Here is a 52,160-nt window from a genome sequence, read left to right as displayed (position 1 = left end):
TACTTCTGATACTGGAGCTCCCTCTGGCGGACAATCTCTGCAATTACATCATTATAAGCTTTATCTGGGACTTGTTCAACCATAACCTTTGTAATACATGTCCTGAGTTATTAGAATTGCACACCCTATGGAGATTGAAATTCTATGCCTAGATTCTGCTGACACACTCTTAGCGGCCATACTTTGATCTCGCCACTTCAATGGGGGGGACCGTGGGCTGTGACACCTCATAGTTTTATGCCTAGACCTATTTTCTAATCACCTAATACAGATCTAATTTTGAAGCTTGGAGCTCTTACCCATGGGGAGATGTAGTGTTCCCAAGAAACCTGCTGCCACTCCTTCCAAATCCTCCCAGTCAGTGGCCTTCCACTCTTTATTTGGAGCTTCCACCCCTGGATACACACCTTCAGGCCCAGTCTCCATTAATGGCCTCTGGCAGTTTGGAAGGATGCTCAAACCCTGAGCCACAACCCCCTGTTCTGATGCCTCAGTCCCGTCCTGGTAGTGGTGATGTTAGTGAAATTTTGGTTCACCTTAAATCTCTCCCAACCCGACAGGATATACAGCAAGATTTGCAATTATTAGAGCAGAGAATTCAAGACTCCATCCAGGCGTGTATTTCTTCTATACAGACTGACCTCACTCAAGTTGCTGATTGGGTGGTTGTGCTTGAAGATTAGAGAGAGCAGTCGGACTCCCGTATGTCGGGCCTCCACGAGATCATCTCCCGACAGTCTCGTTCACTTGTAGAAATGAAACGCCACTTAGACAACATAGATAATAGGGGCCGCAAGAACAACTTGAGAGTTAAGGGGGTCCCCAAGGACGTGCCTCCCCAGGGTATTGTAGATGTCTTAACTAAAATCTTCAACGAACTCATGGGCGCTGACCCAGATACACAAATCGTATTTGACAGGGCCCATAGGGCTTTGCGACCCAAAGGAACTTCTACGGAAAAACCCCGGGACATTATCTATCAGTTTCACTGCTATACCGTGAAAGAAGAGATCATGCGTAAAGCTAGACAAGCTTCAGAAATCGACTTTAACAGCAACCCAATACAAATATTCCAAGGCCTATCATGGCACACTCTTCAACAGAGACTTTTGCTCCTTCCACTCACTGATGAACTGAAAAAACGTGATTTATGATTTCGCAGGGGATTTCCTCTCAGGATTCGTGACTCATGAGGGGACTTTGTGTATATTGCAAGAATATGAAGACGTCGTGAAATTTTGCTCTACTCTGGGTCTGCCACCCGTGGCACTCCCAAATTGGCTAGACCCTCTCGAATCAGGAACGCAGGGAACTGTAGCACACGGTTCGCACCTCGAGGGGCGGCGACCCCGCCAGGGATCAGAAAATACTTCTACAATCACTTGACAGTGAATTACGATCCACTTTTTTGTATCCTTTCTAATGTACAGCTAGATTGCTCTAATTGTTTATCTAACCTACAGATTATATTGTAATTTTTTTTCTTTTGACTATTTTACTGCTATGGGTTTATTTTTCCGGGTTAGATGGTTTTGAATACTTGAGTCTGCTGTATGTTCTCCATGTTTTTATGGTATTGTTTTGATACTAGGTCTGCTCATACACTTAGTATAAGTCTCTAGGCCATTTTCACGTTTTATGTTATCAATAACTGTTTGGTGTCACGTTCACCAGTACCCTCCGACACCCCCTTCTCTGCTGTATATATATTGACCATGGACCCGTACCAGGTTTCCATGGCCTTTCATGCAGAGTATTTAATTTTTTTCTTATTTTCTATGTTTACCTTGTTCTCACATTTAGATTTGTTTATCTTTCCCTTCTTATCCTCATGTTTTTCCCCCCTTTTTTGTTTTACATTTTATTTTCTCTGCAGGTAGTGAGTACTACGAATAATTATACTTTGGGGCATGTTGTTGGGAGGCTGGACCTCTTTGGACTCATATTTCTCCCTATTCCCTTATAACTAAGCTAATAGTGTTTTCTAATAATGTAAAGGGCCTTAATGTCCCAGAGAAGAGGTCAAGTCTATTGCACACATTGTATGTTGATAGGGTCGACGTGGTGTTGATGCAAGCGACCCATTTTAAGAGAGGTGCCTCCCTGGACCTCCACTCTCGACACTTTCCCCAAGGTTATTTTAATGACTACACTGGCGCTAAGGCCCGAGGGGTGGCTATTTTATTTTCTAAGAACCTTAGGCTTGAGAATGCTACTGAGGTCCCGATAGTAGATGGCAGGGTATTATTGGTTAAAGCCACTATTGCCCACCAAAAATTTCCATTTGTCAACCAATACCTATCTAACCAGGGACAGTCCCACTTCCTACGGGAAGCCCTAGAGCTAATTGAATCACATATAGAGGGAGCCCTCGTGTTTGGTGGGGACATCAACTGGGCACTGGAACTTCCTCTGGATACTTTCACTGGGGCCCCCAGGAACTCATTTAAGGAGCTCAGGCGTTTTCGGTCTATTTTTCAAGATTTCCAACTGGTCGATACCTGGTGACTTATACACCCCTCAGAGAGGATTTACACATTTTATTCACCCCCGCACAATTCATAGTCTCGAATAGATTAGTTTTGTGTGAGCCACTCCGCTTTAGACCTCCTTCTAGATGCAAATATTGGGCAGATAGCAGACTCTGACCATGCCCCTATTACTCATTCTTTACTTCTACGTGACCCTCCTCCCATCACTTGCATTAGCAATCAATGAACAGTTCCTTCGGGATACGACCTGCGGTGCACAACTCACCGAGGCTATAGATTATTATATTGCAATAAATGCCTCTTTGGGTCTCGATTTGGGAGGCACATAAATGTGTTATTAGAGGCAAGTGCATCCAGATGGGATCGTTTCTCAAAAAACAAAAGGTTGAATGTAGAAATTCCCTACTCTCACAAATACAAATTCTCAAACTGACTCATAAGCGTACACTTGCTCCTGATATTTATGTAGAACTCCAAAATGCGAGGTCATCCCTTAATAACCTACTCAATGATGGGGTTCCATGGGGTAATAAGCCTGGAAAGCTGTTGGCGCGGGCCCTTAGGGCTCAAAGATCGCTTACTTATCTTTCCAAACTTAAAGATCCATCTGGCACAATGTGCGTAAAGGATGGTACGATCACTCGAGTTTTCCACTCCTATTACTCAGTACTATACAATCTGACCTCTGATCGTTCAATTTCTGAAAATGCATCACATGAGATAGCAGTGCAGAAATTCTTAGAAGAAGTGGAGTTTTCTACTCTCCCTGAGGCGGTGACTCAAGCACTAGATGAGCCCTTCACGGAAGGTGATTTATTGGAGGCTATTAAGTCGTCGCCAACAGGCAAGAGCCCGGGACCTGACGGTTTTCCCATCTCGTATTATAAAGCATATCAAGACAAACTCCTTCCCCTTTTATTGAGGGCCTGTAATGCTGTATCCCAGCAAACTCCCCTTTCTAACCAGTCCCATATCTTTTAAATGTGGACGTGAAATTATACGCCAAACTTCTGGCAAATCGTCTGGGGCCACTGCTTCCGAGTGTCATACACTCTGACCAGGTTGGCTTTGTTCCGGGTAGAGAGGCAAGGGATAACACCACTAAAGTGTTTGACTTGATTGCCCATGCTCAGTGCTCAAACACCCCCATGTTACTTTTATCTACTGACGCAGACAAAGCCTTTGATCGGGTGGATTGGGGCTTTATGGAGGTGGTTTACAACGATTGGGCTTAGGTGAGACGTTTTTGCAAAAAATTATCGCCTTATATCGAGCTCCATCAGCACAGGTTAGAGTTAATGGGATACTATCCGATAGTATCAAAATTTCTAATGGTACACGCCGGGGTTCCCCTCTCTCGCCACTGGTATTTATACTGATAACGCGATGTGTTCTTGATTACTTATAAACCTTACTTATTATAAAAGATAATGAAATAATTCACACAAATACAGATTCTAAAATAAATGACAATGCTTTTACTCAAAGACAGCTTAATCATACATGTATTTTGCAGTGCAGACTTACAACAAAAACAAGATGTTATATTAGCAGCTGTAGGAAATACTTGTAAAATAAATTTATGACACCCAGTGCAGAAATACTAGTCAGCCAATTTCATACAAACGTATGGCACCAGCACCAGCAGACCCTCGTTGTGTGCTCTCTCCTCCTTCCTCTGAGTGCTCCCTCTCCCTCTCTCTCTGGTCAATGCTTTATACTATAATTTGTCCATACCTCCAATTAACCCAATGGGGAATATTAATTTATTTAATATATTCGCGAATATTAGAACCTAATTGGTTATATGTCTTAACCAAAATATTGACACTTATTCTGCATTATCTATTTGTTCCCATGTCATAATTGCTCATCTAGCCTTCACCTCTGACTATTGCAGACAAATGCTATCTCAGTTAGGTCATTTGTTTATAATTGCTGAGACTTGCCCACGCCAAAACTGACATATTTTAAACCCATGACTCTTTCTGCTAGAACAAAATGGCTACAACAGTTCTAACCTATACATATCTCCGCAGTTAATCACACCTGCATAGAAATAAACACCAATCCCTATATACTTTTTAAAACATCATATAACATACCTTTAACTAAAATATTAAACAGATATAGCTGATGCATCAGACACAGACATTTATTTACTTTAGACAGGTAAGGGAAGGCCTTATCCTTTCTAGGCCGGAGGCCATTCGACAAATGCATTTTTATGCAGTTTACACAACTAATATATCTATTCTGAATCATTTCTATATATTCTACATTGCAATAAAGTAACATAAGCATGCATATATTTGTGAATTGCTGAAGGGATATGTGTTATCTATACTGTGTATGGAGGCTCTGGCACGGGCGTGTGGTAAATTACTGCTGCTAATTGAAATCCCCCGAAGACTTCATCCTAGCTTGAGGAAAATCAGTAAGGCTTTATTCTGTAGGAGATCTTTTATAGAAAAAGTATGGTAATTGCGGTTGAACAAAAGACTTCTTTCCATTTGGCATTTTAATTATACATTGATAAGATGGATATAGGGTTTCTTATTTTTTGTATGTAATCATCTCTTTGTCTGGACACATTGATGAGTATGGTTATTTTTTTTACTTTGTCAATTGTCTCAAATGATGCTAAATAAGTTACTAAACTTATTATACCTATTACGGTAGATTACAGAAAGTCCATTACTAATTTGTTATATGACGATTTAGTATTTAAATGATCTGATCAGAGTTTGGATCTGAGGCTGTAAATTTGTAATGAAAGTCCCGCTGTTGGCATTTGTGAATGAGTCAGGCAGGTTGGAGTAGTAAACATGTTTCCTCTGACTCCAGCTGCTGCTGTTTGTAGTTTAAAAAACTGAGATGCAAAATGGATCATAACCACCAAAAGCGAGATTTGGAGTCACCAAATCAGCTCTGTAGTAGTAGTAGTAGTAGTGTAAATATAACACTTAGGTCTAGCTGCAGACACTGTCATGTGTTGATCAAAAGAAGCTGCTTTGCTCTTCTTGGTAGTTGTAGTTGGATGCGGTGAATATGCCGTCTGCCGGAACCACGCCATCAGAATCCTGAATGCCGACACAACACCAGTGCCGAAATCCCGGCATGACTCGGAATGCCGACGTTGGGATCACGGCAGATGGCATTCTGATCATAAGGACACAGCGTAATCAGCCAAGGGGTGGGGGGGTGAACTTAGGTTTAGGTGCCCCGGGGGGAGTTAGCATTAGGCTCCGGGCAGGGGAGAGGTTAGTGTTAGGCACCACCAGAGGGGTTAGGGTTAGGCACTAAGGGGGGAGGGTTAGGGTTAGGCACTTACCGGGAGGGTTAGGGTGTGGGGTAGGGAGGGTTAGTATGAGGGTATTTCAACCATTGGAATGCCACTGTCAGTGTACTGACAGCCGGCATCCCGTCCATTGGTATTTGATACCGATTCCGTTGTAGCATTGGACAATTTAATTTGGTACAGAGTTTAAATTACTAGAGTGCTAGGGGTAAATTTACTAAAGTGAGAGTTTTTAGAAGTGAGTTTTAGAAGAGATGTTGCCCATAGCAACCAATCAGATTTTATCTATTATCTTCTAGAAGGTGCTTGTTAAGTAGAATCTGATTGGTTGTTATGGGCAGCATCTCCTCTAAAAATCACTTCTAAAACTCTCACTTTAGTAAATTTACCCCCTAGTGTTCACTTTGAAAGGGTTACTATGTTATTTATCTGTATTCCTTTGTATTTTGAGGGCACTTTTTTAGGCTGCCAGAGTATGTCTATGAAAACTGCCATTGTAGAGTACTTGTGTGCTACACTATTGGGATATGAAAGCTTGACTTGGGAAACCTCCATTTGGAAGTCTGTAGATCGCAATGATGTCTCTTAAAAATTGTGGGGTCTATTTACTAAGCCTTGGACGGAGATAAAGTACCAACCAACCAGCTCCTGTCATTATTCAAACACAGCCTGTGAATGGCAGTTAGGAGCAGATTGGCTGGTGCTCGGTTCATTTTATCTCCATTCAAGACTTAGTAAATAGACCCCTGACTCGGGAAACTGTGCTGGCAGCCTAATGCCAAAGATTGTACTGCAGATTAGTATTAGAGGATTCAGAGGGTTGTCACTTCCCATTGATTGAACTAATATAAGCCTCAAAATATGACTGTGTTGCTGCATTGGTGACAGTCCGGGGAGGCACTGGGTGGGTCCTGTGCCTGGTGATGTCAGCAGGAGTGCCACAGGCCATTCCCGGCTTAGTAAATACTACCATCAGGATGCAATATATTTACAGGAAGGTCAAGAGTACCAGGTGATATTGTTAAGCACAAATGTACCACCCAGAGAGAGCGTGGGTCCACTTTAACAACCACACTGTTGATCAGCTTTAAAGCTTTGTTACCCTGATGATGTTGATATAGGTCATGTGTGCCATATTCAACACAGTAATCTAACGAGGTCCTGTCAGGTGATCTGAGTTGTTTATATCATTACAGGCTTAAGGGGAGATGTATCAAGCCATGGAGCAGAGATAAAGTGGAGTAGTTGCCCAAAGAAACCAGTCAGCATATAACAGTCATTTCAAATTATTTTAGATAGATGACAGAACCTGATTGATTTCTTTGTGCACCTTCTCCACTTTATCTATTTCCAATGCTTGATACATCTCCCACATAATGAGGTGCAATAGTGCCACCCAGGTCCGTAGCTAGGGTAGTGCGGACGGTTCCACCGCACAGGGCACCGCAGGTCAGGGGGCACTCTTTGGGCCTGTCAAACTTCTATTTATTATCATTCTCACTTGTAGCTTCCTCTTATTTCATCCCCAGCATCTCCTGGCCTCCCCTATCTCTTCCCATGGCCCTTCCCCATGAGGCAATTCCCCTATTTATGGTGCATTATGTCACCTTGAAAAATGAGTGAGGCACCAATGCATTTTCTGGCACAGGGCACCAAAAAGTCTAGTTACGGCTCTGGTGCCACCATGCAATATCAGAAGAAGCAGCTGCCAATAGGGCCTAGTTGCATGGGCTCTGATCAGAGGCATAACTAGGGTCTTCGGCACCCAGGGCAAGATGAAGAATGGCGCCACACACACACTAAAGTACATGTGGCAAAAAACGAACGTGGCCACATACCGTACGGGTCCCCAATGCATCGCCTCTCAGCACAACATCAACTCCTCACTGCGTCATCCCTCAGCACACCATAAGCTCCCCACTGCATCATCTCTCAGCACACCATCACCTCCCCACTGCATCGTCTCTCTGCACACCATCAACCCCTCACTGCGTCATCTCTCAGCACACCATCACCTCCCCACTGCATTGTCTCTCAGCACACCATCAACCCCTCACTGCGTCATCTCTCAGCACACCATCAACTACCCACTGCATTCTCTTGCAGCACACCATCAACCCCTCACTGCATCATCTCTCAGCACACTATCACCTCCCCATTGAGTTGTCTCTTAGCACACCATCAACCCCTCGCTGTGCCATCTCTCAGCACACCATCACCTTCCCACTGCGTCATCTCTCAGCACACCATCACCTCCCCACTGTGTCATCTCTCAGCACACCATCACCTCCCCACTGCGTCATCTCTCAGCAGACCATCAACTGCCCACTGTGTCATCTCTCAGCACACCATCATCCCCCTGTGTTGTTTCAGCACACCATCATCTCTCTGCATTGTCTCCCCCTTCATTCTATGTCTCTGTGTGTCTCCCCCCTTCATTCTAAGTCTTTGTGTGTCTCTTCCGCCCACCATCACTCTATATCTCTATGTGAATCTCCCCTCCTCCCTCTCCTTACCTTCATCTGGAAGTTGGAAGCCAGCAGGGACGGTGAGGCCAGGCAGAAGGCTGAAGCTCAGAGTGCAGGGAGCATGACGCTGGCTTCAAGCTCATCCTCCCGGCAGCAACCCTAATAAAGTGGGCGCTGCTGCAGTAATGCCGCCAAGCACCATGGGCCTTGCTTGGCGGTGCAATGACGATGGGCGGACAGCTGCAGCACAATAGTGGCGGTCAGTGCAGGTATGATGCCCTGGTCAACCCCCCCTGGTTACACCACTGGCTCTGATTGATGCATACTGTAATTTCTGAATAATCAGTTGTTTCTGAACCCAGATGCAGGGAGACAGTAAAATAATTCATTTTTATTTTATAACATATCTTTATTGGTCAAGGTGTGTATAACATAGTACAGTAAAGAATACAAAATATGAACTGAGGCCAATGAAGTAAAAGGGGAGTGGAAGAATGTAAAAATGACAATGGATGACAAACAGCATCACTTTAAGTATAGAATTAGATAATAGGTTTTAATGATCAAGGAGCAAGAAGACACACACATGCAGTGGGTAATTACAGTGAGATTGGTGAATCATATAATAGAGTTTCATATCAAAAAGTCAGATGCATTTCCAACTCTTTATTAAGATGGGGTGATAAAACATTGATTAGGCTTGAATAGTATAATTACAAAAAAATGTTGGTTTAGTTGAAAGGGTACTTCAAAGGTTGCAGGAAATGCCTGTAGTAGTTACTATAAAGTATATATCTTAGTTTACAGGAATATAAGAGAATACAATTTATAACAAAAACATAGAAATCCAATCATACCATTTAATAAATGCTAAAAGACAAGTTACTCCTCACAGGACATGTGATAACAGAACATCATGCTCACAGAACATCATGCTCACTTATTTTTCTTGCTTTTGTTGTTGCTGCTTATTAATTTATTGAATTGACTTTCCAATGCTTTCGATGATATAATAGCAAAGAAAAGGGCTTCTGGCAAGAGGTCAACAACATAACTCTAAATAAATAAACACAAAATAAATAAAGTTAATATAAGGGGTGAATAGTAAGACGATATTGCTAAATTTATCTTCAATATAGTAGCTATTCATGGAGAACCCCTATACGGAGAAAAAAAGGTGGTATCATGGTTTCTAGAAAGACCAATGGCTCAAAATGTCCTTACATTTGGAAGCCAGTCTGCAACTTATGAGGTGGTTAAGAGAGAGACTGGCGACTGACTATTAATGCTATGGTGATAATTCCTGCAGTAAAGCTTACATAACCCCAATGGACAGATTAACTTTAAGCCCAGAAGTCAATGGACAAAATCATCAGTTGTTACTGTGTTTCATCTCATCAAGTGCTGTTCATGATTGTACATAGTTGCAGCTGTGATAATGTCAGCCAAATAGCGTTTGTGCAAATCAAAGTTATCTTTAATATGATGCTTGTTTGGAAGACAGAATTCTAAAAGATAGAGATGATTATTTCAGAGATAGAGATGAATATTGCAGCCCATGCCATCAGAAATATAAAAGGCGCCACATGTAACCATAAGCCACTTAATTTGAATTGATGTATATTAGGAGTGTGGTTCCTCTATACCCCTCTGTTAGAGAAGCTCTTTTTGCAAGTACAATGGATGCTGTTACCTGTAGACAGTGTGAGAGACATCCATTTGTTCTTTGTGCATAACCCACAGCATTCAGAGCTTCATAAGCATATGCCCGAGATGATTTTATGATAATGTTTGGTTTCATATGATAGGTCATGTCTGTTGAGACTAATAATGGCATCACACTCTGTAGAAGGAACAACACTAGTTAGAAGAAAATAGGCAAAGTATTTAAAACAGAAAAATCAACTTTTTGAGGATGGTACATTTGCTCAAAGTCACTTTGTAATAGCCAGTAGACTTTTAGACTTCCTCTCTGTTCCCTACAGTTACCACTATAGAGTAACCACCTTACCTTATTAAATATTTCCAAAATATGCCCTTTTCTTACCCAAGATGCTACAAAAGCTCTTATTTGCTTTCTCATAATCTCAACCTTGGCTTGCAACCTCCTTCTATCTGGCATTCCCACCACCCATCTACTCCTTTTTCAATCCATTTTAATTGCAGCAGCAAATTCTCTCCACTCCATGTCTACTGCATCACTTTGCGAATCCCGACACTGGTACCCTGTGTCCTCCAGAATCCAATTTAGTTAACCCTTTCTTACAAAGCTCTCAACAACAATACACTTCACATATTTCAAATCACATATTAAAATATTATCCCTCTCACCCCCTTTGATCTACCTCTCACTTCTTCCTAAAAGACTCCTCCTGTGCTGCTACCCACCTATGGAATTTCCTACCATGCCCGATTAGGTGTTACCTGCATTTTATTCATAATTTAATCATTATTGTTAATTTATGGGTCATAGTGCTCAACTGGAAGGTACAAAGTGAGCCATATAAATATAGTGGTGAGTCCTGATCTACAGCTCTTCTAAAGAAAAAGCAGAGTGAAAGACTCCCCAACACCACAGTCCATAAAGCAAGGAATACCGCTAGATATGTTCATTCTTCAACCCTCACTTCAGTAATCCATGTTAACCCTTACAATGGGTTATGTCTTCTAGGTTAGGTATAGACAGTTACATTAAAAAATACCTATGGATTATCAGATCTATGTACTAAGCCTTGGAGTGAGATAAAGTGGATGGAGATAAAGTACCAACCAATCAGCTCCTGTCACTTTTTAAACACAGCCTGTAAAGTGACAGGAGCTGATTGGTTGGTACTTTATCTATATCCACTTTATCTCCAAGGCTTAGTACAAGGGTGGCCAAACTGGTCCTCGAGATCCCCTAAGAGTTCATGTTTTCCAGGAACCTGTGGATCTGTAGAATATGTCAGTTAGAAATGAATGCATCACATGTTTCAAAATGTAACAGTTGGTAATGACTACACCTGTGCACCTGCTAGGTAGTCTGCAAAACGTGTAATGTTAGGGGCCCTCGAGGATTGGGTTGGCAACCCTTGGCTTAGTACATAGACCCCTATATATGATGCAGCTTCTCCTCTTCATGAGAAATCACTATAGTGTCCAAGTCTGGGACAGTGCCGATATTGACGCAAGTTTGCACTTTAAATGCACAATCTGTTTGTAATATAGAGAACTCTCTCTCAAACAGAGGCCCTGATTCAGAGCCAGACGCTCTGACAGAGCACTCGCTCTGAATCGGGGCCATCCATCTTAGTGTTTGGGGCGGCCTCCCGGCCGCTCGCATAGCTGTGGGTGACCACCCACAGCTATAGCAAGCGGCCAAAATGATGGTCGCGATGGACAAAATCATCGCGACCATCGGGCTTGCGACGAGACCCTTGCGGTAGGATCTCGTTGCCGCAAGCCCTGGAGTGCTTTTGGCTCTATCAGAGCCAAAAGCACTCCCACTGACATCACTAGTGATGTCAGTGGGGCCGGCCCCAGACGGTAGGCGTTCCCATGGGAACGCCTCCGTCTGGGCAGCCACACCCCCGGCACGCCCACCAAAGGGGGCGTGCTGTCAATCACCTTCAACAGCACGCCCCCTTTGGTGCGAGACCCATAATGACGGCTTGGCCGTCGTTATTCGGGTCTCGCGCATGCGCACGATGGAGCCGCCTCCGTCGTGCACATGCGCACTTGGGCAACATGGACCCGCTTGCGAGCGCTCACGAGTGGGTCTGAATCAGGCCCAAAGCCCACTAGCAGTTACTGAAGTCATGAAATCACTAAAGTGTACAAGTCTGGGACAGCATCGACATTGACGCAAGTTTGCGCTTTAAATGCACAGTCAGTTTGTAATACAGAGACCTCTCTCTCAAACAGAGCCAACTACCAGTTACTGAACTCATGAAATCACTATTGTGTACAAGTCTGGGACAGCAATGACATTGACGCAAGTTTGCGCTTTAGACGCACAGTCAATTTGTAATACAGAGACCCCTCTCTCAAACAGCCCACTAGCAGTTTCTGAAGTTATGAAATGACTATAGTGTCCAAGTCTGGGACAGCGCAGAGAGTGGCACAAGTGTGAAAATTCAACCGCATAGTAATACAGTCAACTGGGCATGCGCAGTGCAATGATCTTCCATATGCCATGGCATAGTGCTACATATGGCTTGGCTCCACTGGGCATGCGCCACAGATCCCATTGTAACCCCTCCACTGGGCATGCTCCAGAGATCCCATTGTAACCCCTCAGAGCTGACAGCCACCACAGCACAGACATTGACGCAAGTTTGCACTAATCAGTTGGTAATGCCTTACTTTTAAACAGCCCACTACTACAGTAGTTTCACTATAGTGTCCAGAGCCGAAAGTGGCAAAAAAAAAAATATTCTTTTGCAGGGCTCAAACCCGGGACAACCATTGTTGCAAATCAATCACCTAACCACTAGCCCACAAGTCAGCTACAGTATATGAAGAACAGCACATACTGTCAGGGCCGTAGCTAGGGTAGTGCGGCCGGTGCCATCGAACAGGGCACCACAGGTCAGGGGGCACTGTTTGGGCCTGTCAAATTTCTGTTTATTATCATTATTGCTTGTAGCTTCCTCTTATTTCATCCCCAGCATCTCCTGGCCTCTCCTATCTCTTCCCTGGCCCTTCCCCATGAAGACATGGCCCTTTTCTGGGTGCATTATGTCCCTTTGAAAAATGAGGGGGCGCCAATGCTCTTTCTGGCACAGGGCACCAAAAAGTCTAGTTACAGCTCTGCATACTGTAGCAGGCTCATCCTTGGGCACTCCACTCACCCTCTTCTGTTTTTAAAATTAAAAAAATTTGTCTTCCTTTCCAGATATTATACAGTACTAGTACATACTGTATATACACAGTACCCCACCAGTAGAGAATAATTCACCCCATCTCAGTGAAAGCTGTGCGTGCATCTCATTAATCTACAGTATCAGTTATACAGTGATAACCACTCAGGCAACTACAGTACACTACTATACAGTTATGTACAATATGTATGTGTGCTGATTTGCGTCCCGTTCTAAGAGCTTACTGTATGTACTGTATGTGATATTAAAAATATTGGTTGTGCGAACATGCAAATACTGTACAGTACGTGAATGTGATATCCATCCAATTTAACAGTATGGTATTCAGTACAAATTACAACAGTGGAGCACTCGCCACCCAGCGGTTAAGCGCTGTATTACATGCCACAGCGTATCCTTCTTTGAAGAATACCACGGTACGCCACAAGTCCAGCCATAATGTAACGTTCCATGCAGGGCTGCCATCAGAAATCATGGGACCCGGTACCAATGAATAAGGCAGGGCCCCCCCAGCTCCTTGGTTCAGCCTCAGCTGTCCTCTATGAGGGTGATAAATGAGCAATTAACTCTGCATGCCGGTTGCCGGGCCCCTCAGCTGTCCGGGCCCGGTACAGGAGTACTGATTGTCCCCCCCCTGATGGCGGCCCTGGTTCCATGGCGCGACTCAGAGGCCTAAATGGCGCGTCATGAACAGCAAACTAGCTAGGCACATCTGTAGTCTTTTCCTATCTATGTAAGTCAGCTTTCTGTAGTGCCAGGCTTACGGTAAAGCCTTAGATAGGCTGACTAACCTGTATATACCCATTTGCTATCTCCAGGAGCAGAACTGGCAGTGAAAAGTGCCTAAACTAAATACTGGTGTTCTCAAGTGTACGCACAGTGTCACACAGATGTGCCGGGCAGAATGTAAGGAAGTTAAAACATTGAGCTGAGCACTCCACAGTACTTCATTCTGGCTGCAAGCAAGGACGGATACAAAATTGGAACGTTATCTGAGCCCAATCTTAAATGGCTGAAATACACCAGTTCTAGGAAAGCCTTTAAAGTAGGAATGTTGTTTCATTTAGTATATCTGGAAATAAAGTGGTTGGTGTTATTTGTCCTCAGTGCATATGCAGAATCTTTTGAAAAAATACGGATAAAAGTCACAACATAATTAAATCTGTGCAACTTCGAAGTTCTGATGAAGGTTTTTCAGCACTAAATGAAGGAGTATTTTGCAACATGCAATTCACAGATTAAAGAAAGACATCAGCCTCAACAACAATTTAAAAAATATATTGCAGGGATGAAAGAAATTTATAAATAATTTACATATATTTGTCTATGGGAATGGATGAGGTAATAACATCCACAGCACCGCAAAGATCTTTTTCTCAAGAACATAACCAGACAACCAGAATTTTCCCAGTACATCATATGATAAAGGCTTTAATCCACAAAGAATGGGAAAAGTGGAAAAATGCCAGTCTAAAGCTAATGCTGGCCATCCACTATACAATTATCTGTCCAATCTGGCTGGTTGGAATGAAAACCTGGTAATGTATGGGAGAAAATGACAATCAACCATTTGCTCACAAACACTGTGGCCATAAATGGTTGTTTAGAAAAATTGGTTAATTATTTTTGTCTTTTTTTCAGTGTTTAAAGCCATTTGATCGACTGTCATTTGCTCCCATACATTACCAGGTTTTCATTCCAACCAGCCAGATTGGACAGATATCTGACAGAAAATTGTATAGTGGATGCTTAGTCCATATCTGCAATCAGCTAATTCTCCCAAATCCTGCATACAAAGTTGTTTCTTTATAATCTACTCTTTTAAACTGACGCATTAGCTGTCCAAATAGGGAGATTTAGCTTACCCCAGGTTCTCCTATTAAGGAATTCCTTCTTCTATTGGTGTTAGTTGTTATATCGGAATGCCCTTTCTGAAGCTAGTGTACATCACAGACTCCATTGTTGGCAAGTTTATTGAACCTGCAAGCACTATTAGCCATGGATATTGTTGGCTGTTAAAGCTATAAAGTATCCCAGAGCTCAGCAAGACTGCAATTAACTAATAAATGCAGAAAACAGTGCATGTGATTTCTATGAACTGAGCAGAAATCCATTAATTCTCTGACTTCCTGCTTGTAAATCAATGGCACACAGTAATTACTGGTTTGTAAATAACTACATAACAACCAGAGCCGTAACTAGACTTTTTGGTGCCCTGTGCCAGAGGGAGCATTGGCGCCCCCTCTTCATTTTTTTAAATAGGAACATAAGATAGTACACCTGAAAAAAGGGCCATGGCTTCATGGGGAATGGCCAGGGAAGAGATAGGGGAGGCCAGGAGATGCTGGGCATAAAAGAAGAGGAAGCTACAAGTGAGAATGATAATAAACAGGAAAATTTACAGGCCCAAACAGCGCCCGCTGCCCTGCGGGTGTCCTGTGCCATGGCACTGGTCGCACTACCTTAGTTACAGCCCTGCTAACAACCACTAAGAAAAAAATGCACCACTGTGACAGATCTTAAAAGAAGAAACATTGCAATGAGTTAAAAAAAATCTCAGTAATAAATACAAAGTACAATATAAATGTATACAAATACCCACCAAGGACCCTATGGTACTGCGAAAGGGTATTTTACACCATACAGGCAACAAGTGATGATTTTTTACCTGCACAGTTATTCCTGCTCCCTTGTATTCTGCATGTAGACCCCGGGAGAAGAAATCCACAAAGACCTGAAAGAGTAAGGGTTAAAAGACATAAACAAGTGTTCTTCTATAATTACAACTGTATTGTAAAAGAAAAACAAAGAAAAGCTTCTTGCTTTACTTGATTAAAGGTGTAATAAGGCGACATGTATTGGTAATGCTGGCCATACACACTGCAATTATCAGGACGATCCGCCCGATATCGGCGGATCGCCGCGATAATTGTAGCGTGGGGGGGGGCGACCGAGGGTTAAATATTGGTCAGGCATGCTGGATTGTCCAGCATGCCCGTCCGATGCGATATTTACCCGGTAACTGTCGGCCGCATCGGGCAGTGTATGCCCAGCGCGGCCAACAGACAGACATTTCCTGTGTTCCTTCCTACGGAAGGAACAGGGAAATGTCTCCTCCCCCGGGGGGCGGAGCGCAGATGTCAGGCTATACACTGAGATTTCTCTCACAGTGTATGCCGCGGACATCTGCTGCTGGCAGCCGGCCAGATAAAATGTCTGACGGTCTGACAGACATTTTATCTTGCCGTGTATGCCCAGCATAAGAAATGTCCAGTGTTTCAAAGGGGCACATCAGCATGGCAAACTCTAATGTTTTTGTTTCACACGATAACCCCCTTAAACATATCCTTCCAGGTCCCATGATTTAATAATCATACTCTCTAGGTAATTTGAGAAGTAAGGTGGATCCTTACTTATCACTTTTCTGGGTCACCATTGGATCCATATGGATCAAACTATAGATATAGTGAATGTGCACAAGAACAGAAAATATTAGCAGCCAGTAGATATAAAAGAAAACATACACCTTCTCAAATGCAATAAGGAGGAAAGCAAAATATCACAAAAGATTTTTAATGCCCTTTGTGTCCAGTATCCTCTTACGCCTATCCTGTATACTTTGCCTAAAATGCACAAGGACAGCACTAGACCACCAGGGAGACCGATTATATTGGCTCGTGACTCCCTATATCAAGTTACTTCTCAGTTGCTGGATGTGATCTCACAACCACTGCTTCCTCTACAAGGGACCTTTCTAAAAGATACCACCTCTTTATTGAAGAAACTAATCGATCTGGGTCCAGTGCCTAATGGCACACTTTTGTGCTGTGTAGACGTCCGTAGTCTCTATACGGTTATCCCTCATAGGGATGGACTACTGGCTATGAGAGACTTTCTTGAACGTAATCTATTACCTTCTGTATTTAATCATGATCTGTTCCTTACATTGTTGGAATTGATTCGGCATAGGAATTATTTCCTTTATGATGGGGAAGTGTACCTGCAGCTATGAGGGTGCGCCATGGGATCTTCCGTGGCACCCTCGTATGCTAATGTTTTTATGTTTGCAGAGGAACAAAGATTATTTTTTGATGATCCTGATATTGCTCAACACATTCTCTGGTACACCCGGTACATTGATGATGTACTACTCCTATGGACCGGGGGAGTTGACTCTTTTGAAAAACTCATGATTAAGATCAATGAGGCTGATTCTCCCATAAAATTCACGTGTGTATGATAATCGGGAAATTCATTTTTTGGATGTAAAAATCAAAATCAATAATGACCTTACTGAAATTGAGGTATTCAGGAAAGGAACAGACAGGAATATGCTGTTGATGGCTTCCAGCCATCACCCTACAGCACTAAAACAGGGCTTACCACTGTCGCAGATGATGCGTATTGCCGCATCACGAGCGACAGGCTTAAGCTCCCAGATCTGATTGATGATTTAATTAAAAGTTTTGTGGCCCGTGGTTATGATTTAAAGCATTTGATGTTACAAAAGTCCAAAGTGCTCGACATGTCTAGAGAAGAGCTATTGAATCCAGTTAAACGGACTGGACAACGGTTCATCCCTTGGACCAGTAATTATACAGTAGCCAGCCCTATCATTAAAAGAGCCACTAAAGCTTTATGGAGTATTGTAACTACTGATAGTGAACTTCCTTCATTTAAGAACATGCGACCATTAGCAGCATTTAGAAGAGGTAGAAATTTAAGAGATAGGCTGGTGAAGACAGATATCACTGGCAGAGGTGTTCCAGATTTGTCTAATGTTAATCGAAAACCACCGGGTTGCTATAAATGCAACAACTGTACTACATGTTCTTTTTCAATAGCTTGTAAATCATTTAAACACCCCCACAACAATAAGTCCTATGATATCCATCATGTTTTGACATGTAGTAGCACACATGTGGTATACATGATTGTATGCCCATGTGGATTGAGGCCCTGATTCAGAGCCTGACGCTCTGACAGAGCTCTCGCTCTGAATCAGGGCCGTCCTTCCTGATTTTAGAGCGGCCTCCTGGCCGCTCGCATACCTGTGGATGACCACCCACAGCTATAGTGAGCGGCCAAAAAGATTGGGCTTGCGATGAGACCCTTGTGGTAGGGTCTCGTCTGCCGCAAGCCCTGGAGTGCTTTCGGCTCTATCAGAGCCGAGAGCACTCCCACTGACATCACTTGTGATGTCAGTGGGGCCATGGGAACGCCTCCGTCTGGCCAGTCACGCCCCCGGCACGCCCACCAAAGGGCGCGTGCTGTCACTCACCATCAACAGCACGCCCCCTTTGTAGCGAGACCCATAGCGACGGCTTGCCCATCGCTATCCGGGTCTCGCGCATGCGCACGACGGAGCCGCCTCCGTCGTGCGCATGCGCACTGGGCTAACATCGACCCGCTTGCGAGCGCTCGCGAGCGGGTCTGAATTAGGCCCTGAGTTACATTGGTCAAACAACAAGAAAATTTAGTGAGCGTATGGCAGCTCATCGCTCTGCCATCCGTTTGTCGCTAAGTGGCAGAACGATTGACCAACCAGTGGCAAAGCATTTTAAGGAAAGAGGTCATTCTCTCTCGTCACTTAGATGTTTTATGATTGACCATGTACCTCCTTCACTAAGAGGTGGGAATAGGGCTAGAAGACTTCTTATTAGAGAGGCACAGTGGATTGTTCGTTTGGACACGATTAGTCCCAGAGGACTTAACGATAAAATCAACTGGAATAGCATTATTTAGGTCAGTCTATTTTTCTTATATATACCTGTTTCAGTAGGCATCGACTGTGCTTTGTTTATGATTACTAGTACTTTAATGTGCAGGATGGGATTATCCTCATTTAAATTAACTATAAGGGTTTTTTTTGGGGTTGGATATGTTTATTTTCGTTATAGTTGTTATTTTTGTTAAGCATTATATATTTGTATTCATGTGTAACACTTATGTAATTGTTTGTTTGTTCCAGTAATAGATAGGGAGTATGGCTACACCAACACTGGCTACTTGTCCCATAGAGATCGGAGCTCCCGCGGCAGCAAGTGAGTGGAACGCAGGAGGGTGGTAGCTGTGGAACGCAAGTTGTGTGTTTCCATGGTGACACATCCTGGCAGAACCCGGAAGCGCGGCAGGGGAGGCCCGACGGCGTGACTCGTGAGCATCGTGGTGACTGGAGTAAAGGTATTTAAGGGGTGTTTTGTCTGTATATTATTTGTTGTATGTGGTCCTGACGACGGGATTATATCCCCGAAACGGAGCAATTTCATGGATTGAAGGGAGTGCCGGCAGTTGGTGGATGTTGTACACACACACACACACACACACACACACACACACACACACACACAATAATAATTTGAAGATGTTAAAGTGCTAAATAAAGTTTTAAAGTGTGCCACCCCAGAGCAGCCCGGCCACACCTCCGGCTTTTTGGGGTTCTGCACCCCGGACTCTGACCAAGTAATAGGGACCTCCAGTATCAGAGAGTGATATTATTGAGCAGCTACCAACATGTATTGCTGTACTGAGAGACATAGATGGGACGAGTGTTTGAAAGGCATGCCGGTTCTTGTAGTGCCATTAGGAGGACTTAAGGGTGACTCCAAGGTAATCTGGCTCTCAATTCAAGTATATTTGTATGTGCCATTATCATGTGGCCTTATATTGGGTGCAATTTTATGACCCAAAATGGATATAGTTATCAGTTCTGGGGATGAGTTTGGGGTGTGGTGCCCCCCCAGAGTTGGTGTGGCTGGGCTGCTCTGGGGTGGCACACTTTATTTAGCACTTTAACACATTCAAATTATATTTTTTTCTCTTAGTATATATATATATATATATATTTTTATTATTTTTTTTGTCTTAGCATTTTAATTACACCTTCCACCTATGTTTCACCTATTAACACATAGTTTATGCTTTATACTTATTAAAACATACTAACACTTTAGTCTTTTACTGGTGTGCTTCCCTGGGGTGGCTGGCTTTCACTGGCTTTTTTGGGGTTCTGCACCCCAGACTCTGACCAAGTAATAGGGACCTCCAGTATCAGGAAAGCCTTGAGGCTTAGCCATATTTTTGCAAAAAAATGCAACTGAGATCTCTGAATTATCTACCACCATGTAGTTTTTCAAATCTTATTGCTGATTTCATTCTGAGTGCTGGGGGATTACTTTTTGTTGTGTCTTGCATAGTACAGTCTGTACAGTGTAATGTTTGTTGTCCACCCTTGGTATAGTGAAGCACTTGAAGAGTACCGTTAGCCTTTCGGGAAATAGGAGAAAAATCTAACACTCTCCTTATGGTAAGATCCTTACTAGAAATGCACTTAAATGGACCATATCACAAATGAACCAACAGATCTCTCATTCCCTATTCTAAATTAGTGTGGTTTTTTTTTAGACTTACTGTATGTTTTTATTTGATTTCCCCTCCCCCCCTATCCCCCCAGCAAGGTTAAGTCAAAGTTGTCCCATTCAGGATGGAGGGACAGAGCCTTCAAATCAGAACTTTCCCACCTAAATCAGAACAGCGGGGAGGGAATGGGTATGAAGTCCCGGCGACTCCTATCCTGACTCTGGCAGCCCAAAGAGAGAAGATCCCGACAGGGCAGGTAAGTACTCTATCCCTACCTCTCTCCTTCCCCTAACCCTCCCTTAGTGATGCCAAACCCTAAACTCCCCCCCCTGGTGCCTAACCCTAACCTCCCCCCGGCGGTACCTAACCCTAACCCCCCCTTACTGCACCCTATCCCTCTCCCTTCCTACCCTAACCCTCCCTTAGTGGTGCCTAACCTCCCCCCCTAGTGCCTAACCCTAATCAAACCGCACCCTAAACCTAACCCTCAAGGGGGGGTGCCTGACCCTAACCTCTCCCTGGGGGTACCTAACTCCCCCTTAGAGGTGTCTAACCCTAACCTCCTCCCCAAAAAAACCTAACCCCGCTACGGTCCCTAAACCTAACCCTCTCCCCCGCGGCTAACACTAAGGGCGCCCCGGACTTAGGGCCTGATTCAGAGCCGGACACTCTGACCAGAGCGCTCGCTCTGAATCAGGCCCGGCCTACCTAAAATTGGAGCGGCCTCTTGGACGCTCGCATAGCTGTGGGTTACCACCCACAGCTTATGCGAGAGTCCATGATGATGGTCAAGACCATCGTGACCATCAGGCTTGCGACGAAACCCTGCGGTATGGTCTCGCTGCCGCAAGCCCTGGAGTGATTTTGGCTCTATCACTTGTGATGTCAGTGGGGCCGGACCCAGACGGTAGGCGTTCCCATAGGAACGCCTCCGTCTGGCAGCCACGCCCCCGGCACGTCCACCAAAGGGGGCGTGCTGTCACTCACCATCGACAGCACGCCCCCTTTGGTGCGAGACCCCGAGTGATGGATTCCCCGTCGTTCGCCGGGTCTCGCGCATGCGCACTTGGGCACCATCGACCCGCTTGCGAGCATACAGCGCTTGCGAGCGGGTCAGAATCAGGCCCTAAGCTCATTGTTAACATTATCAGTGGCAGACAAAATACAGCTTAGTGACTACTCCCTTATTTGTAATGAACAACTCACTCCTTATAGGGGGGGGGATATGTATCAGACCTTGGTGAGAGACAAAGTGGTGAGAGATAAAGTACCAACCAATCAGCTTCTGTCATTTTACAGTCTGCGTTTTTGAAAAATGACAGTTAGAAGCTGATTGGTTTGTACTTTATCTCTCTCCACTTTACCTTCCCCTAAATTCCAGTACAGTGCAATCTACTTCCCTGTAACATATGTATATGTCTTTTATTCTGACACATTTTACTAACTCATATTTTAACTTAATTATAAAAATCAATACATTGATTTGTCGATCTACACAAAGGATTCATTCCAAAGGTTCTCATCCATACCTTGGATGCACTATATACGGTCGAATTTGGATAAGGGCGATTTCCAGCTCCTGAGGAAAGATTAATAATTAGGCCTTTCTTCCTGTGGAGAAAAATAGTGAAGATAAAAATGAAGGTAAAACCCTGGAAGCACTCACAAATGATTGTTATCCAGCCTAAATTTATGTGAATATGTTTTTTACACCTCTGCCTTCTCAGTCCCTTCCACATTTTACCTTTGCACCATTTGAGGAAGAATAATCTGTGTCATCTGAAAAAGTAAGAAATAAAATATGTTTATTTCAACATCTCTGCACATCACACAGTCTGGAAACAAATGGACATACAGTACTGTAATGTGTGATGAAAAGATGAACGGGTTTTGAACAATGACCATATTCATGTGATTGACATTAGTTCCACAAGCACCTATGCATCTTGGGTTGGGCATGAAGCCTTTAAGCATGCTTGGACATGGCTGCAGCTAGGGGTGTGCGACCAAAACGGCACCATCACTGCCCCACGGCAGCTGCATGTGGCTTGCAGGGTGCCTGGAATGGAATACACATGAACTAAACAGCACAGCCTATACAGCAGAGTTAAGCGTAGCATACAGCAGCGTGCTTAACAAGGAAATGGAGCTGAGTCCCGTCCGCGGTGCCTTATATAGAATCCAAGACCCGCGAGAATCCGACGCCACTCGGATTACGTTTTGCAGAATCTTAGTCAGGCGGATTCCCGATGTTCGGGCAGATTCAGATTCCGAGGCATCCAAACCACTCACCTCTAGTGGACGGATATAAGACGCCTGTTTCAGTTGGAACTTGTGCACTCAGCATGGGGTGGGTACAAGTCCGGGTACTAATGATGATAGATTTCCGTATGTAGATGCACAGATAATTGTTTATTACTTTTTTTTAATGAAATGTAAATGAAAGCCCAAATCTGCTTCCAGTTCCATTAGTAGCGCATGCATGCACACTACTGCACAGTTACCTCCTGCTGCTCCAGGTCACAGTCACCATGGCAGCTGTGTAATGGGGTAAGTGGCAATAAGAAAAAAGTTATATTTATCGCACCAATAGGAAGAGTCATAATAAGTAATTCCCCATTATTAAAAAGAATTTCTGCTGTGTTATGTGTGTGATTTATATAATGTCTATCTAAAGATTAACATGTCAGAGGGCTCTATTTATTAACATTATTTTTACTAAAATAAAGTGAAAAAGGGTGTTTTCACACCCTTTTCACATTATTTTAGTTTCACCTGTAGTTATTACAGGGCAATTGGAGTAAAATTAGTAAAATTCTACTCCAACCCCCAGTATCACTTATTTTTAGTAAAGCAGATCGCATTTCCCATATTTGTAATGGGAAATGTGATCCGACCACAGTTACTAAAAATAAATTGTAACAAAATATCGGGGAAAGCCCTGTGATAATAACGCCACCTGGAGGTGGCGTTATCCAGGGTCTCCCCCGGTTTCCGGGCTCCCACTCTGCTCTAATGGGGAGAGCAGAGGCGGGAGCCGGTACCAGTAATCAGCTATGTGGTCTAAGCAGACCGCAAGCTGATTGCTGTAAAAAAAAAGAAAAAAAAAATTAAACATTTTTTCTTTTTACTTACCTGAATCCAGGGACCGGTGATCGGGCCTCCGGTGATGGCTCCTCTCCGGTCAGCTGGTCTCCCATAGTACACTGGGGCCCGGTCATCAGGTGATCGGGCCCCAGTGCAGTATGGGAGATCACCTGATCGGGAAGCCCGGAGAAGATCACCGGAGGCCAGGAGGATGCAGGTAAGTGTAATGAAGGGAGGGCGGGCTCTTAGTCGCGGTATTTTTTCTGAAAATACCGCGACTAGAGTGCGGATGGGATCCGCAGGGACAGAGCTTTATCGCAAGCTCTGTCCCTGCAAGGGATTTATAGTAAATCCCTGTGATATTGCCTGAATTCGCAATGCGAATTCACTTGTTAATATCACACTACAATACGCATTCAATATGCGGATTGTAGTAAATAGAGCCCAGAATCTGCTAATCAGAATCAGTGGTGATTAGAAACGCATGCATTTGGGCTGGGTGACATTAGACCTGCCTATCACTTCTATGCACTCTGGTAATGCGTCGTGTTTCTTCTTCCACAACAAATGCCTTACTGCGACATTACATCTTCCATCTATACAGACAGTGCATATGCACATTTTACACAATCACAATAATAACTTGTACATAAACTGCCAATATATCACATATGGTATACTAAAATTAGGGGTGAGCGGGTTCGGATTTCTGAAATCCGAACCCCCCCGAGCCCCCCCGATCCGAGTCCGATCCGAATCAGGCTCGACTTTTCCCGCCTGACTCGGATCTGAAATCGAGGCAAAACGTCATCATCCCGCCTTCCGAGTCTCGCGGGTTTTGGATCCTATATAAGGTACCCACGTCGGCGCCATTTTCTCACTCGGCTGTGGACAGTGAAGAGGGAGGGTGGGAGTTAGGGCTGTGTAGTGTAGTGTAGTGTAGTGCTGCTGTTGTCCACTACTTCAAAGTCCATAGGGGCTGGCTGTGTTGTGCTGTGCTGCTGTTGTTAATAGGGGCTGTGTCCACTACTTCAAAGTCCATAGGGGCTGGCTGGACTGTGTTGTGCAGTCAGTTCTCCATAGGGGCTGTGTCCACTCCAAAGTCCTGTGCAGTGTCCCAGTCCTAAAGAGGTGCTGTAGTGTTGTCCAGGGGGTGCTCTGTCCATCAGGGGTGCTCCCCCCAAGTGCTAAAAAAATAATATATTTTCTGTGTTTGTGAATTGTGTGCGCAGTAGCCGCACGTGCATCAACAAAGTAGTGCCAAGCGTGCGCCTGTGTCATAAGTAAAGGGCCGGCTGGCTTGACCGTTAAGGGTGCTGTAACCCCCGAAAGTACACTCCAGTCCAAACCAAAAAAAAAATTATTTTCTGTGTTTGTGAATTGTGTGCGCAGTAGCCGCACGTGCATCAACAAAGTAGTGCCAAGCGTGCGCCTGTGTCATAAGTAAAGGGCCGGCTGGCTTGACCGTTAAGGGTGCTGTAACCCCCGAAAGTACACTCCAGTCCAAACCAAAAAAAAAATTATTTTCTGTGTTTGTGAATTGTGTGCGCAGTAGCCGCACGTGCATCAACAAAGTAGTGCCAAGCGTGCGCCTGTGTCATAAGTAAAGGGCCGGCTGGCTTGACCGTTAAGGGTGCTGTAACCCCCGAAAGTACACTCCAGTCCAAACCAAAAAAAAAATTATTTTCTGTGTTTGTGAATTGTGTGCGCAGTAGCCGCACGTGCATCAACAAAGTAGTGCCAAGCGTGCGCCTGTGTCATAAGTAAAGGGCCGGCTGGCTTGACCGTTAAGGGTGCTGTAACCCCCGAAAGTACACTCCAGTCCAAACCAAAAAAAAAATTATTTTCTGTGTTTGTGAATTGTGTGCGCAGTAGCCGCACGTGCATCAACAAAGTAGTGCCAAGCGTGCGCCTGTGTCATAAGTAAAGGGCCGGCTGGCTTGACCGTTAAGGGTGCTGTAACCCCCGAAAGTACACTCCAGTCCAAACCAAAAAAAAAATTATTTTCTGTGTTTGTGAATTGTGTGCACAGTAGCCGCACGTGCATCAACAAAGTAGTGCCAAGCGTGCGCCTGTGTCATAAGTAAAGGGCCGGCTGGCTTGACCGTTAAGGGTGCTGTAACCCCCGAAAGTACACTCCAGTCCAAACCAAAAAAAAAATTATTTTCTGTGTTTGTGAATTGTGTGCGCAGTAGCCGCACGTGCATCAACAAAGTAGTGCCAAGCGTGCGCCTGTGTCATAAGTAAAGGGCCGGCTGGCTTGACCGTTAAGGGTGCTGTAACCCCCGAAAGTACACTCCAGTCCAAACCAAAAAAAAAATTATTTTCTGTGTTTGTGAATTGTGTGCGCAGTAGCCGCACGTGCATCAACAAAGTAGTGCCAAGCGTGCGCCTGTGTCATAAGTAAAGGGCCGGCTGGCTTGACCGTTAAGGGTGCTGTAACCCCCGAAAGTACACTCCAGTCCAAACCAAAAAAAAAATTATTTTCTGTGTTTGTGAATTGTGTGCGCAGTAGCCGCACGTGCATCAACAAAGTAGTGCCAAGCGTGCGCCTGTGTCATAAGTAAAGGGCCGGCTGGCTTGACCGTTAAGGGTGCTGTAACCCCCGAAAGTACACTCCAGTCCAAACCAAAAAAAAAATTATTTTCTGTGTTTGTGAATTGTGTGCGCAGTAGCCGCACGTGCATCAACAAAGTAGTGCCAAGCGTGCGCCTGTGTCATAAGTAAAGGGCCGGCTGGCTTGACCGTTAAGGGTGCTGTAACCCCCGAAAGTACACTCCAGTCCAAACCAAAAAAAAAATTATTTTCTGTGTTTGTGAATTGTGTGCGCAGTAGCCGCACGTGCATCAACAAAGTAGTGCCAAGCGTGCGCCTGTGTCATAAGTAAAGGGCCGGCTGGCTTGACCGTTAAGGGTGCTGTAACCCCCGAAAGTACACTCCAGTCCAAACCAAAAAAAAAATTATTTTCTGTGTTTGTGAATTGTGTGCACTGTGGCTGCACGTGCATCAACAAAGGAGCAGCGCCAAGCGTGCGCCTGTGTCCCATAAGTAAAGAGCCGGCTGGCTCATTTCTTAAAGGGTGGTGTAACCCACAAAGTGCACTACTCTCCAGCAAAAATAAAATAATATTTTCTGTGTTTGTGTGCGCTTTAGCCGCACGTATATATATCAATATAACATAAATGGAGGACCAAACTTTCTCCGATAAAAATAAAATAGGGAAAGATCAAGAACCACTTCCTCCTAGTGCTGTTGCTGCTGCTGGGAGTTGTTCATCATCCCAGAGAGGAAGTAGGAACATCACTACTTTTACTAAACAATTGACCCTCCAACAGTCCCTAGCGATGAGGATGAAGTACGACAGCAGTCATCCTGAAGCAAAACGTATAACTGAGGCCTTGACTGCTATGTTGGTGTTAGACGTGCGTCCGGTATCCGACATTAGTGCAGTGGGATTTAGACAATTGATGGAGGTAGTGTGTCCTCGGTTCCAAATCCCGTCTAGATTCCACCTGCATCCTCAAAGCAGCAGCGACAAGCGTGTGTCTGTCTGTTAAAGGGTGGTGACACCCTCAAAGTGTGCTACACAAACAATTAAAATATTGTTCTTTTTTTTTCTGTCTTTGTGAATTGTGTGGGCTGTAGCCGCACCTGCATCCTTAAAGCAGCAGCGACAAGCGTGCGTCTGTCTGTTAAAGGGTGGTGACACCCTCAAAGTGTGCTACACAAACAATTAAAATATTGTTCTTTTTTTTTCTGTCTTTGTGAATTGTGTGGGCTGTAGCCGCACCTGCATCCTTAAAGCAGCAGCGACAAGCGTGCGTCTGTCTGTTAAAGGGTGGTGACACCCTCAAAGTGTGCTACACAAACAATTAAAATATTGTTCTTTTTTTTTTGGTCTTTGTGAAATGTGTGGGCTGTAGCCGCACCTGCATCCTTAAAGCAGCAGCGACAAGCGTGCGTCTGTCTGTTAAAGGGTGGTGACACCCTCAAAGTGTGCTACACAAACAATTAAAATATTGTTCTTTTTTTTTCTGTCTTTGTGAATTGTGTGGGCTGTAGCCGCACCTGCATCCTTAAAGCAGCAGCGACAAGCGTGCGTCTGTCTGTTAAAGGGTGGTGACACCCTCAAAGTGTGCTACACTAACAATTAAAATATTGTTCTTTTTTTTTTGGTCTTTGTGAAATGTGTGGGCTGTAGCCGCACCTGCATCCTTAAAGCAGCAGCGACAAGCGTGCGTCTGTCTGTTAAAGGGTGGTGTAACTCTCAAAGTGCTCCAAAAAATAAAAAACTATTTTTTTAATGTGTTTGTGACTTGTGTGCGATGTAGCCGCACCTGCATCCTTAAAGCAGCAGCGACAAGCGTGCGTCTGTCTGTTAAAGGGTGGTGACACCCTCAAAGTGTGCTACACAAACAATAAAAATATTCTTCTTTTTTCTGTCTATGTGAATTGTGTGGGCTGTAGCCGCACCTGCATCCTTAAAGCAGCAGCGACAAGCGTGCGTCTGTCTGTTAAAGGGTGGTGACACCCTCAAAGTGTTCTACACAAACAATTAAAATATTGTTCTTTTTTTTTCGGTCTTTGTGAAATGTGTGGGCTGTAGCCGCACCTGCATCCTTAAAGCAGCAGCGACAAGCGTGCGTCTGTCTGTTAAAGGGTGGTGTAACTCTCAAAGTGCTCCAAAAAATAAAAAACTATTTTTTTAATGTGTTTGTGACTTGTGTGCGATGTAGCCGCACCTGCATCCTTAAAGCAGCAGCGACAAGCGTGCGTCTGTCTGTTAAAGGGTGGTGACACCCTCAAAGTGTGCTACACAAACAATAAAAATATTCTTCTTTTTTCTGTCTATGTGAATTGTGTGGGCTGTAGCCGCACCTGCATCCTTAAAGCAGCAGCGACAAGCGTGCGTCTGTCTGTTAAAGGGTGGTGACACCCTCAAAGTGTTCTACACAAACAATTAAAATATTGTTCTTTTTTTTTCGGTCTTTGTGAAATGTGTGGGCTGTAGCCGCACCTGCATCCTTAAAGCAGCAGCGACAAGCGTGCGTCTGTCTGTTAAAGGGTGGTGTAACTCTCAAAATGTTCCAAAAAATAAAAAACTATTTTTTAATGTGTTTGTGACTTGTGTGCGATGTAGCCACACTTGCATCCTCAAAGCAGCAGCGACAAGCGTGCGTCTGTCTGTTAAAGGGTGGTGACACCCTCAAAGTGTGCTACACAAACAATTAAAATATTGTTCTTTTTTTTTCTGTCTATGTGAATTGTGTGGGCTGTAGCCGCACCTGCATCCTTAAAGCAGCAGCGACAAGCGTGCGTCTGTCTGTTAAAGGGTGGTGACACCTCAAAGTGTTCTACACAAACAATTAAAATATTGTTCTTTTTTTTTTGGTCTTTGTGAAATGTGTGGGCTGTAGCCGCACCTGCATCCTTAAAGCAGCAGCGACAAGCGTGCGTCTGTCTGTTAAAGGGTGGTGACACCTCAAAGTGTTCTACACAAACAATTAAAATATTGTTCTTTTTTTTTTGGTCTTTGTGAAATGTGTGGGCTGTAGCCGCACCTGCATCCTTAAAGCAGCAGCGAGAAGCGTGCGTCTGTCTGTTAAAGGGTGGTGACACCTCAAAGTGTTCTACACAAACAATTAAAATATTCTTCTTCTTTTTTCTGTCTTTGTGAATTGTGTGGGCTGTAGCCGCACTTGCATCCTCAAAGCAGCAGCGACAAGCGTGCGTCTGTCTGTTAAAGGGTGGTGTAACCCTCAAAGTGTGCTCCACAAACAATAAAAATATTCTTTTTTTTTTCTGTCTTTGTGAATTGTGTGGGCTGTAGCCGCACTTGAATCCTCAAAGCAGCAGCGACAAGCGTGCGTCTGTCTGTTAAAGGATTACATCGGTGACAGCATCCAAGTAGGCATGTCAGACAGTCCGTACCTGTACTGGCAGGAAAAAGAAGCAATTTGGAGGTCCCTGTACAAACTGGCTCTATTTTACCTGAGTTGCCCCCCCTCCAGTGTGTACTCCGAAAGAGTGTTTAGTGCAGCCGGGAACCTTGTCAGCGAAAGGCGTAGGAGGTTGCTTCCACAAAATGTGGAGAAGATGATGTTCATAAAATGAATTATCAACTCTTCCAGGGAGACCAGCCTCCAGAACGTACAGAGGGACCTGTGGTTCCAGCAGGGACGAATTAATACTCTGTGAGGATGAGGATGTACACACTGAAGAGGGTGAGGAATCGGTGGATGAGGAGGATGAGGATGACATCTTGCCTCCGTAGAGCCAGTTTGTGCAGGGACAGATAAATTGCCAGCTTGTTTTGTGGGGGCCCAAACGAACCAATCATTTCAGCCACAGTTGTGTGGCAGACCCTGGCGCTGAAATGATTGGTTTGTTAAAGTGTGCATGTCCTGTTTATACAACATAAGGGTGGGTGGGAGGGCCCAAGGACAATTCCATCTTGCACCTCTTTTTTTTCTTTGCATTATGTACAGTTTGGGGCCTAGTTTTTCAATGCCATCCTGTCTGCCACTGCAGTTTCACGCCTAGATGGGTCACGTGTTTGTGCCGCCCACTTGTGTCGCTTAGCATAGTCATCCAGCTACCTCGGTGCAACCTTTTGGACATAAAAACACTATTGTGAGGTGTGAGGTATTCAGAATAGACTGGAAATGAGTGGAAATTAAGGTTATTGAGGTTAATAATAGCATAGGAGCAGAAAAACCTACAAATTCTGTGATTTTAGCTGTTTTTATGCTTTTTTTCAAAAAAATACAGATCCAAAACACAAAACCCAGAACCCAAAACACGCAAGGGTGGTTTTGGCAAAACCAATCCAGATCCAAAACACGAAGAAAGATCCAGATCCAAAACCAAAACACAAAACACGAAAAGTGGCCGGTGCACACCCCTAACTAAAATACATTGGAAGCATGCATACAATATACATAATTGTAAGTATATTCATTAATTCTATGTAAAATAAATGTTGGGTGTATTGTTAACCCTTGTCCCTTGAGCATATCTGTGCATTATCTAATCTGCTATGCAAACTCACACACAAATGTATTTGTTCTATCAAAGTCTGTTTCTGTAAGATAAGACAAGGCCGGTCACTGGTGACTGCTGAGTCCCATATCTACATATACTATATATTTCTGCAGGATAACAACTGTAAAATAAGCACACAAACATTATTGCCTACTTCTAAAATGCAGCTATAGTGTGTGTTGACATTGCATGTAAGAGTGTTTGCATTAAGGTAATAAGATTTACCATAGCTAAGATACTTTATATGTCATGTTTACAAACTATTGTATAACAACTCTTTTATGTCATAGGAGACACAGGGATATTACATTATGTATAATTCATAATCCAAATATACCATTGAAAAGAATGTGTAATCTATTAATACAATACTCATTTTGAGTAACAGGGGTAGAGAATTTGATTATGATATAAGGAAAAAAATAAAATAAAAAATACAACACATAAGTACCAATAGAAAACATTTACCTGCATTACTGACTGTATATTGCAGTTAATTATATTATCCAGCATCTAGTGAGGAGGGAAATAAATGCGATCAATGTGTATTCTTTACAATTACTCACATAAAATATATTCACAGAGTCATTAATAGTCAGGATCAAGATTAATGAATAATGTAATTATTGACGAAAAAGCAAAACTGTATTTTTATTTGATGCCATTTTGTATACATATATGGCCGATAGTCACTATACACATCTGACAATGGCACAGGCTGGGAATCTGAAAGCATTCCAGCACATCACTACCAAATTGCTGGCCAGATGGGGAGAGCAGATAACCTCTAGGAGGAAGGTACATCTACAACAGTGCTTTGTAATCACGTATTAAATAGTGAATAATTAAAGTAAGCCATCCGTTTTTAGGTTCTATCCCTAGATGAAAATATTTCTGAGTGAGAAAATCAAGCTTGTTTACTAACATTGCATTTAGGCCCAAAGTTTGCACTAAACCAAAACATACAGATACTTAATTGCTTTCTTTAACTAACTTGCTGTAGACCAGTGGTCCAGGAACTGGGGTAAATCACTCCACATGGGGTAAAAATGAAATTCCTGGGGGTAATGGACGGACAACCAGGCATGCATATGAATCATTCTCATATGCATGCCCGGCTGTGCCGCAGGGAGGCTCTAAACCGGACGCCCACTGAGATGTTGTTACCAGCGGGCGTCCGGCTCCTTCCCTGCAGCGCCACTTTAGCTGGAGGCTGGAGTTCTCTTCTAAACTCCAGCTTCTGTCTCTCTCCATGCGCACTATCGTGACGTCTCTCCCATAGTTCCGAGGAGCAGCAGAGCGGACAGGACAGCGGCGGATGCAGGAGCGGGGATTAAGGTAAGTGTTTTTTTTTTTTGTACAAGCGGCACTACAGGGGCATTATATGGGGGCACTACTACAGGGGCATTTTATGGGGGCACTACTACAGGGGCACTATATGGGGGCAATCCTACAGGGGCACTATATGGGGGCACTACTACAGAGGCATAACTATGGAGGCACTACTACAGAGGCATAACTATGGGGGTACTACTACAGGGGCATTATATGGGGGCACTACTATATGTTTTCCTTCCTTTCAAATCAAGGGGGTAACGTTGTCGTATCTAAATATATTTTGGGGTAAAAGGTAAAAAAGTTCCCTGACCCCTGCTGTAGACAGAGAAAAGCCAATGGATTGACTACTGTTGCCTAGTGCAAATTGTGTACTTGGATGAAGGACCTGCAATATCACTAAGACCCCTTTCAGACATACCGAGAATCCAGGGAATTTGGTCTGCCTCAGCCAAATTCCCGGGTTGCCGCGTATGTCTGAAAGGTACCTACCCGGGAACACATTCCCGGGTAGCCGACCCTTCAATTGACCAGGGAATTTCCTTAAGTCCCAGGAAATTACCCTGCTTATGTCTGAATGGTGCTACCCGGGAATTTACTACTCCCAGGCTGCACCAAGCAGCTTTTACATTGAATTGGCAGCGCAGAGCGTCCTATAGCCGGACGCTGGGGACACCCGCCAGCGCTGGAAACCGCTGACACTCCCGCTGGACCACCAGGGCAGTACATTAATGGAAGGGGTTCTATCTCTTCCCCATTGGGGAGGGGGGGGGACGATGACGACGGCAAATAGGGGATAAAATAGATAACTTATTAATAAAATTAAATGTAAAAAAATGGCTGGATTGGGATTGGCCTGCTTCCTGCTGCATTTTGATACCTCAGCAGCGGCAGCCAGAGAGGGGATAGGCTAGGGGGGCAGATGTCAGAGGGGAGGCAGGTAATCTAAAAAACCCTGCTCTTGTCTGAAAGGGGTCTACCCGGGAATTTCCCGGGTAGACGTTGTAGGGGGTCTCGACCAAATACCTGGGATTTTGCACAGGATAAATTCCCAGGTCTGAGCAGGATATTTCCTGGGTCGTATGTCTGAAAGGGGTATAAGTGAATCTAGACAATTGCACCATGATGTAACAGCACCTAAATCATTGTACAGTATACATGATATCATTTCACTCATTCAATGTCTTGATTGTCATTGCAATGCCACACACTAAGCACTGGCTGGCATGGAAGTGGCAGCATCTTATCTGTTTAGTTACCGTCACTTGCATCTCCATGTTTGTCATGGGCTGGGGTTGTGATGTTGCAGCCTATAACTAAACTCCCAAGAATATAAGATGCCACCCTGTCCCTAATCCATACTAGGTAAAATGCCAGGGTAGGCTGGCACTGAAGGGTGCCCATAGGGTGCCCAGAAGCCACGCACTGGCCCTGCCTAAATGCAATGTTAATAAATGAGCCCTAATGAGTTTCTTTACACACTGGAGGTAGTAATTTCAGGGGTTACCGTTCTCCTGTCCTTTAAATAAATGATGAAGCAAAGTATTTCTACCCACAGTCTGGAAGGGAATAGTGCAGGCAGAGGTGAGGGAAGGAGAGAATTATTTTTGTGCATATTCCTAAAAGTCTTCTATGCAGAGACAACAAAAACACACAATGGTGGTGCTATAAATATGCTTCTAACGGGTGCATGTCACAGAATACTGCATATAAGTATATTTCCTTATAACTCATTACATAAATCATTTTGTAAAGCTTTAAAATTAAGGTTAGTGTTTTATATAAGGACTATCGGGTCTGATTAATAATGTATGGCAATAGAGCTGATTTTCTATTGTTGCTTATGACAGCGATAGAAAACCACCTATTGCCATTATGTATTAATAAAATGTCAGAGTGATACCCAGCTGCCTTGACAATACTGTCCCTGAGCATAAGGCTTAATTTACCACTTCACCATGGAAATGTTATTGTGTGTCCAGATAAGCAGGTTCACTTTTTTAAAATAAAAGTTTAAAAATATATATTATATATATATAGATATGTAATATATAAATATATACAGTATTCTGAAAAAATCTTTTATGTAGTTAAAGCATCCATTGATTTTTCTATCCTGAGATGGCAATGAGAGAAGAAGGATTACAGTACGGTATTCCGGCGCTCAGGATCCCAGCGTTCAGAATCCCAACGCCGGCATCCGACAGGGTTAGGATACCGACACGTGCAGGTAAGTATCCAAACCCTACCCCTAAACCTAACCCTCCCTCCCCGCAGCCTAAACCTACCCCCCCCTCCCCCGCACAGCCTACACCTAACCCTCCCCCCGCAGCGTAACCCTATCCCTCCCCCTAGTGCCTAACCCTCCCCCTGACCCCAATACGTACATGGATGCCGGCGGTCAGGATGCTGGTCCTGGGGTTTCTGACTGATGTCGGGATCAGGCACCGGCATTCTGAGCGCTGGCTTCGACAGCCGGGATATGAACTACATCCATGCAGCAGTACATGTACTGTCAGGTCCTAGTTACATGGACTTCCCGGAAGCTATTGCAGGTGAAACCTAGCAATCCTGTAACTGGCAGGGTTTACTTCCTGCAACATTTTTGCCAGGGACACAGATAATTTGGCTGCCTGATAAATAAAATTCCAACAAACAATAAACACAGAGGAGTATGCTGATATGCTGATAGCCCATTCTTACAGAAAATGTAAACATAATTTAGTATGACAGTGATAGCATTGTATTACAGCATCACATACGTTATAATTTACCTTATCAAGATTAGGGACATCCAGAAATTTAGCAGGAAAATCAGATTGCTTCATGCCTACATTGTTTACTGTAAAACCAAAGAATACAATAATCCTCCAATAAGTTTAACATGTTAACGATTAACATTAATTATCATTCACATGCTCTATGATCTTAAGCTCTTCTGAACAAAGACTGTTTACTCAAATATTTGCATAGGGATTCTGATGTTTCAGCTTGTATACCATGTCTTAAATTCAGATTGTGTATAATTAATTAGTTAGACAGTGGAAACAGCTAAAACATTACTTTATAGTCCTGTCTATTATCAATTTAGGACAAACCTATTAGCTTTAATGGTGGGTACACATTATACAGATATATCTGCTGATGATTGTCGTTCACACACACTGAACGGCCATCATCTGTGTCTTGCCGCGGGTCCCGGCGGCCGGGGGTGGTTCGGGACTTGTCCCGTCCCCCTCCCCGCGGCTGCCGCTGTGCGTGTATGGACGTTCTACAGACCGCCGGTACAGACACTGCACAATGGACAGATATGTCTGCAGACATATCTGTCCATCGGCTATGCAGCGCAGCCAATACAATATGTCTGTGAATGACGACGTATAGCGGGTACACACTGGCCGACAGACAGCAGATATTTTGGCTGAACAATAGATTGGCCAATATATCTGTCAGTGTATACCCAGCTTAACTCTCACACTTTTCTCCTAAAGGCCTGCAAAGGATTGCCTTCCTTTATGTCATAGATTAGTTATGGGTGTGGGGGGCCATCTGTGCTGCCTTTATTGCATTTATCAATTATGTTTATATTCAGTAACAGCTTCTAACATAATCTGCCTGCGCTGCCGTCCGGTTTTAGGTCCAGACTGTTGAAGCGACTACCAGGTGCATTGAGCATACACAATGGATCTGGCAGGAGCGCACAAACACCAGCTTCTAGTGACTGCATCGGCTGCCGCCCCTAGAAGTCAGTAAGCAGGAAGTGGCTTACTATTGGAAGCGCTCTCTGGGACTGCTTGTCTGGTGTTTGGTTAGCAGCAAGTGCTTCCAATGGGAAACCATTGCCACTGCCAAGGAACACATGTATGACTGACGGCCGGGTGACAGGCAAAAAGTGCTCTCAGTTGCTCCGACTATAGCAGCATCAGAGCGGCTGGGCAGCATTCTCTGCCTGTTACAGGGCTGTCTGTCACTCACATCTATGTAGCTTGTGGCTGCACACTGAGCAGGCCGCTCCGCTGCAGGGGCTGTGCACTACCTCTCTGTGTCCTCTGTCCCTTGCCTCAGACTCCACCTCCTACCTCTCCCCAGCTAAAGTCCCACCCCCTCACTGGGAGACCCCGCCCCCTCTCCTACCCTGTCTGACTATATTTATCTCTCCTGTCCCTGCTGAAGACCCCTCACCCTCACCCCGAGTCTCCGCCCTTTCTCTAGTCTAACCTGTCTCTGTCATCTCTTCCTGTAACCTGGAGCTCCGCAGGGACCAGAGACAGAACAGCCAGCCAGGCAGGTAAGTGCCAGTGGAGGTGTACATGTTTAAATGATATTTGAGGGGGGCGGGTTGGAATAATTTTTATCTTGGGTGGAGGGGTGTTTTAATACTGTCGGTGCTGGGGGTGGTGTAATAATGTGTGTGTATGTGGGGGGGTATTATTATTGTGTGTGAGGGCTATATTCATAATGTCTGTGTTATATGTGGGTCACTGATGGTTTCTGCATAATCTGGCGATTACTGCATTATCTGGCAGCCATTACGACGCTCCCTGATCAGGTGGTCACTGCGAACCTCTCTGCATTATATGGCAGTCACTGCGACGCTCCCTGATCTGATGGTCACTGCGAACCTCTTTGCATTATGTGAGACATCACTGCAATGCTCCCTAATCTGACGCTCACTGCGACCTCTCTGCATTATAATTTATATGGCACATCTCTGCGATAATATTCTCAGCATTATATGGCTGTCACTGTGATGTTACTCTGCATTACAAAAGTGGTCACTGCAACAACACTCACTGAACATTATATACCGGTTACTAGCTACTGTTCAAATCATCTAAAGTCTCTTCTGTCTTATGCTACAAAAATAAATATGGAAGGTGAAATGAACAGGGTCCTCGGGGTGCAAAAATGTCTCGGTACGGCTATGTGTGTGACAGTGCGACTAGTCAAAGGACATAGCTCTGTGAAAGAGCCAGACCCAATTCCAGGATCTTGGGTAGGCTGCTCATATTTACAATTTTTTGCTAAACTATTTCAAGTCAGTGAATGAGTAAAAACACGTATTTCACACTTTTGTTGCTGCAGCCATTGTTAGATGCGCTGAACTCTTGCTTGACTGTGGCCTGTAAGTTCTCAAATTAGGGTTTTAATAAATTGATATTTTCTGTTCCGTCACCTTTGAACTTATCAATGAAAACAGTACTTGTACTGCAGCTTCATAGCCTATGAACATAATGCAGATATTCTACCTGGGATGTTTGCTTATTGCTCACTAACAAGTAGTAGAATACATTATTAATTTATTATTATGCCACATTTGTAATGTTTTTATTTATTTTTTACTTATAGAATGGGAATTTATTAACCATACTTTTCTATAAATGATCATAATCACAAGAATGGTCCCTGTATTGTATACCAGTCACTGCAATAGTCCCTTACATTATACACCTGTTACTAAAATTGTGCCTATATTATATATTGGTCACTAGAATGGTCCATTCTATCGGTCACTAAAATGGTCTCTGCATTCAATACCAGTCACTAGACTGTCCCCTATATTGCGTATCAGAGACTAGAATGGTCCCTTTATTATATATCTGTCACAAGAATTGTCCCTGTATTGTATATTGGTCACGAGTATAATCCCTGTATTGTATGATGGTCACAGAAATGGTCCCTGTATTGTATAATGGTAAGTAGAATAGTTCCTGTGTACTATGACGCTGCCTCTTAATTATGCACGCCTCTGTAATGGCGTTATGACACTCAGGCACTCCTGCGTTCGCACCGCCACTCCCCCGTTTCTAGTGACCTGCTCCTGTTACCACCCACAAACGGCCTCTCCTGTCACTCATTCAGCTGGGCTGTCTATGCTGGGCGAGGGTACGCTTCCCGATCGCTCGTACTAGTTCACACATGCGCACTGCGATGCATACGCATGCACAGAATGTGAAAATTGGCCAGCTATGACTGAACGCTTCTTAGCGTCTGGGTCTGAATCGGGCCCACTATTCACAGTACTGACCCAGAGGTGGACGCTGTTGTGGCATCGGGCACAAGAGGCTGATGTTTTCATTCTGCGCATGCATCCGAGTCGCACTGTGCATGTGTCCCAATGGTAATGGACAGGGCCGGTTCGAGGGTTCGGAGCACCCTATGCAAGCCCTTCAAAATGCGCCCTCACATCGCATGCGGCAAAGCCGCGCGGGACCAAAAATGGGTGTGTGGCCTAATTACCATAGGCCACGCCCTTATGTGATGTTATTTGGCGGCATGCCCGCATGGCACGCCTCCAAATAATGTCAGGCTGAGGTGGAGCCTCACTAGCTGGGCTTCTCCTGGCCCTCTCCCGTCACTGACTAGATACTGCGCGCATGCGCGCAGCATCCATTCAGCCTCCGGGGTCCGGCACCGCCAAACAGCTGCGGTGGTGGGGGGTTCCAACCTCCCGATTTCACCACCCGCGGGCCACGTCGGCCCACGGGTGGAACAGCGAGACAATACTGTCCCGCTGAAATCTGGATGTTGGGGAGGGGTGCGCCCTCTATGGCTGGCGCCCCTAGAGGACTGCACTGGTCGAACACCCTAGAGCCGGCCCGGGTAATGGACAGGAGACATAGAACAAATTTATTTGCAGTGAGGCAATTTCAGTGGGCATTCCTGGCAGATAACAGGGGGATGACTAGCCAGATGCGGGCGTATTACCTTCAGTGACTTTTCCCGCAGTTGCACTGATTTTACCGGTCATTTTCAGGCGGACATTCTGCGCCTCCATAGGGTTGATGCAATGTAAGATGGTGTGACTATTTACATAAAGTGTTAGATTTGCAGCCAGTGGGTGTCTCTATATGAACTCTATCGGTAGTGGTATTAGCACAAAGCCGCAGTAGTGCTATGTAAAAAGTCAGTATTAGCGTCCATAACCATTTCAGGTGCTAAGCTTTTGGGCCATTCCATGTCACGTACGGGACATAAAGGAAACTTCTACTTGATAATTCATCTCAACTCTTTGTATTAAGAGCCTGTGTTATTGTTTTTAAGAAAACCAATGAGAAAGAGCTATAATTTAACTTGTTAACTTATGTTGAGGACTGAATAGATACACAGCTACTGATTTTTTTTACAGTGTCACATATGGGACATTTCATGGAATGGCTCTTTTTCATTTTCATATTTGAGTTTTATATATCAGTATTGGATTTATATAAAGTGCAGGCAACATTGAAAGGTAAAATTTAGATTTCTCTAAATCTGCAATGAAGGAATTATTTCATAATGAAATCCCTTCTGAGATTTTATTTCTGTGATGATTAGTTTGGGTTGCTACATCATTCATTTAACAAAAGTTTTTAGTCTGGACCAGCGAGTTTGACAACTATTTTGGGTGTACAGAATCAACTGAAATCTGAATAATGTAGATATGAGCTGCTTATTATTTGATCTTTAATTAGATGCATGCTCAGTAAGTACTTGACTGGATAATCCACGGTAGGAAGGTAATTTACTCAGATATAACCCCCCACACTATATATAGTTTGATAATCTGCAGTTAATACATCAAACCTAAGATACATTATAGAGGTCTATTTGGACAGTAGTTGTTTTTATTCTTAAAGATCTAACAGCAAAAGTTTTCATTGTGTTGTTTTTACATGCAGTATTTATTCTACATATACTGTTTATTACCCAGAATTCCAATTTCCAGTCCTTTCAGTTCCTCTTGAATTGTCTGATAGAAATGGGATCCCTTTGTAAAATCCATTTGAATAATCCTAGTCTTCCGCCCAAACTCTGTCTCTGTAATAAAGAGTTAATACTGCATAACAATGATACATGATAAGCCAATAGTATCCAGAATACACTACCGATATGTTAAATTAACTACAGCTGTCATCTGTGGCCTGAACGCACCTTACTGTCCTCATCTTGGAAATACCAGCACTGGCACAACAGCCATATTTCTGATACAAATAAAACTCAATGGGGCTGAATATGAGTCGCTGTCGCATGTATCTCTTTTCATAGATGCAAATAGCGAGTTTTGCGCATGCGCAAAAGAGAATATACGGAAAAACAGGCAGTGCGTCTTCCCGCGTGGAGCCGTATGGATCCCCACATTAGTCCTATTGGCATTAGCATAAGGTAGTAAATCTGGCTTCCTCTGCATCATGCAAACACAGACACTTTGCGTCAGAATCAGCCTCAATGTCTATTTCATACATAATGCCATATTTGTTAGCTAAGGGACAGTAAGCCAATAAGAAGCAATGGTTAAAAGCGTCCATCTTCCTGCTGCAATGGGAACTGGCCAGGACTGTGAAAACATTACATACAAGGTGTATTAGGGTGGAGGGAGAAATCTGGCACAGGGCATCAGCATATAATACACCTAAGTAATATGACTGTCTCTCACTCCCCTAGCTGGTGGGAATATATGGGACCTTCATGTTTAACACGTACATAGTGTACAGGGCACCAGAGACGTACAGTAACTAGACTTTTTGGTGCCCTGTGCCAGAAAGAGCATTGGTGCCCCCCTATTTTCAAATAGGGACGTAACGCACCCAAAAAAGGGCCATGGCCTCATGGGGAAGGGCCAGGGAAGAGATAGGGGAGTCCAGGGGATGCTGCACTACCCTAGCTACGGCCCTGCAGGGCACTATGGAAAACATATGTTTTCACTATTCCTACATGTCCTAAAATATATAATTTCAAGTTATGGAAACTTCTGCTGGCTTGTTCTTCTGTGAAACAATTGTGATATCACTGTAAGCTGTTTGATTTCAGAGGATGCACTTCTTTACCTATCTCAGTAGCCACATTCTGCAGCTTATCCAAGGTTCGGCTTATCAACACGATGTCCAGACCGCGCTTGGCAAGCTGCAAAATCAGCCAATAATATTTGTTAAAATGACGATGTTACAGTTTGTCTTCCAGAAACATCTATTCTACCACCTATGACAATCTACATAAACTCAACTAATGACTTACCTCTTGGGCGTATGCTTTACCTATACCATCTGTAGCACCTGTGACCACTGCAAAACAAGATGGAAGCATGAGATACAGAATGTACTAAGCACAACCTAATACGCACATAACATAGGCCCTGATTCAGAGCCGGACGCTCTGACCAGAGCGCTCGCTCTGAATCAGGGCCCACCTCCATAAATATGGAGCGTCCTCCTGGACGCTCGTATAGCTGTGGGTCAAGACCATCGCGACCATTGAAACTGCGAGCAGAAGCCTGCGGTTGAGTTTCTCAACCGCAAGGCCAGGAGTGATTTTGGCTCTATCAGAGCCAAAATCACTCCCACTGACATCACTAGTGATGTCAGTGGGGCCGGCTTCAGACGGTAGGCGTTCCCTTGGGAACGCCTCCGTCTGGCAGGCACGCCCCCGGCACGCCCACCAAAGGGGGCGTGCTGTCAGTCAACATCGACAGCATGCCCTCTTTGATGAGACACTACGAGCGAAGGAAAGTCCTTCGCTCGTCGCGTCACGCGCATGCGCACGACGGAGCTCCCTCCGTCGTGCGCATGCGCAGTGCAGACCATCGACCCACTTGCGAGCGGACAGCTGCTCGCGAGTGGGTCTGAATGAGGGCCATAGTCTCTCCTTTATGTGCTGCCTCCATGACTCATTAGTGGAAGCAGAGTAGGAATAAGGTAGGAGAGGGCCCTAATGTAGGAGTATAGGGATTTCTGGGTTTTATAATAAACTGGCACACCAGTCTGCTGCAAATCACCAAAGTCTATTTATGAATACTGTATAAGCCTCATTAAGTTGCCTTTCAAAGTTATCCTGATCCTTCTCTCAAGTGTTCAAAATTATTTGTTTCAAACTATAAAAGAAAATTAATTGGTTGCCATGTTTTTAAGGTTTCAACCCTTATTTATGGAGAATTCTCCATAACATCTGCAGATGGAGCTAAATGGAAACTGTGTGGGATACACTATGATCTATTATGCGGTCAAACCCCTGAAAATGCAATTTTTGGGGGCATTACCACATTTCTCATATTCACCAAGCTTCCCAAAGCAAAGCTTTCCGCAACTTCCAGCTCTCATCCTAACCTGCTTCTACTTGCTTCTTCCTCCCTGTCTACCCCATCTGTGTCACGCCTGTTGTCTGTCCCGCCCCTTTAGGATGTAAGCTCCACGAGCAGGGCCCTCTACCCTCTCATGCTTCTCCTTACTTATACTGTCATCTACTCCTCACTCGGGCACCTGGTTGCTTACACCCTGTTGCTTATTTGAGTGTTATGGTCACTAATGTAGCAATGTGTATAAACTATGTACTTGTGCTGCATTGTATTGTACTGTAAGTCACTTGTTGCTTGTTCACTTATTTGTCTATGTACTTTGTAAGGTGCTGCGGAACACTTGTGGCGCCATATAAATAAAGAACAGTAATAATAACTTGGAGCCAGTGGGCAAAGCCATTTTCAGATGGCGTCGCCTAATAGAAGCCTATGGGCTTCTCTTTGTGATATTCACTGAGAGGGTTCCAATCAGATCCCTCCCAGCGTCCCGCGTGACGTGCACGTCATTCTGCACATGAGCAGAAGGACTCCAGAAGTCCCTCTATTGTAAAGGACAGCTCTTATCGGGAGAGCTGTCCTTTGTTATTTTCTTCATGCATACAGGCGTAATTAACGCTGGCATGCGATGAGTGGCAAGTTGCATCGCATGCAAAATGTGATGCTTGAAGCATCCCGCCACCTGTCTCTTATATATCTAAAGGCAATATGTAGAGAAGGATGTTCTCTGCATAGAAGTTGGTTCATTAGTACATTTGGTGAATCAACCGGAGTATACTTTTTTCTAAAGTGTTTGGGTGTTGGATGCTAGGTAAATGGTAGGGGACATAGACGGGGCTGATACAGGACGGGGCTAGATCTTAAACTAAGGTGGGGTTTTTGGAAATAAAGAAACTTACAAAGCAAGTGAATGCTGCTATCTGGTCAGTGTGAGGCTTGCCTTCCTCACTGGCTTACAGTAATCTGTATTTGGGTATAAACAAAGTGCACATCTTGGTCTCTGGCCCACTCAAATCCAAAAAGACAGACATAGAGCTAGGTGTGCTCTTTGTACGGAGTTTACGTTTGCTAACTTAGAGCAAAACATGAAGCCTCCCTTACTTGTTTAGCAGAACAAATTGAATACTTTACTGTGACTCCCACAATATTCTATTATTTAGACCCCTTAATGGTCCCTGGTCCCAGCACTGAACTTCATGGCAGTTGCATCCCATAGCCCATATCTTTCAATTTTTGGCTCAGATAAATCGGGAAAAGGTGCGTGCTGCTGAGCGCACTAGAAAGGAGCATGGTTATGCTTCAAAGCTGCATAACCAGACACCACAGGGCTATGACAAGTGTTTCCGCCATTCCTCCTCTTTTCAAATGTGCTACCAAAGAGGAGACAGTTGGGAGATATGCAGTAAGCAAGCTGCTAGTGATAGACATGTTTTGCATACCTGCCTACACTGTCATTATGCCCAAACCTTGACCATTTCAGGCAATTTTGGATGGCAAATATAAGGACTATTAATAGTTATGGTATCGCTAGAACATGAGTCCACCCATATTAGTCCATTCTGAAAGTAGCAAAACTTTCACTAACAAGGAGTACAAACCACCATAAATTATAGCCTTATTATTATTATTATGGCATAGTGTAACAGCGCCACCGAATCTAGGCCTCTCTTACCTGGTCCGGCGACGCTGGAGTCCTGGCCGGCGTGGGACAGCGGGCGGGAGATCCCCGGCACCAGCTGTTCCTCTCCTTCCCCGGCAGCTGTGTGCAGGCGGCCGCGGCTTCCTTAGGACCGCGCGCGCTGCTCTGCTAAAGATTTAAAGTGACAGGCACTCAAAATAGGAAGCGCTCATTAGGGCTAGTTTGAACTTTGACCTATAAAAGGAAGTTCCTGGGAGCACACCAGTGCCAGAGTATAGGCTCCATTAACATACCCAGTGTTCCTGTGTATATCCTGACTATTGGTTCTGACCTTGGCCTGTTCGTGACTCTGATTCTGCCTGACCCCTGGTTCCATGTTTGATATCTGGTTCTGACCTCGGCTATTCCCTGTGACCCGTTTACGTCTGCTCCTTGGTACCGTCTCGTCTGTTTGGTTCTGACCCGGCTAGTCTACTATGCTACAAGTTCCCTGCACTCTACTAGTCACCAGCACCTGTATAGGGAAACCTAACCTGAGGGCCGCGACCTGTGTGTCGGACGCAGCTAAGTCCATACCTTCTTGCGAGGGTCCCTGGTGAATACCGCCGGCACATTAGACTCCGCACCTCAGGAATAGGTCTAGTCAATTCCCTGAATACGGGTTGTGTCCACTATCCATCTGAGAGTTTGCGACACATAGGTTAGCAGCAACCCAGTGGAAACAATGGATAGTGCGCATTAAATAGCAGGGCGTGAGTAGGTGGGTCCATCATCCTAAGCACAAGCTGAGAACCGGGGCTTTATCAGAGGATGTTCTTCTGCCAATATCAACCTTCTTTCCTTTTTTTTAATTTGTGGCATTCTCATTTACTAGACTGGGCAAGATTTGATACATGAAGGGGCTCATTCAGTGCCCCTTATACAATTCCCACAGCAGTAGTGCCCCTTGCACATCATGCCCACAGCAGTAGTGCCTCTTATGCAATGCCCCTTATGCAGTGCCCCCAGCAGTGGCAGTACCCCTTATTCAGTGCCCCTAGTAGTGCTGCCCATTATGCAGTGCCCACAGTGGTAATGCCTCATGTAGTGCCACCAGTAGTGGTAGTACCCCTTATTTAGTGCCCCCAGTAGTGCTGCCCTTTATGTAGCACCCACAGTGGTAATGCCCCTTATGCAGTGTCCCCTGTAGTGGCAGTGCCCCCAGGAGCAGTGCCCCCATTAGTGGTGCCCCAGTATTATTGCCCCCAGTAGTAATGCCCCCAGTACTAGTGCCCCAATTATAAATGCAAGCTAGTAGTAGTGCCCCTAATAGAAATGCCCCCTAGTAGTAGTGACCCTAATAGAAATGCCCCATAGTAGTAATGACCCTAATAGAAATGCCCCCTAGTAGTAGTGCACCTAATAGAAATGCCCCCTAGTAGTAATGACCCTAATAGAAATGCCCCCTAGTAGTAGTGACCCTAATAGTAATGTCCACTAGTAGTAGTGCCTCCAGTAGTGAAGCCACTTACAAAAAAACAATACTACGTACCTTAAACCCTGCTCCTGCGTCTGCTGCCTCTGGTTCGCCCAGCTGCTCTTCTGTCTGAACTACGGGAGAGAGACGTCATGATGTCTCTCCCATAGTGCACTGCACACACTGCAGGAGCCGGAAGCCGGAGCTCAGGAGTGAGCTCCAGTCACTGGCTGGTGGTGCGGTGCAGGTAGGGAGCCGGGCGCCCGCTGGTAACAATATCTCAGTGGGCGCCTGGCAAATGGAGCCTTTTGGCTGGCAGTAGGGGACAACTTCCCCCGGTCGGCGGGCCACCCAACAGGGCACCGCGGGCCAAGGGTTGAAGACCCCTGCTGTAAACCATATACTTTGCCTACTTATTTTGCAGTATTTTTAACCATCACCGTGAAGCCACACCTCCTGTCATGTTCCAGACGCATCTGCTTCTGTTCTACTGGAGTAGGGAGGCGCCTTTTGCTAGGCATGCGAGCTAGCCACAACTCACATTCGCAGGCAGCTCTGTATGGATAGCAAAATGTGAGTCTTTTTCATTTTACGTTTGCAAATAGATGTAAATTGCATTCAACTCAGTATGAGCCCCAATGTTTCCAGAAATTTGGGAGGGCAGGCAGGACTGGCAGAACACTTGGAAATATGAATAAGTTCCCATCAAAAAAAAAAAGGTAATTTAATAGTTTTGCACATGGAAACCCATAATACTTGATTAAAACTAGAATCTTTATTTTATTTTTTATAACTTAAAAATATGAGTAAATTGTACTTTAGATATAGGCAAAATATTTAAAATAATATAAAGATTTTGTAATAAAAAGGAAAACAAGGAAATCATAAATGTTAAAATAAATGGAATTATAAAGAGTATTTCCTGCTTCAAAATTAATTATTAGAGAGCACTATATTAATTCTTACTAGTTTACTATTTCTTTCAGTGTAATTACGGAGATATTGTGTATACAAGCAGGAGATCTTCCGATCCCTCTCCCGCAGCCTCCAGCCAGCGGCGGAGGCAGACGCTATCGCATGCGCAGTGCCAGATCCCCCCGGAGTCGTTTTTCACAAATGTAAACTTTTCCAAAATGCGGAGGCTGTAACTCACAGGGACAGCGGTTATAACTAAATTTATTTTCATTCAAAGTTAAAATATCCGCTGCGATACAGATTGTTAATACTCATATACCCCTTTATTTGTAGCAATTTGGTATAAGAGTGTACAATTTGGTACATACAGAGTGTGATTTCTCCTGTTTGCTGGGGCACTCTTTACATTAGTTAAAACTTAACTTTTATTTTTAATTATAGGACTCACTAATCTAACAAACAACATAAATAAATTACAATCACAGTAAAGAGTGGTTCATATTAGCATTATATTTACTAGAAACTCCCAAAGGCCTTATATTTACTAGAACCTGTTATTGCTATTATCATCTCTATGCTGATGATAATCAGATCTACCTTTCCTCCCTTGATCTCTCTCCCTCTCTACTGACTCGTATTTCCAACTGTCTCTCTGCTGTCTCTTCCTGGATGTCCCAGTGCTTTCTTAAACTTAATATGTCTAAAGCTGCCAACCACTAGCAGACCTCAAAACGACTGTACGATGATGACATTGTAATCGTGCAGACCGTTTGTCAGTCTGTGATGTGCCTTCACTGAACGAGCAGTCTTTCAGTGTAGGCACATCAATCATCTGCAAACATGCTGAACTTGACCTTATCGTCAGGTTGTCCAGCATGTTTGCCCGATGATCGATGTCTAAACAACCAGTGGGAGCGCACATCGCTGGTAATTTTAGACATTTTTAAAACAATTTTCAAACGATTATTGAACAATAATCGAATGATAACGACATTGTTATCGTTCAATCGCTCAATTTAATCGTCTAGTGGATGGGCACCTTAAGACTGAGCTGATCGTCTTCCCACCCTCCCACATAACCTCACTTCCCACTATTTCTTTATTAATTGATGGCACAACTATCTCTTCTAGCCCCAAAGTGCGCTGTCTTGGAGTTATCCTGGACTCACCCCTCTACTTCAAACCACATATCCAGAACCTCTCGCAGTCCTGTCGTTTCCATCTCAAAAATATTTCCAAGATCAGACCCTATCTCACCCAGGATGCTACTAAAGCCCTAATACACTCACTAGTCATCTTCAGATTGGACTACTGTAACCTCCTCCTATGTGGCCTCCCCAAATCCCATCTCTATCTTCTCCAGGCTATCCTCAATGCTGCTGCTTGGCTCATCTTCCTCTCCAAATGCTCTTCATCTGCCTCCCCTCTCCTACAAGCTCTCCACTGTCTCCCCTTCCCTTTCAGAACCCGATTCAAAGTTCCCACGCTCGCTTACAAAGCCTTCACACACTCCTCTCCCATTTATATCTCTGACCTCATCTCCCTTCACTCTCCTATACGCCCTCTTCATTCAACTAATGCACACCGCCTTTCATGCCAACTAATTACTTCCTCCCACACCCGCCTCCGAGATTTTGTCCGTGCTGCTCTCCACCTTTGGAACTCTCCCTCTCACCATCAGATTCTCCACTTCTCTACAATCATTCAAATGGGCTCTCAAGACCCACTACTTAATTAAAGTCTTCCAGCTCTCATCCTAACTTGCTGCTACATGTTCTTTCCTCCCCGTCTACTCCATCTGTGTCACACCTGTTTGTCTGCCCCTCCCCTTTAGAATGTAAGCTCTTACAAGCAGGGCCCTCTACTCTCTTGTGCTTCTCCTTACTTTACTTTCATCTACTTCTTACTCACCACCAGGGCACCTAACACTTGGTTGCTTACACTCTGTTGCATATCTAGGTGTTATGGTCACTAATGTAGCAATGTATATTATCCATGTCCTTGTCCTATATTGTATTGTACTGTAAGCCACCAGTCAACCTATTTGTTTATGTACTTTGTAAGGCACTGCTGAACACTTGTGGTGCCATATAAATAAATGATAGTAATAACAATTGCATAAACATAATGTTTAATGTGTCATGAGCCTATTAGCTACAAAGAATATCACCTTTACCTTAAGCTTATACTGACAAGGGAAACCATAGATTGTCTGGCAATTGTGTCTTTTAAATGGATGCAATTAAATAATAATGAAACAATATGAAACCTTGTTACTAGCTGGTTGACAGGGGAGTACTGTAACTAGAACTTTGTGGGCCCCATAGCAACATTTTAAAGGGTCCCTTTTCCTATTACTTCTAGTGTAACACCTCTCTCCACAGTAGTTGCTCATTCTATGAACCAGAATTGTACGCTATGCCAATGTTTTGCAAATGGAGCAATCTTTTGCCACTGTGCATGCGTCTGAATCGCACTGCACAAACGTCAAGGTACATTACCGTAGTCACACACTGCAAGTCTTCTATTTGTAGTGTGATTGACAGGCAGGGAGCATTTGGGGGTGGCAACGGGGAGTGTCGGCTAAAAATGCAGGCATGTTCCGACCATTTCTGGGGCGTGTCACATCCTGCATCTGCAATCCCATATGCAGGAAACATGGCTCCGGTGTCTCAGTTGCAGCGGCCATTCTGAGTGACCATAGACTCACTCAAGGAGTCAGTATTTGCCTGATCTGCATCTGATGACGCGTGTACACAGTTGCGGATATCTTCGATGGCTCTGGTAGGCATCACAGTACAAGTCCCGGCCACTGCTGCATTAGAATATTTACGTACATCCAGCTACTGGAGCATTAGCGTATAACTCTGAATCAGGCCCACAGTTAACAAGATACCACATTTGTAGTGCTGCCAGTACACATTATGCCACACAGTGCCCCAATTCAAATTATGTCATGCTGCATTGGCACCAGTTCATATTATGTCCCCAGATTATATCATACCACATTGTAGTGCCCTCCGTACATATTATGCCAATGTAAAGAGTGCCCCAGCAAATGGTATGTTGTCAGGAAGCTGGCGGACCTAATCCCGACAGCCGGCTTCCCGACTGCTTAATCCCGGCGGGGGTTAAATGACCGGCGTCTACATCTAGACACCTGTCATTTTACCAACGTCGGGAGACCGACGTCCGGCATCCCGATCGAAGTGATGCCTGGCACCGCTGCGCGGGGGGTGGGGGGGGGTTAGGTTTAGGGCTCCCGGGGGGGGGACTTAGGGTTAGGCACCCCCCCGAGAGGTTAGGGTTAGGCTAGGGGGAGGAAGGGTTAGGGTTAGGCACCCCCGGGGGAAAGTTAGGGTTAAGCACTCCCCCGGGGGACTTAGGTTTAGGCACTTGGAGGGGAGATTAGGGTTAGGCACTGGGGGGAAGGTTAGGGTTAGGCACCCTAAAGGAGGGTTAAGGTAGGGGAATAGGTTAGTCAATACTTACCTGGGGACGATCGGGATTTTCATCCTGTTCGGGCAGCCGCTGTCGGGATATGAACCGCCGGCCAGGGGTCCGGTGGTAAGTCATACCGATTCTCAGCAAATAGAGTTCTCTTTATTCTGATTTATATCAATGTTTCATTACTCTTGGGAGCACCACCGGTCATCTCATATATATGTATGCAACTAGGCAATTAAGCCACATCAATATATTTACTATGTGATAGTAACTTTCCCCTTAAGCATGAACCCCTCAGGGTTATACCAGAATTCAGAGTCAAGAGTTACAAACATACTAGGGCTGATACAAAGTTGAAAGTACACCTGTTTCAGTTGCATTTCCTTGCACACAATTACAGCCAACTTGTGTTCATATCACCATAATGCCAATTGCAGAAAAGTCCTGCTGTGATGTGCCTGAAACTCTTTATCTCACTATGAAATAGTGAGAACGCACACGAAGCATTGGCTGATATTCCTTAACTGGTCAATATCAAGTACACAAATTCAACGTATGAAAATATACACCCTATACAGTTTAGGTCTGAGGTGGGCATGATATTGTATGCTGCAAATCTGAGCACTACATGATTACTGTACTTCATGTGACCAGCCAGCAGTGCAGTACTGTATGTGAGACACAATTTCTCATTACCTGCCCAACGTCCATACTGTGTGAGATCTGTCTTCCACCAACGGGACAGAATGTGTGTCTTCAGCCCGCAGATCACCTTCCATGTTTGTTTTATTACTATATAACTTGCCACCAGTATCCCAAACAGGGAAAATCCCTGCGACAATGTACAAAGCTCCTCTCCTCTCATGCTCTCAGCAGACTGATGCAGGAAGCATAAAGTACGTGTTAAGTGCCTCCCATCTGTAATGTCACACAATGCTGACACAGCAGACTCTGCACTCTATGAAAGCATACAGTGTAAACCAGTAAGTTTAGTCCAGCTTCTGGAAAGTGACATTTAGCTGCACGTTAGAAGAAAATTTTTACATTGTTATAAATATACACATTTTGCAACCAATGGAAACGTTAACGCAAGGTGCATATTTAAAATGTAAAAACAAACAGCATCAAACTCCTTCCTAAACATTTATTTAAGGGGTAAATTTAATAAATGTTGAGTTTGGTATTTTGGTTGTTTTTCCATCGGTTTTGCAAAATGACCAACTTTAGAACATCGGACCAACTATCGATTTTATTTTAACATAGGACCTGATTCAGAGATAGACACAACGTCAATGTTTTTGCAATTGGCCAATGCTTCGGAGTCACACTGCGCACAGTATTGTGACGGCGGTATTGTGACATGTTATTGTGTTGGTGGTATTGTGACGTGGTATTGTGTGGGTGGTATTGTGACGGCAGTCGCAGAGAGGATTCATTTGTAAGGTGATTGACAGTCAGGGACTGTTTATGGGCAACTCAGACACAGATGTGTCGCAACCGTTTTAGGGCCATGTCACAGCCTGTGACCTGCGATCCCATATTCAGTTGTTAAGCATCCAGCATCTTAGTTCCATCTGCCATTCTGACTGTAGGATTGCTCAGAAGTGAAATGATGTAAGTGTACATCCGATGATTGTGTCCTTGTACACAAGCAGCAGACTTGAAACGTCACTAGTGGGCATCAATGCAATGAAATCCCAGAGACATTTGCATATTTTTGCACAGCTGCTGGTTTGGGATCTCAGCAGTGATGTAATTTGCATCCATCTCTGAATCATACCCATAGACAAGTATACAAGCCACAGACTTTCAAACTGACCATAAAACCAACCTGCCCAGACAATAAACTGGCCTATGGCAGGAGAGTTTGGGTGAAACACTGCACAGATCACTATGATCTGTGCAGTCTTTGTTTAAAATGTTAATAAATGTTTAAAACTGGGAAAAATGCACCACCCTCCTTTTCCACTAGGAAAAGGAGGGGGGCGCATGCTATGTTACAAATTCAGTAATAGATTTCTAAATTAACTCACCAGAACAGTGGTTTTCCCCTCCTTTTCTCCATTACAGACTACGTGGCCTACCCACAATGATTTTCCACCAGATTTTACAAACTAGGCAATTTTATTATTCCATTTAGGATACGTTATCCTCTAGACCCAGAGGCGGCCTGAGAAATAGGCAGTAGCCTAAGGCCGCCAACTCAGGCTGTTCTATGTCAGAGCTGGGTTAAGGGGGACATGTGTTCCATGGACCTCCACTCTCAGAGGGCCACTGCCAAAGTGATCTGCTGAAAGAGACATTGTTACTCACTGTGCTGGCAGAATAGTGGAACAAATTCCTAAGGGTATATTTACTAAGGTACAGGTTTTTAGAGGTGGAGTTGCTGCTCAGAGTAACCAATCAGATTCTACTTATCAATTATGTAGCACCTTCTAGAAGATCATAGCTAGAACCTGATTGGTTGCTATAGGCAATAAACCCCTTCATAAATGTCAGTTACCTGTTGACTACTTATATTGAAGGCAGCTTTTGTGTTAAATGAATATGCTGGGAATGCAACCTACCAGTTTACTATGAACCTGTCATGACTAGGACATTTTTGATAATGTAAGTGGTCCTATCCTATGATAGGATAGGACCACTTACATTATCAAAAATGTCCTAGACATGATTCCTATCACTCAGAGGAATCCACTCTCCTGACCTG

At 44.3% G+C, this 52,160-nt stretch overlaps 1 protein-coding gene across 1 annotated transcript; it reads right to left on the bottom strand.

The window, feature by feature from the left end:
- Window positions 1-8,682: 8,682 nt before the first annotated feature.
- LOC148540540 (very-long-chain 3-oxoacyl-CoA reductase-like) lies at window positions 8,683-50,366 on the bottom strand. Its single transcript, XM_088444253.1, has 11 exons — window positions 50,147-50,366; window positions 40,943-40,989; window positions 40,756-40,831; window positions 39,638-39,748; window positions 34,723-34,790; window positions 31,082-31,126; window positions 22,227-22,261; window positions 22,012-22,093; window positions 15,792-15,857; window positions 9,955-10,104; window positions 8,683-9,317 (listed from the first exon to the last, which is right to left on the bottom strand). Exons 1-11 carry the CDS (start codon window positions 50,313-50,315, stop codon window positions 9,198-9,200), a joined length of 969 nt encoding a protein of 322 aa, XP_088300379.1. The 5' UTR covers window positions 50,316-50,366; the 3' UTR covers window positions 8,683-9,197.
- Between the last annotated feature and the right edge of the window lie 1,794 nt (window positions 50,367-52,160).

This window comes from Taudactylus pleione, unplaced genomic scaffold, assembly GCF_031769625.1.
Source record: "Taudactylus pleione unplaced genomic scaffold, aTauple2 ptg000019l, whole genome shotgun sequence".
NCBI classification, from domain to species: domain Eukaryota; kingdom Metazoa; phylum Chordata; class Amphibia; order Anura; family Myobatrachidae; genus Taudactylus; species Taudactylus pleione.
This window is presented reverse-complemented; position numbering and strand designations above follow the sequence as displayed.

Coding starts and splice junctions, on each gene's coding strand:
- LOC148540540 (XM_088444253.1), bottom strand. CDS start 50,315: ATGAGAGGAGAGGAGCTTTGTACATTGTCGCAGGGATTTTCCCTGTTT. Junction 40,832..40,942: donor GTAAAGCATACGCCCAAGAG/GTAAGTCATTAG, acceptor CTGATTTTGCAG/CTTGCCAAGCGCGGTCTGGA. Junction 31,127..34,722: donor ATGTCCCTAATCTTGATAAG/GTAAATTATAAC, acceptor CCTCCTCACTAG/ATGCTGGATAATATAATTAA.